The sequence below is a fragment of the Pleurodeles waltl genome, chromosome 5, assembly GCF_031143425.1.
Source record: "Pleurodeles waltl isolate 20211129_DDA chromosome 5, aPleWal1.hap1.20221129, whole genome shotgun sequence".
NCBI classification, from domain to species: Eukaryota; Metazoa; Chordata; class Amphibia; order Caudata; family Salamandridae; genus Pleurodeles; species Pleurodeles waltl.
The window spans coordinates 7,559,426-7,631,514 of record NC_090444.1 but is presented as its reverse complement, the minus strand read 5'-3'; the positions used below and the strand labels follow the sequence as shown (position 1 = coordinate 7,631,514).

General features: G+C 45.3%; 1 protein-coding gene across 7 annotated transcripts; it reads right to left on the bottom strand.

Annotated features, from left to right (window-relative positions):
* Positions 1-27,961: 27,961 nt before the first annotated feature.
* Positions 27,962-66,612, bottom strand: LOC138295234 (zinc finger protein 345-like). Of its 7 annotated transcripts, XM_069233418.1 has the most exons (4): positions 66,466-66,612; positions 65,272-65,318; positions 62,455-62,573; positions 27,962-31,861 (listed from the first exon to the last, which is right to left on the bottom strand). In XM_069233418.1, exon 4 carries the CDS (start codon positions 31,496-31,498, stop codon positions 29,930-29,932), a length of 1,569 nt encoding a protein of 522 aa, XP_069089519.1. In that variant the 5' UTR covers positions 31,499-31,861; positions 62,455-62,573; positions 65,272-65,318; positions 66,466-66,612; the 3' UTR covers positions 27,962-29,929. The 7 variants fall into 7 exon arrangements, with proteins under 7 accessions (XP_069089519.1, XP_069089521.1, XP_069089520.1 ...); XM_069233420.1 differs by lacking the exon at positions 62,455-62,573; XM_069233419.1 differs by lacking the exon at positions 65,272-65,318.
* Positions 66,613-72,089: the final 5,477 nt, after the last annotated feature.

Here is a 72,089-nt window from a genome sequence, read left to right as displayed (position 1 = left end):
TTATACCAATAACCATGATCAAAGTAAGCACAAATAGGAAGGCACTTATCTGACTGCAGAGCAGCAAAGAAAGAGGAGGCCAGTTGGTGCCTCCCCGTTCATAGGATATGCTGGTCTGCTATCGGTGGTTACGGGAGGCGGGGTTCAAAGCCTCTTTAATGTTTATTGGTTTTTCCTGGCTGCTGTTTTTGAGCAGTAAAGAATTGAGAAGCATAATCAGAGCCTGCGTGTCCTTAATAGTACCAAAGATGGTTGTGGCAAAGCTAGAAGGCGCGGTACCCTCGCCGCCGAGCCTCGACGCCTGCGCCACAATGTTCCGCCAGAGAAGAGACCAACGAGGGCCTGGCGGCTGGGGCGCGGAACTCGGTATGTGAAAGGACCTGCCCTTGCTTGAAAACACTCGTTTCACCTCTGGTTGGCTTTTCTTCTGGCTTACGAGGGTTCAGGGGTTTGGCGGGGAGTGTTTCGGGGTGTCGTGCTCGGAATCCGAGGGATTGTCAAATACACCGGAAGAGTACATCTGCGCATGTGCTGAGCGCAGATTTATTCTGGATAGACCAAAGGTTATTAATCGTGCATAAAACAGAAGTTAAGACCTGCACATGCGCTCAGCACTAGTTGCGAAGGAACCGAAAGTTCATATGTGCGCATGCGCCCACCGGAAAGACCGACTCGTACAAGACCAGAAGTTTGAATCCGCGCATGCGCTGAGCCGTGGTTACTAATTATGCATAGGCCAGAAGTTAAGACTTGAACATGCGCGAAGCCCAGGTTACTAATTGTTACAGCAGTGGCGGTTTCTGAACGAGGGCGTTGGGGCTCCGCCCTCGTAAACATAACAAAAAGAAAAAAAGGTGAAAACAAATTCCCCTAACTCCCAGTCCCTCCCTAAAAGAAATGCACACACCTCTTTCTTGCTTGGGGCTGTGTCACGTGAGATTAGACTGTCAGGATCAGGCCAGGCCCTCCCCTGACTGAGTCTATGTTTGCCGGGCTGATAAGCTCACAGCCTGAGGCCTGTGAGGTCATCAGCTCGACACAGACATAGCTCAGTGGACCAGTCTCCAACCCCTAATGACATGTAGATAAACTTAGCCCCGGGCGCTTCAGGTTGAAGCCCTGTAGCGCTAGGGGCTTCACGTCAGTCAGGGTAGTGGAGGATGGTCACCCCACCCTTTCCCAATTCGTCACGGAGGATGGGTGTAGCCCTGTGACAAGTTGGGAAATGGTGGGCGGGGCTTCAGGCAGGAAGGCAGCGAAAATCGAGTCTGCGCACTGCGCAGCTAATGCACTGGCAAACATGAGGTGTTTGCTTCCCGCGCCTCCTGCTCCTGAGCAGCCCGCACCAGCAGCAGCACGGCTTCCAGGCGCCTCGTGGCCGTGCCCCAGGCCGGCACCGCTGCCACCCTCGCCTTTATGCTCTCACCCCCAGAGGATGGATGAGGATGGCACCTGCCTGCCCCCCGGCCTTCCGCGACCGCGACTCCTTCTGTGGGTAGCGTAGCCGGGACCCAGAGGAGCCCCTGGGGGCAGAAGAAGACGCCGCGTCGCTGCAAAGGACAGGGCTGTCTCCGTTCACAGTAGGTGAGTCATGGCTTGTGTCCATCTTTCATTCCTGTGAGCCGGCGCGGCCCTGAAAGCCATGTAGCCCCTATATATATATGAGGCCTTCTCTGTTCTTGACGGCTGCAGATTACAATACACTAGACTCTTTCCAGAGCTTGGCCGACCTTTGATCTCGCGGTGCTAATAGAATCTCATACTGGGTAGGGTACTGTGTGCAAAGGGCAGAAGTACCTCGTTATAAGAATTGTGATAATGCCTATTCCGGATGAATGTGTTTTAATGTCTGCCCTTCAGCTGAGGGGCTGATTTGCATAGCGTCATATACCCTATTCATAATGCAGCACGATTATCATTTGAAGTGGCATGGCAGGGACAAAGAACGATTAAAAGACGGTCACAAACTTTAGTTTATCTGGTTGACTAAGTTATGCTGCCAGAAAAAGAGAGGTTATGCAGCAAAACATGGCGGTATACCGTTATCTTTTTTACACGCTATGGCTTAATGTGGAAAAAGGTTTCACCCAATTAGTGTCGGCTTAACACCTAAATTTAGCGTTCGTGTGAACGGTGACCAGCTAAACTCTGTCTTTCACCACACCTCTGGCTTTGTTTTATTAACTTTTGGTCTGTTTAAGCCAGAAACAATTTTGTATTTTTTTAAATAATTTGCAACGTATGCAGTAGATTATGGATTCTGTTGCAACTGCAGCAAATCCATAATTAGGCAGAAAATGCTGCTGCTGCAGAATAAAATAGTGATGGGGCCCCGCTTAGTGCCCTTTTGCAGTTATCGTGTCTAACCTTGCCTGGTTCTTTTTAAGGTATGTACCTGTACTTAGTGCTTTTTAAAAGCCATGTGCCTCCCGATAGTGCCTTTTTGTCTGTATTCGTTTGTGCCGTTTCAGGGGTATATTCCTCCACGCGATGCCTTTTGAGGACCTAAACTGTGGCATTTCAGTTATCATGATCTGTTCTGTATCCGGGCACTCAGCTCTAGCTGGTCAGATATGTGGGCATTTGGCTAGTTCCCTGATTAGGTGCACGGATCAGTAAAGAACATGCATCTTACTGAACAGTGAGGACTTGACACCTCATGCTGAGGTAGCATAATATTCCCGTGGATTGAAATTGTATTCTGAAGTAATGTCTTCATGAATGTTTCATAAAAATACCACTCTGCTTTTATAAACTCTTTCATCTCGAGAAAGAAGCGAGGCGTGTTTACTACTCATACCCTTAATTATCGAGGATTGCATTTTTTTCTACTCCAAATTCGACAACAATAGATAAAAGCTGAAACGATCTCATCTCTTTTTTTCATTCTGAAGAATCTCTCAGGCAGGCCTACGGAGAGCAAAGGTCAGTGGGTAAGAGCTATTTGAAATTCAGTCCAAATGCGTCTAATACATTATTATCTCTCCGGTGTTTCCATTTATGATGGTGTTTTGTCAATGTGTATTGTAAGCTAATAAGCCGGAGTGGTATTTAATGCACTGGCCACGTCCAATGGTAAAGTAGTTCTTATTAGTGCCTGTAACTGATGTGACAGCAGTTTACAGCGCGACAACTTGCTTCCTCGTTTATCAATCGTAGCTGAGGCTTATGGGAGCAGTCTGCCCCCCCAGCCCCGCCTCCCTTGCCCCAGGACCTGGGAGCACCTTCAGAGAGCTTTCTATCATTGATCTTCAGTCCAGCCTGAGAGCCAGCGGCTTTACCAGAAAGAAGACAGATAGATGCTGCACCAGCATGGGAAATATAACTTGTTTAGTGAAAAATGGTACCTTGTCGCAACCTTTCTGCCCAATAGCTGGGCTGCTACATTTGGAAAAAAAAAATATGCAATTACTTTTGTACCACGTGATTGAAGAGGAAATCAACACTACAAAGTCATATGTGATAATGTTTGCTTAGCTTTGTCCCGCAAGGAATTTTTGTCAATATTGGTTGTGCAGATACACATCCGAACAACTGGTCTAGATATTTGTGTTGGGATTTATAGAGCGTACGTCTAGCTCGCGAGCAAGGGAGCTCTGAGAAGGAGGCACGGACCCCAGGAAGATGCTATCATTGGGAAAGGTGAAGAGTAGACTGTCGGGCAAGGGGCAGTGATTTAGCCATAAACTCCAGTTTAAGGCTAAATCTAGATTCAGAGTTGCGCAGAGAATGCACTTTCGAGTTCCTTTCCGTGTGCACATGTTGCTAGGGAAAACCTGGAGAAATGTGCGTGAAGAAAAGGCTGAGGAACGTAGGAAAATCATGGAGGAAGCAGTGGGACATTACTACTGCAGTTTTCACAGTACCGCCACAATAAAGGCCAGTGTTTATCACTTGTTTCTCCTTTTGCCCTTGATTCCTATTTTTCTCTTCCTCCCTTCTTTTTTTCTTCCTTTCACTCTCTTGTTCTGGGTCAAAGTCTGTTGCTGAAAAATCTGTCTCATCCCTAAAAATAAGTGTTGGTACCTGTCCCTTGCAACCATCTGCACATATTAAGCACTGCACACACTAATCATTCAACACAGAGGCAAGTAAGACAGTCTCTGATGGATAAAGCATTCTTACAGAACTGACAATCTAACAAAACCACATGGGATACCAGTGTCATTTTAAGGATTTCAGGGGCTCCAGGCAGTACATTTGGTACAGGCCCCTATTGTGAAGTACTTTCCATTTTAATACACATTCTCTAGTAAATCAAGTCCCACAATGCCTATGAATACTGAATAACACATTAAAGGTAGGGATGGTGAAATAGACAAATATAATGTGGAGAGAAAGTTCACATTCCAAGAGGGCCTCTTGGAAGGTGGGGCCCTGCCCTCTTTGCCGATACTTTAAAATATCTTTGTGGGACTGTTAGACCTGGAATAATTGCTGTGGTTTCCCCCTAACGTTTTGCCTTCAGACCTCCTGTTTTTGCTTACATTAAGATTCTGCACACTTTACCGCTGCTAACCAGTGCTAAATAGCTTGTGCTCTTTCCTTAAACAGGGTAACATTGGCATATACCTCATTGGCATGTGTGATTTACTTATAAGTCCCCAGTAAAGTGCACCACTACCTGTGCTCGGGCCTGTAAACTAACTGCTAATAATGGGCCTGCAGCACTGATTGTACCACCTACTTAAGTAGTCCTTTAAATACGTCTCATGGCTGCCATTGCAGAGCATGCATGAGCAGTTTTGGACTGTCATTTCGAACGCGCAAAGTAAGCCTTTTACCAGGCTCAACTCCTTCCTTTTTAAAACATATAGGTCACCACTAGGGTAGGTCCTGGACTGCCCAGAGTGCAGGGTGCAATATACTTAAAAATCAGGACATTTACTTTTTAGTTTTGAATGTCTTACCAAATTGCAAATTTGCAAATTGGGGTTGTGATTCGGTACAAGTATGGGATGTGTTTAGTGCATCCTTTCCTAATACTGAATTGCTGTGGTATATATGAATGGTTTGAGACCAAAATGCAGTTGCAAACTGTTTGCATTTTACCACCTACTTCAAGTAGGTTTCAACGCATTTGCAAAAAGGGACCCCTCCCCCTTTGTGAATGTTTGCAAAAACATTTTTTAGGATCAGGCAGTGGTCTCATGGACCACTGCCTGCTCTTAAAAAAATGAAAAGAAAACTTTTTTGGGGGGGGGGGGGTGAAATGGGCTGAATTAAAAAAAAGATTGCTTTATTTAAAAGCAAAATGTGTCAAAGACACTGATGTGCACTGAGGTTTGCGAAACAGCAAATTGCAACTAGGTGCTACTTGGTAATCGCAAATTATTACCTTTGCACATCCGGGGACAAGTTCTTTTAAGAGTAAGCGAAGCAGAAATTGAAAGAACCATGTGGAAATAAATGGTAATTAAGTGAAGGATGTACCCAAAAATTATTATATGTGGCGACCATGAAGGAAGAACATGTCTTGCAGGTATGGAGAAATTATCTTTGCAGAGAACCTTATATATGGAAAGTGCTATCTCAGGAACAAAACTAAAAAGGGTATCTGTAGGTATAAGAAATAAAACCAGAAATTGGTCACAGCCACAGATCGATGCAGAGGCAATCTGTGAGGGGAGATCATGGTTAGCTAAGTTTGAAAACAGTTTGTTCTTAGTTGTAGGGGGAGAGCGGCAGCAGTGGAGGCAAATCTATCCTTAAGACAGAGGTATGAAGGGTGTAAGTCAGGGCTGCGGTACATGGCTCAGGTTTCCCTTAAAGTAATCATGAAAGAGTAATAGAGTTGCACTCTGATGTGAAGGGATTTGCATTCTGTTCATTCGGTTAGGCTCAAAGTCTGTACGTTATATTGTCCCAGGGATCATGGGTAGTGGAGCATCCTGCGAGTGACCTAGAGTATCAGGGAAATCAAGGGGCAAGATAAAAGTGAGATGTAAAAAACTGACTCAAGTTGAATCCGGAGTCGAAGTGAGAAGCGACTTCAGGGCTAGAAAGTGAAAGTTGCAAGGGGGACTGACTAGTAGTGCCTGTGGTGTGTGTCCGGTTTCAAAAACTGTCATAGTATGTAAGCAGTGGCAGTTTCTGCATGAGGGCGTCGGGGCTCCGCCCCCATTACAAAAGTGAAAAGAAACTCCTAGGGGGTTATTACAACTTTGGAGGTGTTAATCCGTCCCAAAAGTGACGGTAAAGTGACGGATATACCACCAGCCATATTACGAGTCCATTATATCCTACTGAACTCGTAATACGGCTGGTGGTATATCCGTCACTTTACCGTCACTTTTGGGACAGATTAACACCTCCTCCAAAGTTGTAATAAACCCCTTAATCTGTAAAACAAAAATGCACACACCTCTTGCTTGGGGCTGGGGCCTGGCCCGGGGCTACTGTTGCTGTGATCGTAAGTCTCTTTGCGCACAACTCTCTGTATCCAATGGTCCATAGTCTCGAAGCTTATATCATATTTCAATTATTCCCTTTCCCCAGACGCACGAGCCATTGTCTTTTCCAGACCGAGGTCACAGCAGCACTTGCAGTGTAGGTCCTCTCCTGTCGAATATCAGGTATCGAGTGATTGAACATCTAGAAAATGGCGGTCACGTCTGTGGCGGTCATGTCCGCGGCGGTGCGTACCATCACCGCCGGCGTACATCGTCATTGGCTCCTGGGACCCATAGGGTCCAATGTTAACCAATGCAGCATTGCGCCGCGGTCTTCGACCGCCTACCGCGACGGTGTACAATGCCAGCGCTGTTACCGCACATCCCATTGTCCCACTTTAGAGGTCAGGCAGCCGCCATTTCAGGGGCCCACATTGCCTAATTACCAACTGCGTCACACAGCCATAGGCCTTGTCGCACAACACAAATACAGGCCAGATTTTGTGTATGAATGGTGTTCTGTGTAGACTGTGGGTACATACCTCTGAGTTGTTTGACTCTGTGGTCGCTGTTGTCATTCCTAGGCACCGTCCGGTAGGACATGTGAGGAGATGGCGGAATCCTCTGGTGTACCGACTGCTGACGGACCTGTCGACAATGGAGGAAAGACATTTGATCATCACCTACAGGTTTGACCGTGCCACAATCCAGGAACGTTGTGCCCAATTGGAGCCTGAGCTGATGTCAGCAATCCGCCATCCCACAGGGATCCCCCCTCAAGTGCAGGTGCTATCAGTGCTTCATTTCCTTGCAAGTGGGTCATTTCAAACAACAGTGGCCATGGCATCAGGGATGTCCCAGCCTATGTTTTCCAACGTGTTGTCCAGAGTGTTGTCTGCCCTGCTGAAACACATGCAGAGCTTCATCGTTTTCCCTCAGGTGGAGGATTTGCCTACAGTTAAAGGTGACTTCTATGCCCTTGGACATATCCCCAACATCATAGGTGCCATTGATGGGACCCATGTAGCTCTGGTCCCCCCCCCACAGGAGTGCACAGGTGTACAGGAACCGGAAGAGTTATCATTCGATGAATGTACAGATGGTACGTTTGGCAGACCAGGACATCTCCCAGGTAAATGCTATGTTCCCTGTCTCTGTGCATGACGCCTACATCATGCGGAATAGCAGCATCCCTTATGTGATGGGTCAACTCCAGAGGCACCGGGTGTGGCTATTAGGGGACTCTGGTTACCCCAACCTGTCATGGCTACTGACCCCAGTGAGGAATCCCAGGACCAGGGCAGAGGAACGCTACAATGAGGCCCATGGGCGGACTAGGAGGATGATCGAACGCACCTTCGGCCTCCTGAAGGCCAGGTTCCGGTGCCTCCATATGACAGGTGGTTCCCTATTCTACTCACCAAGGAAGGTGTGCCAGATCATTGTGGCCTTCTGTATGCTTCACAACTTGGCTTTGCGACGACAGGTGCCTTTTCTGCAGGAGGATGGTCCAGATGACGGTGTTGTGGCAGCTGTGGAGCCTGTGGACAGTGATGAGGAGGAATCAGAGGAAGAAGACATAGACAACAGGGACTCAGTTATCCAGCAATATTTCCAGTGACACACAGGTGAGAACACATTCCTGCCTAGTACAATTACTTTCACACTTCTACCTCTATCCTGTCTGTCGATTTCAACCAGTATATGGTAACTGAGTTGTAAATTTCCCCTACGGTTTCACAGGTGTGGTTTCCAACGTGTGTCATCTGCTTAGATTCCTCATGGGCTTGGGATGTGTGACATAAATATGTTGACATTACATTTGAAAACGCATTTTGTCACTGTCATTGCTAATACACATTTTCGAAATCACAGACTGCCTCCAGATTGTTTTGTGCTTCAAGGGTGTTTATTGAAGTGCTCAATATTGGAGGGGGGTTGTAAAATGGTGAGGGGTGATGGTGGAGGAATGTCCATGGCAGAGTCCAGTCTATTAGTCTCACAGGTGCATTGCCCATATGGGCATAGGAAGTGGAGCTGGGGCAGTTCCAATATGGACAGGGTTACAAAGTGGGACAGTAGGATGACAATCAGGGTGGTCTCATTTCTTGGCGGGGGTCTTGGCATCGTGCTCTGTCTTGTTCCTGGATCTCAGGGACCGTTTGCGGGGTGGTTCTCTGTCTGCAGGGGGTGGGGTGCTGGTGTGGTGGTCCTGTGGTGGGCGACCTGTCCACTAGTGCCAGCGGAGGTGGTAGGCAGATCAACGTCCATGCTAGTGTCAGGGGCCCCTTGGAGTGCCACAGTGTCCCTCCTGGTGTTAAGTATCTCCTTCAGCACCCCTACGATAGTGCCCAGGGTGGAGCTGATGGTTCTGAGTTCCTCCCTGAACCCCAAATACTGTTCCTCCTGCAGCCGCTGGGTCTCCTGAAACTTGTCCAGGACCGTTGCCATTGTCTCCTGGGAGTGGTGGTATGCTCCCATGATGGAGGAGAGGGCCTTGTGGAGAGTGGGTTCCCTAGGCCTGTCCGCCCCCTGTCGCACAGCAGCCCTCCCAGTTCCCCTGTGTTCCTGGGCCTCCGTCCCCTGGACCGTGTGCCCACTACCACAGCCCCCAGGTCCCTGTTGTTGTTGGGGTGGTGGGTTATCCTGGGTTCCCTGTAGTGGTGGACACACAACTGATTGACGTTCCTGGGGACGGAGGTATGGGCCCACTGAGTGGGTGCTGTGCTGGTGTTACCAGAGGGTGGAAGGTCTGTGGTGGCCTGTGACTGGGTGTGGGGAACCGACTGTCCCGAGGCCCACGATGGTCCGAGCTGGTCATCTGGATCCAGTTGGACAGAGTTGCTGTCATCACTGTGGGCCTCTTCTGTGGGTGGGGTGGAGATGTCTGGACCCTCCTGTCTGGTGACGTTGGGTAGTGGTCCTGCAGGGGTGTAAAAGAATGATTATTGCATCTGTGTGTGTCATGGTGTGCAATGGGTGGGTGACCGTGTACCCCAGTGCTAGCATTCCTGTGTGGGGGCTTGTGTGATGATGGTTGAGGGGGGTGTTATGGGTATGTGCAGTGGGCACGCTTTAGTGATGGGTGTCCATGCTTTGTTGTGTCATGCAGGGCTTGGTGTTGGGATGGGTGGTTTGTGTTATTAGTACATTTGTGAGGAGTTGGAGTGATAGGGGAGGGGGCGAGGGTGGGGGTCTGTGATAGCATGCAGGTAGGGTGGGGGATAAGATAGTTAAGATTTGAATTACCAGAGTCCATTCCTCCACGGACTCCTCCGAGGCCCTCAGGATGCAGAATAGTCAAGACCTGCTCCTCCCATGTTGTTAGTTGTGGGGGAGGAGGTGGGGGTCCTCCGCCAGTCCGTTGTACCGCGATGTTGTGTCTTGAGACCACGGAACGCACCTTCCCCCGTAGGTCGTTCCACCTCTTTCTGATGTCGCCCCGATTTCTTGGGTGCTGTCCCACTGCGTTGACCCTGTCGACTATTCTTCACCATAGCTCCATCTTCCTAGCTATGGAGGTGTGCTGCACCTGTGATCCAAATAGCTGTGGCTCTACCTGGACGATTTCCTCCACCATGACCCTGAGCTCCTCCTCCGAGAACCTGGGGTGTCTTTGCTGTGCCATGGGGTGGTGTAGGGGATGTGTGGGGTGGTGTATGTGGTGAAAAGTGTGGTGATATGTAGTGGTGTGTGGTGTTTTGTGCGTGGAAGTAGTGTGGGTGATGGTGTTGAGTGCCTGTGGCTGCTAGTTTGTGGATGGTGGTGTCTCTCTCTGGCCTTCTTTCTGAATTTGTGGTCGTAGGGGTTTGTGGGTGATGTGGGTGTGTGTTTTATATTGTATTGGGTGTGTGTATCAGGTGTGTGTATTTCGAATTGTCCAATGTGGCTGTGTTTTGTAAGAGTGTGTGTATTTTGAGCGTGGCGGTGTGCACCGCCAATGGAATACCGCGGTTGGAAGACCGCCGCGTGGATTCGTGGGTCGTGATGGCATGGGCGTATTTCTGTTGGCGTGACGGTGGAGGTTTTGTTTTCGCCAGTTTATCACTGACCTTTGGTGTGGCGGACTTGTGTGGCTGTCTGAATTTTGTCGGATTTCGGGATGGGGGTCGTAATAGCTGTGGCGGAATTCCACAGCTGCGGCGGTGTGTTGGCGGCCTTCTGCACGGCGGTAAGCGGCTTTTACCGCCAATGTTGTAATGACCCCCTATGTTCTTACACCTGGCATGGTGGTGCCCACTGGTACTGGGATTTCACGGTCCCCCCGGCACCCTTGGCATGTCTACTGGAGACATTAAGCTGTGTAGAGGCAGGAAGATCGTCTACAAGTTCAGTTAATTGACGCTCCTCCTGGCCAATGGGAGGGTGGCAATTACATGGCTAGACCAAGCACTGATGGGTGGAAAAGAGATGCAACTGAATGGGCGGTGGCAGAAGAAGTCCAATTACCAAAATGAAGGCATGATGATGATGCAGCTGAGGATCTTCCAAAATGGGTGGGCTTAGTTCTGAAGTTAATGGGTGGAGAGGAGGTGGTAGTGGAGAGGGAGGCGGAAGAGGAGGGACGGCACGGTAGAGGCATTGAATGTTAATGACTTCATACCCTGATCACATATACGAGTAATGGTAGTGTAATGCATGTTTCAGGTAGCAAAGCAAAGATTGATAATGCTACTAAAATTGGACTGTTCGTGATGTATTAACAGGGCAGAGAAGGCGGGAAGACAGTGAATGTTATGGTTGGTTCTTGGTTGTCTATAAATGGTATTCATCTGTTGTAAATCCAAATGATGCTTCTTTCTCACTGAATTAAACCAATGAAAAGAATTTCTTTAAAAAAAACAAAAAAAAGGATGAAAGGATGGTTCTGGAATTATCTATAATGACAATATCTGGCTGTTCAATGCCTAGTAGGTGTGGAATAAATGTATTAATTGTAAGGCCTAAAAGATTAGTAAACATTTTACAATCTGTGTTAATAAGTGAAATTGGTCTATAATTTATACAAGCAGATACATCCTGGTCTTCCTTAGAGATCAAACACAGTATAGCTCCTAAAAAGGTCCCACAAACCACAGATAGTGAGCAAAAAAGATTAAAGAAAGGACTTTTGTACTAGAAGTTTTGAAAAACACAAATAAAACTCAGCTGTAAATCCATCAGGATTGGGTGCATTTTGAAAGGCAGCAGGAAGGTTCTGAATAATAATGTCTTTGTCTAACGGGGAGAGGTCAACCCTTGTTGGGGATTCTTGAGTATAGTAGCAAACAAGTTGTCTAATTCTCTATCTGATGGTGACCTTTCAGGGGTATACAATTGTTGATAATAATTCATTAAACAACCTAAGATCTCTAAATCTTTATGGTGTTTGTGCCCTCGTTCATCATCACTAACTGTTATTTACAACCTTTCATTTTTTTTTTTTTTTTAACATAGCTAGCTAACATCTTTCCAGCTCTAAAATTTCCACTGTAAGTAATGCTCCAGATGCGCTGAGGGTAGAGTTCCTATTGTAATCTAATTTAGCTTGCGTCAGATGGGCTAATGTAGTTGATTTGGCCAAAGAGAAATATTTGTGTTCATGGTATTTGACTAATTTTAAAATACAGGTTAATGCTGTCTTTTTCTTGTCTGCTACATAATGTAGAATGAAACCTCTAGCTGCCTCTTTGAGAGCATCCCATATCGTATCAAATCATATTTTGTCTGTCACTGAGTGAGAAAAGTTAATTGGCGAAGCAACAAAAGATTTATCTTAACAATTAGTTAGTAAAACACCCTCTTGGTAAAAGGTTGGCCCAACCTTAACCATAATAATGACAGAAATGTAGAGAAAGGATAGCATTGGAACCGGGGAGTGGTGAAAAGCTGAGACAAGATCCGTCAAGGTTCTATGAGCCCCCAGTAGAACAGAACTGCAAGCACCTCCAGGAGTGTGAGGAGAAACTGGTGTCTGAGGCGAACTCCAATGTGACTGACATGGTAGGGCACGATCAGAGGAGAACAACTCTCCCCTTGCGGACAAATGGAGAGAGGTGTCTTTGGATTAAAGCGGTGAGAGATATACATGGAGAGGAGGACTGGCAACTTGCTGCGTGGAAGAGGGAGTGAATGATGGAGGAGGAACCACCGGCGAGAGTGTGACGAGGGAGAACTCATAAGGAGAGGGCGGAGAAGGAAAGCGGAGCGCTGGAAGGGACGAGCGAGGGGAGACGAACAGCGTCCCATGGGAGATGGGAAAGGAGGCAGAATCAGGAGCAGCTGAGCTACCCAGTTTTGCAATAAAGCCAGGTGGCAAGGGAAGCAATATGGACACCTGAGCCCCACTGCCATGGCCCAGGAGTCGGGTTGTGGCTTGAGGCAAGTGCTGGGGACTGCTCAGACTTTCTGGAGAGGGTGGTGGGGCACGTGGGGTTTAATGGGTGTTTATACTGCAAGAAATGGTGCGGTTGAGACTTCACATCAGGGTGATGCACTTATGGTGGTGAAGTAGCCCTGGTGATGGTCAGTTAAAAAGAAAGCCATATTATTGATACTTCTTGAGGGGGACCATGTTGCTGTGCGGCCTGATGCCTGGGGAAGACTCTAGAGGGAGAGCCAACATACAGATAGAGGAATAGGACCAGATCTTGTTGGCTGTGGGAAAGCCGGACTTATACCATCTAATGTTATTAGCTCCTTTGGCTCCCTTGTTCTTTTTAGTATAATAAAAATAACACAGTGACAACTTCTGTGTCCGCCACTCATTAATAATATTGGTTTACTCTGTTTTGCCACTGATCGTATCATAATCAGATCTGTATATTGTGAGATGAAAACAATGATGCCTCAGGGTTTTTCTAAAAGGAGGTGAAACCAACCAATTTTGGAATATCAGATTGAAGAAAAGCGATTGCATCAGAGTGTTCCACCCCTTCTGGAATCTTGATTATGTGTAGATCCTTACGCTTATTTCTATTTTCTAAATTCATGGTTTTATTTTTTGAGAAGAGTGATTTTTTTGTTCCATGGAGTCTATCTTGTTAATAACATCATTAATGTGTTGTTCAACTTCTGACACTCTAGACTCCAGAACTTCCTACGTTTTTCGGCCCATGTGGGGAACTTACTTTGCATGTGTGCTAAAGGAGATCCCTGGGTGGTATTTGGGTAGTCTTTTGAGGGGATAGTTACTCTTCTGGTGTGATGTTTTTTAGGGGATTTTTAAGTTGCACACATTTCTACCTTTCCATATTTATAGGATCTTCTTTTCTAAGTTGCTAACTTTTCTAGTTTTATAGATTTCTATATTTTACTCTGGTGACAGGGAAACATGTACAATGGTATCACTGGATCTACTCTGGTTGTAGGAAATATATACACAAGGGGTTTACCAAATCGAATTTGTTGGGGGAAGATACACACACGGGTATTCCTGGATCCAATGAGCTCAACGTTATTTACAGATGCATCAAAACAAACATTAACCAAACAAATGAATGAAGAATCATAATCCTAGGAAAAAGTGCAATTGTTAACTCACAGCAATTTTGAAATTTGGCAGCAAAATAGCGAGCCTTACTATAGCATCAAACAACAATTTGTGCGAATCAGCAATTTCTACATTATAACATTAAACATTGACAAAACACAACATTCAACATTTAAGACAAACATAGTCACATTGGGTTACCAGTAACATAATATCAAAGTGACATCATCTCAACAGGCAGGGGAAATGCTGACAAGGCCCGCAAAAATGCAGGGCCCGCGCGCATTCCCTTAGTCCTGCCCGCTCCTAGTGCATGTTATCCTGTGACCAAGGGAAACTCTGCGCGGGACTAGGGGAACCTGATAATCTTGTTGATACCAGCTCAGGGGAAAAGATTGGAATCATTAATGCAGAGAAAGAAAGGACTTACTTTAATGACCATAGACCCTTCTTGGCAAAACATAAGATGTGCCTAATCTCCTGGATTCTAATCGTACCCTAACATCGAATTCCCCCTATGTCATACCCTGGGGTCCAGGGTACCATCTGTGTCACGCCCAGCAGTCCAAGCGAAGCAAACCTCTCACTTCTTTCAAATACCACCAATGGTAAGAAACCAGTGGCACTGAGAAAACCAGGATAGTCTAATAAGATCAAAGTGTGGGCCCCATATCACACCCAGAGCCTATGTGTACTGTCTGCATCACGCCCAGCGGTCCAAGCAAAAAGACACCTCTTAGAACAGAGGTGCGGACTCTATGTCCTACTCAGGGGCTTATACGTACCACCTGTGTCACACCCAGCGGTACAAGCGGCCAGCCTCCCAAAAACAATAAACTAAAACAAAAAGGTTCACCTTTCCTAACGATGACAATTAAAAAAGGTGACTTTTTTCTTTTTTTTGTGCTAGTTTGCCACACTCCAAATGCTAGGACTAAGGCTCTGATGTAGTCTTTTACCCTAGTGATAGTGGCTTCAGGACAGACCTCTGCCCCGCGGATTCAGCAGAATTTCCAATCAACTGTGGCGTCAGCTCACCTTTCTTGTTACGCAGATGTTAATCCATCCGGGTAGGGTCCCCTTCCTTTGGTTGTAGTCAGGCTTGAAGAACACATCAGCTCCTATCCGGCTTGGCAAAAATGTTGCTCTAATGAGAATTTACCTTAAAAAACAAGAGGTAAAAAGTGCCTGGCAAAACAGGAAATGGTTTGTTTAATTAAATATTACGGCCGGGGAGCAGTTACAGAGCTGGTGTTTGAGGACTGTGTCTCCCTGTACATCAAATTGAAGCATGTTTTATACAATTCTCTGGGTGCAATAAAGTCATCTAACATTCCTTCCTTGCTGAAAAATGCCAAAAGTTGTCAAGGAGCCATAAATACAATTCCAGATAGGGAATGGAGGTGGGCCTCGACATTGCTTGGACACAGTGTGGGCCAGTGAGTACATGTTCAGATGTCCTGCCTGAGGGGCACGTGGTCACTGCGCGTGCTGTGTCCTGATTGGCTAAGTGTAGCTAACTACATGTGGCATCTAACTTTATGGTGGTTTGGGATTGCATGCGTCCCTCTGGTCATGTGTGCCTTATTGGGGCCAGTCTCTGGGGACCTTTGAAGTGTTGCTGCCTATATGTGTGATCTAATCTAAGTTTTGTGCGTTTGGCTATCGGCTAAGTGTTACCCCACTACTGACGGATATACCACCAGCCGTATTACGAGTCCATTATATCCTATGGAACTCGTAATACTGCTGGTGGTATATCCGTCACTTTACCGTCACTTTTGGGACGGATTAACACCTCCTCCAAAGTTGTAATAACCCCTTATGTATGCAGACTTGTGTCGGCAATTACATTAACAATGTCTAACAAGAGCGCATTATGTTTGTGTCACACGTAAGAAAGAAAAGGACATGATGACAATACATACGTACATCACTGATAATGGCGCTGTCTCAGAATGGCATTGATAATGAAAAGCAAAACATTTCTCTTAAAATGTAAACAGCTGCAAGGTGCTAAAAGAAATAATGAAGTAAAAAGGATAAAACAGAGCATGCTAAGTGGGTAAACGGTTACTAGGTAAAAAGAGCAACAGACCTGCAAGCCCATGGCTAAGCTGTCTCCTGTTTCCAGTGGGGAACTAAAATGGATTCACCACTCAAGTCTAGCAGTTTGTACTGGTGCACAATATCACAGAGATCTTTCCGCACTTGGGTGTGTTGTCTGAACCCACTGCCAGTGCTATCCAAATCAGCTTGCAGCATTAAAGTATTCTCCACATGTTACAGAGGGAGGGGGAAAGGCCACAAGCCTGTTTCTAACTTTAGTTTAATTTTAAAAAAAACAGGGTCGAAGTTCGGGCCATATGTATTGGTCAATGTAATGTGTGCTGAACCCAACAACCCCTGCAGAACTAATAACCGGCCCTCTCCATCACAGAACATGTCCAGAGGCGTGAACGGTAAGCTTTGTTTAACCAATCTGGCCACTTACCTAGCGAAGGAGGAATAGAAAGAGAAATAGTCGTACAAGCTCCAGCTTATGGCAAAATGATTAACTCACAGAAGCAGCATGAGTATCCTGAATTAATGCGACATCCACCTTAGTTTTATTGAGGTAAGCAATCACCAGTCGGGGCTTGTTGTGGTCATTCACCCACATTACAGGCAAACAGCCTAATTTTACATCGGGGCTTGCCCCAATCATAAGTATTTCTGCCATATAAACCCTGTCCCACCTGTGTTCTTAAAACAGTCTCCCAAAAACAGCCCTCCCAACAAACCCCTTCCCCACACTGCATGAGTAACTTTGCCAGAGAATTACAGTCTACTGACATCAATCACATTATTGACCAGATTTGGGGGCGTGACCAAGCAAGCAACTAAGATGGCCACATGACATTGAAGCTGACAAGACTATGTCCACTCACCTGAATTCCAGGTTACACGGGAGTGAAGAGAATAAAACCCTCACCCCTAAACACTATTCTCTCGTATCTGAACTGAACAGGGAACGAGCGAATAGTCTCTGGGGGAACAGGACAGGGAACAGGGATTTGGGAGGGGAAGAGAAACAAAAACACAGGTTCACAAAGGAGTGTCACTGTTGTTCTAAGAAAGTTGCTTCAGTGTTTGGTGCAGGAATTTCTAAGACCAAAACAAATCAAAAACAAAAGAACTACAAATATCAGCAAAATAACAATAATAATTATCATTCTATTGAGCAATAACCGAGTCTTTCAGCAAAATCACAACAATCGTTAGCACTTGAATGCTTAACTATTAAACACACTTTTGTAACTCACAACAAAATCGTTAGAAAATCAAACTTATCAATTTGTCTTTTGTTATTCGTTTTCACACAATAGACTTGCTCCAAAAATAATTCGAATAAACGTCTAATTTCGAGCGATGCTTTCAGGAGTTCACAACACTTAACTTCAATGCTGCCTTTAAAAATACTTCTCAAGCTGTCTTTGGGAAATAGTCTTGTATCACAGCATCGACAAATGTTTTTCATAATGTTCCAAAAGATCACTAACCTCGAGAAGGTTGAAAACAGGGGAACGAGAGGAGGATTACTCATGAATTGACTTCTCCTGGAATGTTTTCGATTATTTGAGGAAGATGGAATACTGTTCGTAAATTTTCCAGCCGCTGTGAAAGTAATATGCTCCAGAAAGGAAAGCGCAGATGAAGCCTCGCACTGAAATGACGACTCCAAAAAAGAATCATGGAAACTCCATCTGAACCGGAAACACCTGCGAGCGAAGGAAGACTTGAAGCCAAGCACAGGAAACACCTTGGCAGTTCTATTTATAGACTAGAGATGAGCCATCAGACACATGCTGGTGATGAGTCATCAATCACTTCTGATGATTCATATGAAGGAATTCTGGTGAAGAGTCATCAGACACATGCTGGTGATGAGTCATCAAACACTTCTGATGATTCATATGAAGGAATTCGATGTCTCCATAAACGACTTGGCACACAGTTCACAAATGGGACAACACTTACTTTTATCAATATAAACAAACATGCAATGTAGTTTTCCTCACAAGTTACAGGGAAGTGCTGTGCTGTAAACACATTCATGACATGTTTCATCGTTCTTCATACATGCTGATTTATTTTGTGAGGGTGCAGCAAGAAGCATGTGTGAGTGCGTGTCCTAATAGAAGGGCCAAGAAGGGTTTGCACACCAACAAGCATCCGCTTCTCAATCCGCAATCAGCTGCGGCATCGGGAAGTGGTGGGGTCACTGCTGGTCCCCTCTGCCCCTGCCAGAGCAGCATGATGCTTGGAGGTTCCCTTCACTAGCCATGCTATAATTGAGTGCTGCCACGGCCTGACAGGACCCCGGAAGCCCCGCTATGACAGACACTGAGCTTGAGAGTGGGGCCACGGTGACACATTCAACTGGCTGCAATCTCTGGGGGTGCAGGCTGGCACTGCCGGCCCCCCAGTGCTGTATCTTTTTGCAGGCCACTTGCATCTGCTGCATCACAGCGGCTGCAGTGGTTGTTGGGGCACCTGTCTTGGGCCGGCGCAATGGCGCTGTCTGCCCTCTGACTTTACCCAACGTGTTTGGTTGCCTCCTCTGCTCATTGGCACTTGGAGGGGGTTGCTGATTTGCCCTGGGCTGTGATTGCGGGGTCGCAGCCAAGGCAAGCAGACTACACTGACTGTCCCCGGGCCTGGGGAACAGCCTGGGCTGAACTATCCAACTGGCCATGAGGCACTTGTGGACCTCGAGTTGTGCCCTTCACACCAACACTATATGCATGAGTTTGCCTGCCCTACCGCTGGGACACATAGATGATCCGTGGCCATGACGTTGTTTCGCCTCCATTGGCCTACTGCTAGTCCACTGTGATATACAACAGGAGGCCCAGTGCACCTGAGTGTATGGAATGACATCTCTAGCTCCCATCTTCTGTGGGTGCCACTAGTAGAGTGACCCTGCCACTCGCTTGTTGCAGCTCTTCCTGAGCCTTCTGGGGGCTCCTGCCCTGGTGCCTTTCTGCCTCTGGTTCGTGGTCAAGACATATATACACTCCCCCCTTGCGGTTGGAACGATGTCAGTCCCTACAGTGCTATCCTGACTGTGTCCTCCTCTCTGTCCCACTTTTTGGTATCCCGCTAAGTTTGCGTTTGACTCCATCCGGGCCCTGAGACAGCAGCACTGAAGCTCTGATGCTGAAGATCCATCTCCAACACCTTCTAACCCTAGGTCCATGGTCGGTGCCCCCACCATTTGGTAGAGCTTTGGGCTTGATTCCAGGTGATTGACACTCGCTTTAATACTGTTGATGTCCGTCTAAACTAGATGGGGAGAGAATACCTCGCCTTTCGACACACCTGGATGATTCAGAGCACCCATTGCCTGAAGTGGAACATGGCTCAGCTGAGGTTCTGAAACATTCGGAAAGGGTGGAATGGTTGTTGAGGGGGCAGCGGATAAAAAAGAAGATCTTGAAGCTCAGTCACACAGGAATAATATCTGCATCACAGAAATTGCTGAAACCACTGACCTGGAGAGGCCGGATTGTAGGAAAGTACCATCTTGCCTGGCATGTTACCCCCATATTTCACTGTATATATGTTGTTTTAGTTGTATATGTCACTGGGACCCTGCCAGCCAGGGCCCCAGTGCTCATAAGTGTGCCCTGTATGTGTTACCTGTGTTATGACTAACTGTCTCACTGAGGCTCTGCTAACCAGAACCTCAGTGGTTATGCTCTCTCATTTCTTTCCAAATTGTCACTAACAGGCTAGTGACCAATTTCACCAATTTACATTGGCATACTGGAACACCCTTATAATTCCCTAGTATATGGTACTGAGGTACCCAGGGTATTGGGGTTCCAGCAGATCCCTATGGGCTGCAGCATTTCTTTTGCCACCCATAGGGAGCTCTGACAATTCTTACACAGGCCTGCCACTGCAGCCTGAGTGAAATAACGTCCACGTTATTCCACAGCCATTTACCACTGCACTTAAGTAACTTATAAGTCACCTATATGTCTAACCTTTACCTGGTAAAGGTTGGGTGCTACGTTACTTAGTGTGTGGGCACCCTGGCACTAGCCAAGGTGCTCCCACATTGTTCAGGGCAAATTCCCCGGACTTTGTGAGTGCGGGGACACCATTACACACGTGCACTATACATATGTCACTACATATGTATAGCGTCACAATGGTAACTCCGAACATGGCCATGTAACATGTCTACGATCATGGATTTGTCACCCCAATGCCATTCTGGCATTGGGGTGACAATTCCATGATCCCCCGAGTCTCTAGCTCAGACCCTGGTACTGCCAAACTACCTTTCCCGGGGTTTCACTGCAGCTGCTGCCAACCCCTCAGACAGGTTTCTGCCCTCCTGGGGTCCAGCCAGGCTTGGCCCAGGAAGGCAGAACAAAGGACTTCCTCAGAGAGAGGGTGTTACACCCTCTCCCTTTGGAAAAAAGTGTTAAGGCTGGGGAGGAGTAGCCTCCCCCAGCCTCTGGAAATGCTTTCATGGGCACAGATGGTGCCCATTTCTGCATAAGCCAGTCTACACCGGTTCAGGGATCCCTCAGCCCTGCTCTGGTGCGAAACTGGACAAAGGAAAGGGGAGTGACCACTCCCCTGACCTGCACCTCCCCTGGGAGGTGCCCAGAGCTCCTCCCGTGTGCCCCAGACCTCTGCCATCTTGGAAACAGAGGTGCTGCTGGCACACTGGACTGCTCTGAGTGGCCAGTGCCAGCAGGTGACGTCAGAGACTCCTTCTGATAGGCTCCTTCAGGTGTTGCTAGCCTATCCTCTCTCCTAGGTAGCCAAACCTCCTTTTCTGGCTATTTAGGGTCTCTGCTTTGGGGAATTCTTTAGATAACGAATGCAAGAGCTCATCAGAGTTCCTCTGCATCTCTCTCTTCACCTTCTGAAAAGGAATCGACCGCTGACTGCTCTGGAAGCCTGCAAAACCGCAACAAAGTAACAAAATAACAAGTCAGTTGACCTGACTACTATGACTTATTGTAGATCTAAAAACGCTATCTACTTGATTCTATATCCGTGTAATTTAGGCTATGTAGGTGAGACATCTAGAGAATTTAGAATAAGCTCTTATGAGCAGAAGTCGGCTCTCAAGACATGCAAACCTACTCATAAACACAAGGAGCTTGAAATCAGATAGACAATTTCGGAAAATTGTCTCCAGACACAGGCAGACTCTGTAAGCAGTCAGGAAAAAACGGGAAATCTTCTGGATTTTCCATTTGGATACATGTGAGAATGGGTTAAATTAAGAAAGACCTTGGCATAATGCCTTGTAGAGGAACTTTGGAATATTGTCATCTCTGGTATACTTTATAGACTGTTTTCATCCTAAACTAAGTTGATCATTGTTTTTCTGAATTTATCTACTACATAGTCTCAATTCTATACATCTTTTACACATTATTTACATATCACTAGGTTCAAAAAAAATTCTAGATGTGATATGTTATTTTATTACATGTTTTAGTGTTTTTTTATCATCTATTGAACCATTCAAAGATGGCCACCTTAGTTTGTGGCTTTAAAGCACAACTTTTCTTTTGTAGTCCTTTGTTGATTTGTTTCTAAATGCGCAGTCCTTCCGAGATAAGAGAGGAATCGAGCATATAGAGACGAACATTATGTGTATTTCCAAATTTTTGTCAATATGGACATGGAATTTATCCCTACCTGCTTGCCTTCTGGTAAATAGAAAAATACTCTGGCGTTATTTTTTAACAAATGCCTTTGCTGGAGTAAGCTGTTGACGCACTCTCTGCACTCTTCGTTTAGAAGACCCGGACAATATGTTTTAGTTGGGCAAGAAGATGAATGTGCAGTTTTGTGGTTTGGCTCGTTTTTGAACAAGCGGAGGCAATGCATGCGCAATGTTTGCGTTTAGCTGTGTTTTTTCCTTGATAGATATTAAGAGTTTATCTGTCTTTTTTAGGTGATTATCATTGTGATAGAGAATTGTTTAGAAATGATTGAATCGACCATGTATCATTAGGTATGGTAAGGAATTCTTTAAACTTTTTTGGTTTTCCCAAGAAATAGACTATTTGCCTTTTAATTTTCAGATGTTTTGTTAATTCATTTTTGGTGCCAGTATTTGGTGTATTATTTAGTGTATCACATTAGGAAGTGTTCGAATGGATGAGCTTGTATCACTCTTTTACTCTTGGTGTTATATTTTCATAAAGAAATATTCACATCCACTGAAACATTATTTTAGTGATTCCATATAGACGCAATGACTCCCTATGACTTTCAGTACATACAATTAAACAATGTATCCTTGAAAAAATTTTTTGCTTAGATTCATGATGCACAATCTGGTACTCAAATTTTCTTTGCCCTGATGAAGGTGGCTTGAGAAATTGATATTTCATCTATATGCTGTGTCCACCGAAACACGCGTAGGCGGGAGGCAAGAGGCGAGAGAGAACTCAATGCCTATTATTTGGAATTGAAGGCAAATGTCAAGGTGAATTTTTGTTCCGATTGGCTGTCAGAAACCAGTATATGAACCCTGAAGATTTATGAATGGCTAAAGAAAGAGCCACAGTGTTTGAAATGGACAATCATCTAAACCATTAACATCGTGCGAACTTAGACAAATTGTTTAGAAAGTTTTGTGCTATCATCTGCATAATAACGAATCAAACTGCACAATTTAAAAATTTCATATTTTATATATTTGTGATGTTTATTTTTGTTTGATTATTGTTTTGTGTGTATGTCTTTAAAAAATGTGTGTTGTAGTTTGGTTTCTCAATGGTGTATTTTTGTATCACTAGTGTTTGTGACTCTGTTGGTGAGTCTAGGGTAGTCAATGAATTGAATTATGTATTAGGTTGAATAAAGTAATTTGTTCTATGAAGGTGTAAGTATTTTTGATTCTTCTATATTCTGAATAAGGTAGGAGAGATTTATATGCTGTGTTTGTGTGTTATTCCCAGGATTTCTCTCCTTATCTAGTCAGGGAACCCTTTTTAGTTTTGATTACAATAGCCTTTCTACAGGAAACTCATTTATCACCCCGAGACGACTGTCAGTTTGCTCACTCCTGGGGACAAAATAATGTATTTTCCTTCTATAGCTCCTACTGCCTAGTAGTGAGTATACTTGTCCACAAATCACTACCCTTTATTTATCAAACGTGCATCACTGACAAGGACGGCAGATACCTCGTCTCCAGTTCCTCTGCAAGCAGGACAGTCCTGCTGATAAATGTTTATGTCCCTAACACTGACATTTCTGAGTTTTATCATAACCATACAGTCTGGATACCTCGCTTTCCAGCGGACCTCAAAATTCTTGGTGGTGATTCAAATATTACACATCACCCTCTAGTAGACTTCTCCAGAACATCCATAACCACTAATACACGCTCACTGCATGCACTTCTAGAACTACTGGACACATACTATCTCTCTGACGTGTGGCGTACTCACTACCCATATACTAAAGGCTAAATCTTTTACACTGCTCTCCCAAGATTCATGGTCGCCCCTTGATTACTGGTTTGTCTCCCATAACCTCATACTCTTCTGGTCATGAGATGTGACACACATGCCCCATACACTCTCAGATCATGCTCCTCTCATGATACCACACACTTGCTTTACTCCCAGACAATGGCAGGTCTCAGAACCAGCGCTTCACGATGCTGTGTTCCAATCGGACCTCCTTGCAGCTATTAACGAATAGTATTCATTGAACTCTGTCTCAGTTTCCAAACAGGCTTTCTTGTAGGAGGACTTTAAGGCTTACATTAGAGGGGTCTGCATCTCAACACAGTCAGGCGTCTTAAAAAGCAGACGCAAAGACTTGGCTCAGGTAGAAAGGGAACTGCGGACTATTGATTCTATTTCTAAGGGAGCCTAAGAATCATCACTGAATAAGCGATCACTCCTACTGCTAGAAATCCACGACTTGGCAGATCGAGAGGTGACATTTCTTTGCAAATATGCCCACACCCGATATTATGATGAACGAGACTGGTGGGATCATTCCCTGGCCCAAATTGTAGGACCTAATTACTAAGCCATGTACTTTACAAACCAACAATGGCACTACGATCACAGGTGATGAGAATATCGCCCCCCCACCTACTTGATTAGTACTGAACCTTATACACCTTACGTCATGTGGACACTGTGGGGGAGGCTGATTCTTATCTGAGATTGCCAAGGTCTGCATTACGGATTCCAGAAACCATTTCTAGTGGCCCCCATCATGCGGGAAGAAATCTCACAAGACATTGATGCCGTAGGCGGATCTAAGATCCCCAGGCTCGATGGCTTCACGAGTCACTTTTACAAGTCCTTTAAACCAACCTTAATCCTGCACGTCCCTGAGGTCTATGCAGAAGCCCTCGAGTACGTCATTCTTCCCCCCACTTTACGGGAAGCTGTTACTATTTGTCTCCTCAAACCTGGCAAACCGCCACACCTTTGTACCACATACTGTATAGGCATCTGACACTCCTCAATTGCAATAAAACAATTGTAGTGAAAGTCACAGCAACACGATTAGCACTTCTTATGGAACGCACAATTTCCCCTCTTCAGGCGGGCTTAGTACCACAGCGCTCCACCACCAATAACTGCATACAATATTTGCAGTAATAAACGAAATTAACCCAACTCTTCCTGCGGCTGTTGCCCTTCTCGATGCGGAAAAGGCATTTAACTGCCTCGAATGGAAGCTACACTGCAAGCTACACTTGAAAACTGGGCATTTCCCAGGGCTTCCGTGACCTGATCCTGCTCCTCTATGCCAAGTCTGTGGCCCGGCTACTAGTCAACAGTCATCTCACCAATGCTTTTCCTACATCCCAAGGTACCCAACAGGGGTGCCCCCCCCCTTCTCTTTATCATCACCCTTGACCCACTAATTCAACACTTTAAGGAGCGACACCTACACAGGGGATTGCCCCTCAGAGGGGTCCTATCCTGGCTACTGTGTACACCGATAAAATACTGCTGTTTGTGAGATCCTGCCTTGCACCTTTCCCAGACATCCGGGAGGTTATCCAGTTCAGTGCACTTTCTGGCCTCCTGATAAATTGGCATAAATCTGAACTGAGTACCTCTAAAATTATGTGATGACTCCCCTAAATACTTGGGCATCTTTCTTCACCGACAAAAGGATGAAGTGGTTTGTTGTAACTATGGACCTTCCATCAACACCTTCTCCTCCCAAATTGACAGATGGCTCCATCTTCCATTCTCCATCGCAGGTCACATTGCGATTATTAAAATGGTAGTGCTTCCCCACTTCCTTTACCTGTTCCTCAACATTCCAATTCTGCTGAACATTTCCTTCTTTTCTACACTGTGTACCCTTTTAACGCGCTTAATATGGGCTGGACGCCGCCCCGGAATTAAATAGGAAACACTCACTCTCCCTTATTCTAAAGGCAGTTTTGGGGAACCAGACTTTCATCACCTTTTCAAACTACTGGTATCACCCGGATGCCAGACTTCCATACCTAAAACCAGAAATACACCAGGTGGATCACCTTCTCTTGTCATGCCTCCTCCTGAAGGGATTACCTGAGAACTCTGAAATAACCACACCCTTCCACGACCTGCTGCGCATGGTCTAAGCTTCAAAGATACCTAAGGTATAATGTCCTCTACTCACCAGATATTCCTCTTGCTAATAACCCGTTGGCTTCCAATGACACGGGAAACATTGGTACATTCTCCACATATCAGATCCGTACCCTGGGTAATCTCTTCACCAGTGTTAAACTAGACCTCCGCTTCATTTTCAAGGTCGATGGGGCTACCTCCAAGATGGACCATTTTGTCCATCTCCAACTGCACAGTGCACTAAGGCAAATATTGCCCACATTCACTGAAGAATCAGCCCAACTCCCCCCCCCCCCCTCCCCCCCACACCATGGTTATTTCGACATTGGAAAGCAGTAGGCTTGTCTCCCGCCTTTATCACAACAGCCTTGAGTTGCGACCATTGTGCCATACTGCAGGGCGAGTGGCTCAGGGGAGGGATTTGAACTCCCTAATCTCTGACAAGCTATGGCAATTTTGTTGCATGCAAACTAAGCTGGTTTCAGCAAATAGCCAACACAAACTCCTGCACTATAAGTTCTTGCACCGTACGTATACAACCCCCCCAGGCCCTTACCAAATTTGACCCATCACGTTCTCATAATTGTCCAAATGTGCAGCCGACTTTGCCGATTTTGCTCATCTAACTTGGAACTGCACCATTATACAGGATTACTGGCACAGTATATTCACACTTCTTTCCACTAGGTTAGAGCACACTGTTGACCCTGACCCTCTCCTGGCACTCCTGGGGTATGTCAAGCCTCTGGAGCTGCAAAAAAAGATTTACGGCAATGGCACTTTTATTGGCTAAATGGGGCTTTGCTGTATTCTGGCACAGTAGTAGTAGACCTAGCACTAAATCCTGGTCAGGCAACTCATTTATTGTGATACCACGAGTGAACTCTACGCCTCACTTCTCCCTCTGCCGCCCAGTCCCAGGGATATCTGGGCCCTCTCTCTTCTTACTTATTGACTCTCAATGTGAAAACCTCCTTCTGATGTTGTGTCTGATTCACTACCAAGGTTCAGTTTGTGACTACTGCCTAGCACTTATTCAGGTTTGTGCACTTTGGTTCGATGCAATTCATTTTTCTTCGTCACTACTATTCTGTATACTGCAGAATGTGGCTATGAATGTCGTTCTTTGAAAAGCAACAAAAACATTTTTATTTTTTTTAATTGCCCAGACTCATGTGATACTCCGCAGTGTTAGATATAACAGTAGTATTAGAAGCCTGTCCTTCATCCGTATCAATGAGAGACGTAACTTGTCTTGAGACTGTGGACAGTTATTTGTGGTTTAGTAGCTGGTGAATTGTGGGCCAGGGAGACCTTTTAGATACCACACACTGAATACTTACCTCTTTTTCAAACTTTAAAGCACAAGATTAAGACTTGTTGACTGTGGAATTAACAACAGTTCACCTTTCACAAATAAGTGAAGAGAAGCTTTCAGTTTTTTTATGGTCTCTAGCCAAGTATGAATGTCTGCAGGATGGTGAAACAATGACCTGTCAATTGCCCCTTCTGTCCATTCAAGGACTGAGGATTCATCTTTGTATTCTTCCCACTGTGGCACCTCAGTCACCAGATGGGCCCATTCAGTTCAGTAATATTATGTTTTTATCATTGTTACTAGGTGGAAGCGCAGTCGGAGACCAGGTCGGACGGGAGTGTGGTCCAGCGCTGTCGCATTTGTCATGACAGTTTATTATAGTAGGCTCTGGAACAGGAACCAGGAAAAGGGCTTTATCAAGCTGCTTAGTGACCATTAGTCAACGTTAACAGGACACATCACTGGATGTGTTAGCCCATCCCCACACCCAGCAGTGATATTGTAGACCACCTCAATCTAAGTATGTGGGCACAGAGTTCATACAATGTCTCTCTCGTGGTATGTTGATGGTTTAAAACTTTTATTGCACTTACATATGTAAGCAACACAATCATTTCCTATGTATAGTACTCCAATTCTTTTGGGTCGTGTTCTTGCTTTATAAAACCCTCTAATTAAAAATAAACATATAGTTATAGAAAAGATCGAGACTGAAGTAATTTCTGCCACATGTGCATCATTGAAGGATGCCAAGGGGGGGGGAGTCGGGGTGTTACTAGACTATTTACTCACATTGGAATAAAGTAAGGTGGCCAATCGGCAAGGTGCTCACATTTTATGAGGCTAGGGGTTGGGGTACACATTGCTGACACCCTGAGTCCCTGTCCATGGCATCTAAACATAAATCCTCTGTTTGAGTCTCCTCATTAATCCACTCCCAGGTTTCCCCAATGCGGGCCACAGAGTTTATCTTTTTTGAACAAGGCTCATGCAGAGATGAAACCTTTGCTTAGTCTTTTCCTATTCAGGCAAACAGATTTATGTATTTTTTTCTAATGTGTGGGCACAGCTTGAATGGACATTTGAGCACTTTAGATAAGTAAATAACAATATATGATGTACGGTATAAGAAAGTTTACAGTGTTCAAACATCTAAGATTGCAGTCAGTACTTTCATCAAATGTTCATTTTATTACAGATCAGCAAGTTAAGAAAATACACTGTACGGAAGTAGAAAGAATACAATTGTTGTCTACACGTGATATAGGAGATTGTAATCACTGCTCTAAGTAGAGAGACCTCTTATTCACAGGTTGTCCAGCAAACTGTCCTGCAAAGTCTGTACAAAGGGTGGCAGCTCCTGTCCCGCATGAAACCATAAACCTCATGCACACATACTTTGGGGGCTACAATCCTCTAAGGCCATTGGCATCTGAGTTCCAAACAACCCCCAAAACTCAACTTGTCCTCTCCCAGGCAGTATAGTTAATGAAAGAAAGACACTGTCAACAATAAACAACAAGAACATAAGATCCAAGATAACAAACTCTCAATTTTACTATCATAAATGTCCCAAAACTGTGGATATGAGCCCTAGAAGACCTTGCAGGTCTCACGTAACTGAGTAAAGAGGCAGAGCCAAGTCTTATCACGAGGTGGTCAAAATAGTTGTAATACCACAGTAAGCTGGGAACACTTGCATTCTGTCCAGGTTTGATGCTCTCTAGAGTTTGCATATTGTCACCTCTGTGGTAAGTTGGGACCTTTTCTTGACTAATTCTTACGCACCTACGATGACTGCCACTATTTCTGTTCCAGCTCTTGTTCAGGTATTTCACCTCCAATATCTGTGAGCAGGCGTAGATCTTTTGACGTAGCAACTGATGACTGTTTCAAATGAAAGACCAATCAGTACGTCTTAAACCTGGTGGCATTTTTGATGCCTAATCAGAAAACATTTGGTAGGAAATGCTCTTTCATGTTTATAATATTCAAATAGTTTCTCCCTGGTGTACAATTTCAGACCAAGAGTTAGCTATTCCTTTGTAATGAATGTCTTGTCACTCTGAAGACAGATACAGTTTCTCCCTGGAATGCATGTTCACACATTAGGTTCCTCCTGTGGAAAAAACACGTTGCAAGAAAAGGTTGTTTCTACCTATAATGACTATCTGATCAGCAACTGGTCACATTTATGGCTTCTGTACATGCATAGTGTGGGTTTTGGGATGCTGCATTAATAGTCCCTTTGTAATGATGGCTTTGCCACATTCAGTTATTCCAACGCAGGCCTCGATAAATCATAAAAATGTTAATAGACCTGCAAGCCTAATATTTTAGTTCATTGAGCCGTTGTTAACTATGAAACCACTTTCAGATACGCGAGTTCGGTATGCCTGCTATATAAAAAACAATTTTGTTTGATTTAATAAACTTTTGCTCCATAGGCAAATCTAGCCACATACAGGATATACCTGACCCCTGATGTGCCTCTTTGTTCGTTGACAGCAGGGCTGGCAGGAATGTTTCTCAAATCATATTTAAAAACGATCACTTTTAATAAATACATAACTAAAGCATGGAGTGGTAGCACACAGTTATTTGAGGTCAGCAGACTTTCCATTGTTACGGCCACAAAGTTTCCCTCTGACATGCAGTTTTAATGATAAAACTAAACAGTGTACAAACAATAATATTTGGAAATGGAGTTTTTGCAAATATTTGTCATTTACAAATCTCCAAGTAAAAGTGTTCTGATTTATTTTGCTTCTATTTAAATCTTTGTTTGCATCACACTTTTGAATTTTTTTTTTATTTTTTTTAAATGTGCTTTCATAATTCCTAACATTTTGAATATTTTTACTTTCTATTTCCAAGCTATTTAAATGTTGTTAGAAAAAAAAAAACTGACATCCTACAGCCTTTTGTTTCACAATGATTGTTCAACAACTCACTTGACAAAAAACTCTAACCGTAGTAAGAGAAAGAAAAGTGAACACCATTTTCCAAGACAAGCAGCAATTAGTAAAAAGACAACCTGAAGTTTGCACTCGATCCTTGAACAGACACCAAATGCGTCAAGATAAAAACAAGATTGAAAAGGCATCTTTATATCTCATTCAATTTCCGAATGGACAGAACACCAGTTCCTTTCCAGCTTGAGTTCACTCCCCAGAACAGACCAAGACTTAAAACAGCACGACCTCATAAAATCTGACTCCCTATATCGAGTGGGTGAGTAGATTTTGAAGCCTGCTATGGTGTCGCTCCTGTGTGAAGGACAGTTGTCCCACAAGGGATGACTGTCTGATGTTGCATTAGTTTGGGTTTGGTATGGTTTCTCTCTTGTGTGGACTTTCTGATGTTGAATTATGTTTGCCTTGGTAATACATGCCTTGTCGCATTCAGTACATTTATAGGGTTTCTCACCAGAATGGATTTTTTTATGCTGTTTTAGAGTCTTCTTCGTTCGGAACTCATAATTACATTCTGTGCATATATAGGGTTTCTCCCCGGTGTGGAGTTTCTGATGTTGCGTTAGATATGACTTTCTAATAAATGCCTTATCACATTCAGCACAAATGAATGGTGTTCCCCCAGTGTGGACTTTCTGATGCTGCCTCAGCTCTCCATTTGTTATAAATTCTTTGTCACATTCTGTGCATTTATACGATTTCTCCCCAGTGTGGATTTTCCGATGTTGTTTTAGCTGTCTATTAGTTTTAAATGCTTTGTCACAGTCATTGCATGTATACCGTTTCTCCCCAGTGTGGACATTTTGATGTTGTGTTAGTTGTCCATTGGTAATAAATGCTTTGTCACATTCTGTACATTTATATGGTTTCTCACCTATGTGGATTTTTTGATGCTGCCTTAAACTTGTCTTCGTTCTGAACACTTTATTACATTCAGTACATTTATACTGTTTCTCCCCAGTATAGATTGTCTGATGTCGTTTTAGCTGTATATTAGTTTTAAGTGCTTTGTCACATTCATTGCATATATACGGTTTCTTCTCAGTGTGGATTGGTTGATGCTGCTTTAGGTTTGTCTTGCTTCGGAATACTTTATTACATTCCGTACATTCATACAGGTTCTCCTCAGTGTGGACTTTGCAATGACGCTTTAGATTCTTCTTCCATCTGAACACTTTATTACATACAGTACATTTATATGGTTTCTCCTCAGTGTGGACATTTTGATGGTGCTTTAGCTCTCCATATGTTATGAACGCCTTGTCACATTCTGTACATTGATATGGTTTCTCCCCAGTGTGGATTTTCTGATGGTGCTTTAGCCTTCCAATAAAAATAAATGCTTTGTCACATTCTGTACATTGATATGGTTTCTCCCCACTGTGAAGTTTCTGATGTCGTTTTAGCAGTTTATTAGTTTTAAATGCTTTGTGACATTCATTGCATTCATGTGGTTTCTCCCCAGTGTGGACTTTCTGATGTTGAGTTAGGTGTCCATTGGTAATAAATCCCTTGTCACATTCTGTAAATTCGTACGGTTTCTCCCCAGTGTGGATCTTTTGATGCTGATTTAGATTAGTCTTCCATCCGAACACTTTATTACATTCTGTCCTTTGATATGGTTTCTCCTCGACGTGGACACTCTGATGATGCATTACGTCTGTCATTACAAAGAACACTTTCAGTCCATCAATATGGTGGATCTCCATTATGAAGTTTCTGATGTCTCTCTTGCTCTTTCTAATAAATGTGTTGCCACATTCCAGATATTCATACGGTTTCTCTCCTGTGTGTTCTTTCTGATACCAGGTTAGCTCTTCCTTCGTAATGAGCACCTCATCAGACTTGCTTCAATATGTCAGTGTCATGCCTTCAATGTATATCATCTGATGTCTAAGAGCCAAGTACAGTCCTTATTTGGCAGTTTGGGTTTTCTGCTGTAGAAAAGGATTTTGGCGAGGCATTAGCCTTCAAGTGAACAGATCCTGAGGCATACTGTTTTTTACATCACTTTCTGCACAAGTGATGTTTAATTCCTTTGCCTTTTTCGTTCATCACTACATTTATGTCACCTGTTAAATTAAGAAAAAGAAACACTGAATACGTTTAAATACACAGTCTATAAAAAAAATATATTAGCAATTAATTGTCTATATAGACAAGTGCGCTGAAGAAATTCTCGATTGCACTTTCAATGTAAAGGTGCAGCAGGCAGAGTAAGAGCATACTATCCTTTCATGATCTCCTTCTAACGAGGAGTGTAGACTCAAGGAGTAACCAGGATACCAGAAAAGGTTTTTTGTTCAGTGAGTGAGACCCTCTCTCCATGACACACTACAATGTCCTCCCTGGCCCTCATAATATTTTGTCCACATAAGCTACCCACACCAAATTTGCATCCTTCCAAAATACCCCCGCCCCCCCCCCCCCCCAACACCCTAGGTGTTCTTGAGGTACCCAGAGTTTGTAGGTTCCCCAGGAAGAGACCAAGAAATTAGCCAAAATACAGCAAAAAAAAATCTTTTGTTAAATGGGTAAAAAAGGGCTGCAGAAGAAGGCTTGTGGTTTTCCCCCCTGGAAATGGCATCAACAAAGGGGTTGCGGTGCTAAAATCACCAACTTCCCAGCTTTCAGGAACAGGCAGACTTGAATCAGAAAACCCAATTTTTCAACACAAATTTGGCATTTTACTGGGACATACCCCATTTTTACGATGTTTTGTGCTTTCAGCCTCTTTACAGTCAGTGACTGAAATGGGTGTGAAACCAATGCTGGATCCCAGAAACCTAAACATTTCTGAAAAGTAGGCAATATTCTAAATTCAGCAAGGGGTAATTTGTGTAGATCCTACAAGGGTTTCCTACAGAAAATAACAACTGAAAAAAAAAATATTGAAATTGAGGTGACAAAAACAGCAATGTTTCTCTATGTTTTACTCTGTAACTTTTTCCTGCAATGTCAGATTTTTTTAAGCAATATACCGTTATGTCTGCTGAGCTCCTCTGGTTGCGGGGATATATAGAGCTTGTAGGTTCATCAAGAACCCTAGGTGCCCAGAGCCAATAAATGAGCTGCACCTTGCAATGGGTTTTCATTTTATACCGGGTATACAGCAATTCATCTGGTGAAATATAAATAGTGAAAATAGGTATCAAGAAAACCTTTGTATTTCCAAAATGGGCACAAGATAAGGTGTTGAGAAGCAGTGGATATTTGCACATCTCTGAATTCCGGGGAGCCCATACTAGCATGTGAATTACAGGGCATTTCTCAAATAGACGTATTTTGTACACTCTGTCTTACATTTGGAAGAAAAAAATGTAAAGAAAGACAAGGGACAATAACACTTGTTTTGCTATTCTGTGTTCCCCCAAGTCTCCCGATAAAAATGGTACCTCACTAGCGTGGGTAGGCCTAGTGCCCGTGACAGGAAATGCCCCAAAACACAATGTGGACACATCACACCTGCGTTTTTAGTCCTGGGCTCCCAGCCATCAAGGGAAACTGACCAAACACAAACATTTCTAAAAACTATAATGCAAGCATAAACACAAAATGGTAGCAATGGTATATACACAAGTTGCACCTTCCATAAGTGTCCAAACATACAGAGGTGTAAACCTCCTACTTCCGAGATCCACCCACGGTGCTAAATGATTGTCTACCCTACTATCAACAAGTAGATAAATAATAAATTCAAAGACAATACAACCATAGCACACTATAGGTTAAGAAACACGAAGAGAAAAATTCAAAAAGTATGTCTCTTCGACTGATCCCAATGGTATTAGCAAGTCTTCTGTGTTTCAAAAAATACTATTTGTTCTTCAGTCCATGTATGATTATCTTCTTTTATTCAGAGGAAATAACAAATATATCTTCATTCCAGATGTTTATATGGACAGCCAACACATGTTTTGTCACCAATGTGACTTTGTCAAGGCTGTAAGATATACAAATCGTCAAATGTATAAGCAATAAATGTATAGAACATGACAAACTGGCTAAATGTGAAGAAAGTTGTTTATGATATTTAATAAGCCACCACCCAACGTGGAGGAGAAGAAAACAAACAAGCATTTGCAATGCAATAGGTCTCGCATTTGTGAGAGTTAGAGCTATTTGGATTGTAAATGACAATGTCTTTTACCTACATGTTTTGGTTTGGAGTGTAGTGGATGAATGCCAGGTGCAACAGCAACCCTCCGAGGCCTGTCGCTGCACGAGAGAGGACACAACAAGGCCACCATCTTGGGAGTGTTTTTACTTCATTCCTACAGAGTGACTGTGATATTATACACAGTAGACCATTGGTTGATGGGGAAATGCTCTCCGCCTGTGACAGCGAATGTGGAGGGTATTTGAGGTGGGGCCTCTTCAAATAGGAATCAGTGCTATTTGAGCGCTCTTTTAGACAGCGCGGAAATGACATCTGCAAGGTTGCAGTAGCTTTGAGGGGACTGTCAAAAGCCATGACACCAATGAATGAAAAGAGGAGGAAGTCATGGCCTTTGCTCCACTTTTGTGACCTATGATACGCTGCTTCTCTCACTGTGGTACCCTTGTGTTAGCTTCTTTGCTCTACAGGGTCAGGAAAATGGCTGCCCCTACTAACTGAACTCTATTTGAAGAGGCCCAATTTACATCCAAAGGCTAGATATATTTTGCTATCTAGCTTGAGGCCGTGAAGTGCTTGGGTCTGGAGTCACAACTTCTTTTCCACCATTTTGGAGTTATTCCCAGACTGCCCCAATATGCACTAGACAAAGAAACCTACGGTAGAGAAAGTGGCTTAATGGCCAAAGCTCCTGACTTTGGAGCTGGGGAACACAGTTCGTGTCTCAGTGGTGCCTCAACATCGTGTGATTCTGGGCAAATCACTTAGGCCCTTATTACAACTCTGGTGGTCGGGGGAGAAGTGGCGGTAATACCGCCAACAGGCTGGCGGGAAAAAAAATGGAATTATGACCATGGCGGTTACCGCCATGGTCATCCGCCGCTTCTCCACTCTGACCGCTGTGCTGGATTCTTCGGTCTCCAACCCGGCGGCCGTCACCAGACCACCGGCGGTATCACGACCATGCATACCGCCATGGATTTCGGGTGGTTTGGAACCACCATGAAATCCATGGCGGTAGGCACTATCAGTGCCAGGGAATTCCTTCCCTGGCACTGATAGGGGTCTCAACCATCCCCCTCCCCGAGTCCCCCCCTCATACCCCCTGCCCCCAAAGGTGGCAGGAACCCCCTCCCCCAACATGCACAGACACACACCCCCTCCCCACCCTCACCCCAACATGCACAGACACACACCCCCTTGCCACCCCCACCATGCACAGACACACACCCCAACACACACACATACACTGCAACAATACATACTTACACACATACAACAGACATGCACGCTGACCGACCGCACACATTTCCCGTACACACAACCCCCCCGCATGCATACACGCACTCACACACCCCCTCTACATACTTACACGCAGACCCCCATGCACGCACACAACACACAAACTCCCCCACCCCCTCCCCTAATGGACGATCAACTTACCTTGTCCGTTGATCCTCCGGGAGGGGACGGGATACATGGGGACTGCTCCGCCGCCAGCTCCCCGTCACCAGAACACCGCCACACCGAATCATGGAATGTGATTCGGTGGGCGGTGTTCTGATGACGGGCAGTGGAGGTGGATCAGCCTCCACTTCCCCGCCGACCGCCAGTATGGCTGCTGGCGGCTCTCTGTCCGAAAAAGGATGGAGGGCTGCCAGCAGTCATAATACGCCGTGCAGCAAACCGCCTGCAATGGCGGTCTTCAGCACGGCGGTTCCTCAGCAGTCTTGAAAAAGACCGCCGAGGTCGTAATGAGGCCCTCTATCTCTCCTAGCTACCAAAAATGAATGTGTTCTTGTGTAATGTAACCGGTGTGCACGTAAACTGCTGTTATACCTTTGTATCGAGTTCGCGCTATATAAAACTGCAAAAAATACAAAATAAATAAAGCACTCTAATACCTTTGTATCAAGTTTGCGCAACATAAAACTGCAAAAAAGTAATAATAATAAAAAAGATCCCATAGACATTGCAAAGAAACAGCAAGATGTCCGAAAAGTAGAGAGAGGAAAAAAGCAACATAAGGCCATGCAGTGCACAGCTGCAAAGCAAAAGAGAAAAATAGTGCGTCACACTAAGTTACATGGCCGATTGTGCAATAATCTATGTAACATGGTCAGTCTCCAAGGCGGTAACAAAGCAGCCTCAAACCGGGGCACATGTAAAACATTTACCAACAACATCAAGAGATTTTTGAAAAGTAGGCCCAGGAACCAATAAAAGTGATGGGCGGGAGATGGGCGCAGTTAAGGCCCACAGAAAAGGTTACAACATGCTGAAGAGCAGTGCTTGTGCGCTGCTCTGCTCAACCTAAAAGTGGTACGTTTGTGTTATGCATGTAATGGTGCCACACATTGTGAAAAGTATGTCCTGTGCCACAAGTGCATATGACACATTCTCTCAGTCACTCATAAACTTGTATCCGTTCGTTCACAAACGTTTATACATCTCCACAGACCACACTTTAATTAACACACGACAGCCCTGTCATAGTGCCCCTAATCTAAGTATTTTGTTCAAATCATTATCTAGCTCTAGGGACATTAGGTTTAATGTCAATGAAGCTGCAGAAAATGTTGATGACCCCTGTTCTGAGACAGCAGTGTGACAACCAAGAGGTGCACCATGCCTAGTGTGAGACATCAACATTTAGGCACACAAAGTGAAAGGAAAAGCAACATGAAAAATCTATATGACTTAAAAGCTGAAGCCCACGAAGTCTTAGAACATACTAAAAATACACTGTAGCATGTCTAACTATAAAATAAGCTGTTAAATAAAGTAAAACATCACTTTTCCTACTAACGCTTCCTGCTTAAAATCACTTTCTTTCTTTCCCACTCATAGGCCTTTCCCCTCCTCCTAGTTTGTTACCTGCCTCTCCCTTTGCGTCCCTTTTGTACTTCCTGTCTAGAACCTTTTCACACCTAATCCAATCGCTCGGTTCTCGGCCATTGGCCTCCACCCTCCCATTAATGTTTGCGGTTTAGTTTATGGTTTACGACTGTTCTTTGCAAGCTGAAGCTTCGACTTCACTGTAGTATACTATTTAGAGCGCAATGACTTCAGGTCAAAAGCGGCTTCTAAGAATGTAAAAAGTAATCAAATAAATCATGACGTGGATGTGGCTTCAACAGCCTATTGAACTACAAGAGAGGACCGCCTGCACTCCGTTTACGAGGCTTTGTTACTTCACAACAATTCAGCTCTTGAAATACGTTTTTTTTTAATAGTTATTGTAGCTTGAAGTTGCATGAAAAATAAGCTCTCACACAGCATTGAACGAAGCGCACAGAGCCGCACGATCCATGCTACTGCAGAAGTAAACATACTCACAAACTTGAAAATTATTAAAGCCAATAGTCTCATCTGTGAGGCTTGGGAAATTAGTTCCGACAATCGACATGAGTGATCACGTCTTCAAAACGAGTTAGAGCTATTAGCGTTGTGAACTCCTAACCGGACTTTTGTTGCTACAATATTGTAAAGAGAAAAAAAATGCACGTGATCCCACAATGTAGAACTCAGCGTGATCACGCTGAAATTGAAAACCCAAAAAACAAGCGCTTTAACAGTTAAAAAAAAAAAAAAGAGGTCGCCGCCAACAACAGATGAGGAATGGAAGCACAAGGAAACTGCAGTTGAGCGGTGCGCCACTGCAAACAACGTGAGTGATGTATCGCTGTCTGAACCACCTAGGAGGCTGCACAGAAGAGCGACACTGGACTGGACCAATGGTAAGCAGCAGGTGGGAGCAAAGTCCGTTATACAATACAACAGGTTCTCCAACCAGCGCATGCGCGCTGCCTAGGCTCAACCTAAACACAATTTAAAATAATATAAGAAGAGAAAAAACAAGAAGAGATGATAAAAAAGAGAGTATGTATCACTCTATCAATCTTTTTTACTTCTATCTATCTTTGCAAATCTATAATTCTTTCAATGTATCTATCTTTTCAAGTGCATCTATCTGCAGGGTTATCGCTATCAATCTATCTATCCAACCCTGTCCACCTGTCTTTGTAAACTGCTCTGTTTATTTTGCACGCCTCACCATCTATCTTTCTTTTCAGCCTTCTCTTTTTGTAATAAAGATTTACAAAAAACATTACAAAAAACCATTAGCAGGCAAGAGGCTGCCAGCCAACACCAGATCACTTGGCTTTTTAGGTTCAGTGTTAGTTTGACCTTGTGATTTTACAAAATGTATGAGTAAAATATAGTTACTTCTAGTGGTTTTCTGTCAGACTTCATCACATTTTAGTATTTTTTCCTTTACTCAATGATTTTTAGATTGATGAGGGCCCGGCTGCTTCCCCAATTGTTGCAGAAACCATGGCAGAATGAATCAAGAATTGCCAAAGTCAAAAGGCTGGTGGCCGACGCCAGATCTAGTGGCTTGGACTACAGCATTTATAATGCCATCCACTAGAGAGACAATAAAACATGGTCTCAGGCCGGGACTGCGGCATTTATCGTGAAATCCGCCAGAGTGAAAACGAAACATGGCTTCAGGCCTGGAGGTCAGCACTTATAGTGAAATCTACTAGAGTGACAACAAAACATGGCCTCTAGCATTTATAATGAAATCTTCTAGAGTGATAACGGAACGTGGCCTCAGGCCTGGACTTCAGCATTTATAGTGGAATCCCCTAGAGTGACAACAAAACGTGGCCTCTGGCTCAGACTTCAGCATTTACAGTGCCATCCACTGCAGTAGAAACAAATCATGGCCTCAGGCCTGGACTGCAGCATTTATAGTGAAATCCGCTAGAGTGACAACGAAATGTGGCCTCAGGCCTGCACGCATTTATAGTGAAATCCGATGGAGTGGTAACAATACATGGCCTCAGGCCTTCCCGTGTAGCCTGATTCGGAGGGACAATGGAAAAGAAAAAGAAAAAAAAAAACCACATAATTCCAGAGTGCTTGGGGGTGGGGAACACGTGGTAATTCTGTTTTTTCAATAACTACATCAAAACCAATGACAGCTAGCTAAGAAACTTTTTGTATAGTGAAGGGAACCGCTAGGATGGTGCTTCCTTCACACATACAGAGCTGACCGCTTGCCAGCTGTCATCTTTATATAGCATGAATTACTGTCTGTCACGGTGGTGGGCATTAAGTCCTCCACCACTGTGACGAAAGGTAGCCTGTCCTCCATAGTCTACCAGTAAACTATTTTTTTTTAACATATATATTAAGATTTTCAAACCAAATCATGATTCACTTTAAACTTGCTGGAGCTCTTTCAAAATGCTTCTGAGGCTTGTGGACTCTAGTTAAGCATTTGCTAACTCTTGCAGGGTCCTGGTCCGTGGGTTTTGCTAAACTGCAGCCGGTCCAGCAAAAGACCATGACTTCTTATTGCATATTTCTATACCTCGGAAGCTGTGCTGAAGCATGCTGCAGTGGGGTCTGCAAATTCCAAAACAAAAAAAACCTTTTAAAAAGTTTGTTCTTTGAAGGGGAAACCTTCAGGGCTCCCAACATGGCCTGGGTTCACGTTCTCTCCGTTAGTGTGGCATTTCTTTTTTTTTCCAGGACATGGGGAGTGGGTGGCTGATTCCTATAATGTCAGCCACAACATTTTTCTCATGTTGCAGCTAGTTAATCAGATCCATAGAAGATTTCTGGAACTAGATATGGACGAGACAAAAAAATAGCTCCTTCATCCAATAGGACTGAGATATTCTTTAAACTGTGGGCCACTGAAGTCCACTAACACGGATTTGTGAATCTCAGTGTAATAACAGTTACAATAATTACATTTGATAACCATTTCAAACCCACCAAACACCAATTACATAAAAGCTACTGAATCGATTTAAACTAATCCAAGAAAAGAGGGAGTTATGCCTTTCTTCTGTGTGTTGTGCAAGTCCTTCAGGTCTGTTTCTGTATAGAGAGCATAGGTTCCTGTTGGAATTTGTTAGACCTGACAGCCAGAGTGCCATTGAAAGAAAAGCATTTGCTGTGGTCTGGGCACTGATGAAGCTGAGACCATACCTGTTTGGAACTCACTTCCGGGTTTAGACAGACCAAAGGCCCCTCAAATGGCTCATGCAGATAAGGAGTGAAAATCCTAAACTCTTGAGGTGGTCCATCAGCACACAGGCAATTGACTTTACAGTGGAGCATTGGCCTGAGAGAGTGACCACGCCAATGCTGACAGTCTCTCCAGATTCTTCTGCCTTAGTGATGAGAGCTCCCAAGGGGTTGGGTAGCTCTCCCCACTTTCAGCTGGGGGGGGGGGGAGGACGACACATGTTAGATCTGACAGGCTTATGGTGGTCATCCCCCAACTTTTTGCCTGCCTCCCTCCACTTTTCTGACACTGTTTTTGCTGGCTTTAGGGCTCTGTGCACTTTACCACTGCTGTTGAATGCTAAAGCACATATGCTCTCTCCCCTTAACATGGCAATATTGGTTCCTACCCAGTTGGCATATTTAACTTACCTGTAAGTCCCTAGTAAAGTGTGCTACCTGTGCCCAGGGCCTGTAAATTAAATGCAACTACTGGGCCGGCACCAGTGATTGTGCCACCCACATATGCAGCCCCTCAACCATGTCTCAGGCCTGCAGTTGCAAGGCCTGTGTGTGCAGCTTCACTGCCACTTCGACTTGGCATTTCAAACTACTTGCCAAGCCTTAAACTCCCCTTTTTCCTATCTAAAAGCCACCCCTAAGGTAGGCCCTAGGTAAGCCATAGGGCAGGGTGCTATGCAGGTAAAAGGCAGGAAATGTACTTATGTGTTTTACATGTCCTGGTAGTGAAAACTCCTAAATTTGGTTTCCACTACTGTGAGGCCTGCTCCTTGTTAGAACTGCCCTCATATACTCTTAAGTGGTAAATTCTGATCTGAAAGCAGTAGCCATGACTTGTGTGGTATCGCCAGACTGGTAATAGAAAATCCTGCTTACTGCTGAAGCTGGATTTAATATTAATATTTTAGAAATGCCACTTTTAGACTAAGGGCATTTCTCTTCACTTATTGTCGTTTGTGCCTTCCAGCCTTTCTCCAGTCTACGTCTGGTCTGTGCTGGTTGACAGCTTCCCTTGTGCATTCCACCCAGACAACCATAAACACAGAACACTCAGTCACATCTGCATTCATCTGTATACTGAATGGGTCTCCCTGGGCAGGAAGGGTGGAGGGGCTGTCTCTTGCACTTCAAAGGTCAGTGGCCTGCCCTCACACAAAGGACTGATAGCCCCCCCCCCACAGGGGTCCTGGCAGGCAGGGCAGGGCTGAAAGGGGGAACTTGTGCACTTCAAAACCACTCTTTGAAGTTTCCCCCACTTCAAAGGCACATTTGGGTATATATAGTGGGTCTCTGACCCCACCAACTCAGACACTTCTGGACCTACACCTGCACCCTGTCAGAGGAGCTGCCTGGCTGCCCAAAGCGCTCATCTGGACTGCTTTGCTGAAAAGGACTGTGCTGCCCTGCTTGTTGCCCGGCTGACCTCTGACTGTTGGAAGGACAGTGCCTTCATCCTTAAGTCCTCTCCAAGGGCTTGGATTGAGCTTGCCTCCTGTTTCTGAAGTCTCAGGGCAACTTTAAGAAACTCCTTGTGCGTCAAAAATCAATGCAACGCCTGCAGAAATTGACGCAAAGCCTGCATTGTGGCTGGGAAATCGCTGCTTGCTGACTGAAACGATGCAGCACCAACTTCTCGACAGAGAATTTGAAGCAGTGCCTGCCTTTGAATGGAAAATTTGACACATCGCCTACCGGATCGACAAAGTGCCTGCTCCTTCTACCAGCAAGTCAAGCATTTTCAGAGCTTCGTCCGTGGCCTCAAAACACCCCCGCATCGCAATGAGCAACCACGACTACGCGCCGGAAAAACAATGCAAACCCTTGCAGCGTGGAAAGAAACAACGCATCATCTGTGCCCCGCCGGAAAATCTGACACAACACCCTATTTTTCAAAGCAATCTCCTACTCTGTGGTCCCCGTGCATCGTTATTTTTGATGCATCCCAGATACTGTGTGTTACAAAGAAGTAGCTATTGATATCCAAGAACTGAGACTCTTTTAAACCTTTTAAGTCATATTTGTGCTTATTGGATCTTTGTCGTTTTGACCTTATTTTATTCAGATACAAATTACCTATTCTTCTAAACCTGTGTGGTGTATTGTTGTGGTGTCTTCACTGTGCTACTGTAAAATGTATTGGACAAATACTTTACACATTGCCTTCTAAGTTAAGCCTGACTGCTCAGTGCCAAGCTACCAGAGGGTGGGCACAGGATCATCTGGATTGTGTGCGACTTACCCTGGCTACGATTGTGGCCCTCACTTGGACAAGGGTGTATATCTCTGCCAACTAGAGACCCTATTTCTAACAGAATTAAAATGGGAAAGACCACTTGTGGTCCCAGTTTGGAGGGTCCGCTCAAAACTTGCAATGCAGAACTCAAACTAGATGAACTTTTATAGGAATATTTTGGGCAGATTCGTTGAAGGAACTACCCCGGCCCATTTGGGGCTCTACACCGAAATCCAGTAGGAAAATGTATGCGATTCGGAGCCTTTTGTGGGATGGACCAACCATCTCACAATCTAAGCTGAACCTCTGCACTCTAAGAAGGACCCTCATCTCAAGAATGGCTCCGCTCCTGGTAATTCCCTCTTTTAAAAAACATTGCATTGGTAGGAGGTCTTTCTCTGTAAACACACTACCCATGGAGCAAACTTCCAAAGAGAAAACAGACCATCAATACGGAGCTAGTATTCAGACAAGCAATAAAACCTCACTGTACCCAAAATCATGGCAAGAAATCACAAGTATCTCTCAGGGGTGCATCATCATTAGAGATGTGTGTGTTGTCCTGTCCTCTAATAACAGCACCCAATGGTTAAAAGTGGGGTTTGTGAGTCCTAGTCAGATATGTCAGTGTCTTTGTAAGGTTTTAGCAGAAAAACACCACACAGCAGGCCTCAGGGGAAACAAAAAACAAATGTGGCATTTTTTTTTTTTAAGTTTGGCTTTAGATGGGTATTAGATTTGTATTATAAGTGTGCTCCTGCAATCAGGGCTGGATTGGAGATCCAATGCAGCTCTGGCAACTTTGTCATACCAACCCCCGAAGGATGGAAACAAGAGTATGTGGATTATCCTTCTTTTGTTACTGGGGCAGATATTGCAGCACCATTGCAAAACAGCCCGAGTAACAAAACCAGCCTGACCCTACTAGCCTCCTGGGGAAACACACGATGTCTGAAATGGCCAGTCTGGCCCTGCCTACAGCTTTGAATGGCCTAAAACGCTGTTTAAATTGCCACTACAGTTTTACAATGAGGCTACTACCTCAAAGAGTAAAAGGTGCAGAGCAAATGTGACCCCAGTACTAGTGGGACCGTTAATCTACGATCTTTCTAAAGTCACCCATCTCAACACCCTGCCTCCCCCCAACAGTGGTCAAGTGTAGGCGCTACGCACAGCGGGTCTAGGCACTATCTACAGCAGAGCGGATATACAAATATGGGCACAATAAGGTCTGACCCTGAACAGAATAGATGTAGATGCTATATAGAGCAGCGGCTCTAGGTGCTACCTGTAGCAGAGCAAGTGCAGGGACTATGAAGAACACAGTGGGTCTAGGCGCTACCTACAGCAGAGTGTCGTAGTTAGGACTCTTGCTCTAGGCAAGACAGCTGGTTAAAGGATGACAGTACTTTTGTTTGTAGGCGACTATACCTATCCTACAACAAGTCGCAACTGTTGTCCCAACCTTACCGGCTCACTAGCAGCACCTCACCAGAAACACAATAGTAAAAGGTGATTTGTGGCAGCCTTTACGCATGGACTCGAGAATAAGACATCTCGGGGAGTGTCGTTGTTAAACGGAGATTACCCCTTTCTCACAGATATATCATGTCTCATACATACACAGGCAATGACAAAGATGCAGTAAAGTTTCAATAGTTTTTATTTAACACAACTGCAGTTTGTGATATGTACAGAATTGTGAAGACGAGAGTCATTATTACAAAGACCCCCACCATCTTGCAATGCAAAAAAAAGAGACATACGAGATGTAATATGCCCTAATACCCTGATGTGAGAGGCCTGACCTTCTAACTGAAGGAGAGCTGGGTTTGCTAAACCTAATCTGCCAATGCCATGTCCACGAGAGGAGCCCCCAACCCTCATTACCTTGGAATGAGGTCTCTATCTCAAACTCCGTAGGGACACGAAGACGGGGGTCAGTGTCAAGACGACGTGCAGCATCGATATCAGCGATGGTGGTGATGCCCTCTGATCGGAATCCCTCTGATTATCTGTCTAAAAGTGTGATGTATTTATACAGATCTACCGGGACCCCTGACATAGGTGTGTTCCCAAACAATAGATAACAGACATGCTTGGGACGGCAATTAATATAAACAATCCCTCGAAAGTATAGAGAGGGAAAATCCCTAAGTGTGAACACCTACTGTTTGTTTGTCTTAGTTGCTTGATTTTGACGCCTTTGCGTGGTGGCATTGATAATGCAAAGCATAACAAGTGGCCTAACTATAAACAAGGCAGCCATCTTAGAAGAAATAAATAATTAAATGGGCTAAGACAGAGCAAGCTAAGTAGGTTAAAAGTCACTAGGTGACAGGGGCACGAGTCTGCAAGCCAAAGGCTAAGCTAACTCCTGTTATCCCATTAAAATAAACTAGGATTCACTACACCCTCCCCATTGCAGTAACAGGTATGACAAAGGTACAGGAACCCAAATGCTAAAATTGCTCTGAACTAAAAAGCTAAAAGCATAAAAACTAGCTAAAAAAAAAAACATTAAAATGTGTTAAAAAGGAATAAAAACAGTTAAAATACATACAGAGATGTTAATGTCAACCATGACAAGCACAGCGTGCCAAAGCATGTCAAATTAAATGCATACTCTTTAATCGGGAATGGCAAGTCAATTCATTAAATTATTTGCTGTACGCATGATCTTGAAGAGTGTCATCGAAGTCACCAACCAAGGATCTAAAAAATGAGTCAACATCATCTGATGTTAAATCGAGTTCTGAACGGACAAACGGATCCACAGAGCAGTAGTAAGCAGTACTTTCTGGTGTAATGTCATTCGTTGCAGTGCCCTCGTCCATGGTAGATCTCAAAACGGAAGGCTCATAGGTGGCCTCGCGGAGCAACCTCAGTCTCAAGGGGCATGACTGTATATGAACCCTCATCAGGGACATCAGCAGTTTGTGGTCCACAGGAGATGTCGATGCAACAGCAAGACAGACCATAGGCAGATGTTCAAGAAGGCACCATATGCAGTGGAAAACTGGCTGTACGCACCAGAGAAGGGGCCGAAATGACAACGACCAGTCATGCTCCAGTTTCACCAGTAAGGGTGTACCGAAGATCCGAACCATGCGTTCACGGCACAGTGGAGTTGGTGGGAGCGGCTCCATTGCTCTGTGTAGCTGGAAAGAAACAACTGCTGCGAATCAGAAGAAATAGCAGTAGTAGTCTCCCAATCAAAGCAAAAATAATTGGAAAGCCACCAAACACAGTTGAAAAGAGCGAGTGGATGGCTGACGGGATGACTCCGAAGACAGTCTGGAAGATGGACACAAAACCAGACCCGACAGCCTTAAAGAAATGAACAATCCCAGTGGTGCTTGAAGCACTGAATATTCTGGATACCAGTTCTCCAAAATGCTTGGGGAGGTTGGTATTTAATAGGGATTGTATCTCAGCTGATGATCTCGCAATCTGGAGAGCATACGTCTCCTTTGCGGATGTCAAGGCGACCTGTTTTTGATACAATAGCGCCTTTAGCCCGCTCAGCTTGTCATTGTTCACATTAATAGTATCTATGTGGGGCCATATGTCAGATTCGTTTATCTCTTGTGTGGGGGTGGGGGAACAAAACATGTCCAAAACACGTAACGACCTTCGAGACCCAGATTGTGTAGGCAATTCCTGGCCGCATGCCGCAACAACTTTGATCGTTCAGTACCTCATAACTTCCATTGGAAAGTACAAGAAATACCGGATGAATAAAAGGGACGGAAGAACCCTTCAGCAAACAGGCCAAATTTGCGACCCCCGCATTGCAAAGACCGTGAAGGGACACCTGCTTACATGTCATGGAATGACTAACAGCAGTCTCACATTCGCTTCTGCTAAGAAACACCTCTGTTTCGCCGTTCAGACATTTATAATCAAAGGGCCATTTCCACACTTCCTTAATATAGCTATCTCCTAGTCGCTCGTACCTTCCCACTGCAAGATGTTTCAGGCAGCTTGAGAAACGAAAGGTCGAAATGGGTAAATTAATTATGCCATGTAAGAGCCAGATAGTTGAAGGACTCTCGGCTACCGTGAAGGGCAACTTATCTAATTTTTCTATGTGAAGCATGGTGAAACCAGCCTCCCTTTTAGCCATTATCTGTAGTTCTCTGGAAAAATTAAAAGCAGTGAAGAATTCACTCCCGTTAATATATTTCCATGGAATAGGGCCATTTTTCAGTGTCTGTAAAGTCCAACCCAGCTGCATAATGGAACGTACCTGCGTTTGCCCATGATATAACCCGGACAAGTCTGTCTGAGTAATATCAATAGCAGACGAAACTATATTTGATAGTGAATAAATTCTGTTGGACAGAGTACTCATGCCGGTGTCGACAACCGCTAAAGTCTTTTCTAAATTTTCCTTATCCAATTGCCTTAAACGCGCAGCAGCCTCAATCTGTGAAAGTTTCCAAATTTTATTGAACATAGCATATAAAAACCTTTTCGAGCGCTGTTTTCTAGGACCCAGCAGAAAATCCTGCAAGTCTACATCTTCAGAAAGAGTGTTCAGGTGTTTCTTAACTGCGGCTAACGTGTTGGTCTGTACCCATTGCTGGCAACGCTTACCCACACTGTATGTCGTAACTATACCTGTATGCTGACCCGATACAAAGCGAGGGTCTGGCCTGTGAATTGAAAAAAACCCTGAAGAGTTAAAAAAACGCACTTGACACTCATTAGTGTTTGCGGGCCATATTAACCACCCACCAGGATTGGAAAGTGAAGAATTATAGGCCCCAGCCTTAACCATTGCATCTAGCTTTTCCCCAGTGATACTTAAGCAAATATTGCCAATCTTTAAACCTTGCCGGAGTGGTGATAATGGGCGTGTTCAAGTCTTACATTTTTGCTAACCCCAGACAGGATGTCTGCTGAATAGTGTCATTTAAGAAAATATTTTACACAGGAATCTGGCATGCTCAAAGTAAAGTTTCCCTACCCTGTATCTGCCAATCTTGTGTTCCCCATACACGTTTTAAGTCAATAGTGCTCTTCCAGTATTCGTAACCTTCAACTGCGAGCCCGGAAACAAAGGGATCTGAATAAATCAATTTTGTGTCAGTTAGCAAAATTTTCCTAATTTGTGCTGGAGGTATTTTAAAATAATATGACTCTGCTTTTTTGGTGTCATGCCCAGAAAAATATGTAAATTTATCACTATAGTATTTTGGGCTCCCCACCAGTGGTGTAGAACAGTGTTCCCACTGTGTGTAGTTTAATACTGGCCTGATTCTAGTGGCACGGTGTAGGTAGTAATGTCCCCAATTGTTATAGCAAAACATTTCCCCATAATTCATTGCATGTTCATATACATTATCACTTTCAAAAGCGGAATAGTCCTTCATTTCAGTTAGCATGGAATCAACTGTTTGGACATCCCAATCATCAGAGACAACATCAGGTGTAATTACGTCGGTCATAGAAATTTTGAACACGTATGGTATTTGAATAATTTCTGTAGGCCCATATATAACAAATGGAACTTTGTCCCACACAATCCCATCAGAAATCGGTATTGCTGTAATATTTACAGAGGACAAGTCCCTTCGGACCTTATGTAAGAAAGGATATGGAGTTAAAACTTCATCAACAAGCTCGACAGAGGAGCGATCAGGAATATAGTGACCATTTATGAGCAAAAAGAAAACAGTCACAAAACCAATCCATAAAAATAATGCAAAAAATGTCAAACAGAACCATAAATAGTTCCATGGGTATATCAAATAGTTATTTTTAAGCCATTGATACAGCTTACTTCTTGTTAAAACATTGTCAATCACAGTAGTGGATGAGTCTGAAGAAAAGTCATCAATGTCAATGAAATAGCCAGAGACAGTCTCTGCAAACACGGGAGCTGGAGCACTATCCGTACTTTGGACCACTTCACGTGAAGGCTCTTGGTAAATGGTGTCATTAGTCTGTGATGTGCTTGTGTAAAAAACAGCCAAATCTTGGACAGGAGTGGTCACTGAAGTGGTGACAGGAACTAGCAAGAGTTCATTTTCCACCCTCCCCATGGTCGAGGAGGTATCTGGAATAGCATTGGACATTATTGCATAGTCCGTAGTAGTGTTGTTCATCCTACTATGTAGATGTATGTCCTGTTGGGTAGTGAGAGGGGATCAGGAACCACCCAAGGGACCTCTTGGTCTACTGTGAAGGATCGGCCACATCGTGTAATATGATGTCATCGATTGGCTCTCAAACTAACAGATTTATCTCAGACAGCGGTGGTAAGATGACAGTCCTGGTACCTTGAATTCCCAAGACCGGTACAGGCGCTCTGTGTGATGGACTGAATTCCTTCTTTACAGCGATCTTCTCACGAACCAGATCCCTAACTTTAGGAATCCAGCCAGTCGAAGTTTTCACTAAATCCCTTATTCCTAAGGTGCCAGCACTTGCAGATGATTTATCATCACGAAATTGCAGAAGTTCCTGTAAAACAGTGAGACGTTCATTTATGTCAAATGGTATTTCTGCTGCCACCATACCAGAGGCATCAAGATCTGGGACATCTATAGGTATCCCAAAGAGAACCTCATATGGAGTGCGTCCCCCCAAGGACCATCTTGGCGGATTATTTAGTGCTCTCTGGACCCCATATAAGTGATGTAACCAACTGCAGCCTGAACCTAACACTCAAGCTGTTAAGGACTGCTTTAGATCACGATTCCACCTCTCCACGACCGAATTTCCCCCGGGATGGTATGGTGGGGAGTAATGGAGTTCAACACCCATCGTCCCATGGTATCCCTGAATGCCTTAGAGGCAAATGCAGGGCCCTGGTCCGAATGAAATGCTGCAACCGCATTTGTACCGATAAAGATCAGCAAGTCTTTTATAACAGTCCGAGCGTCAGCCGACCGCTGTGGCCATACCCACAGGAATCTAGAAAAGGAATCTATAGCGACTAGTATATATTTGTATGCACCATCAGGCTGTAAGGGACCACAATGGTCCAGGTACACACACTGTAGTGGCCTGTTGGACACTAAGAGGGATGTCTGCGGTGGGCGTTTGATATTAGAGCCCTTTATCTGTTGGCAAATGTCACAGCAAAGGATATATTTTTTTGTTCGCCTGCATAGACCAGGCCACCAGAAGCGTTTCTATAAGAGTGTTATCGTGGCCGATATACCAGCATGTGCAGAAGCGACACCCTTATGCACTGCTTTAACTATCTCTGGTCTTTGTTGGGGATCACTCGATCTCCAACCCCAGGAATTTTTACGTTGGCAACATTCTGTGCACTGACATGGTAAGTATAATTTGTAGGGTATCCTTTCGGAAGGGGCTTGCCTGCAGCCGAAGCTTTCACGGCAGTCAATCTCTCATTATCCAATCTCGTCTGTGAACGAGTCACTGCAGCCACAGAAGCCGTAGCCACTGCTGCCTTGGCCGCTTCATCAGCCAGCGTATTACCGGTAACGTGTACTCCTACACGTTGGTGGCCCAATGTATGTACTACATGGACACACAGTAGCTTATCCTTAAGATCAGCCACCCTCCCCCACAATATTTTGTGTTTTATGGTGATCCCTTTAGAATCTTTAAACCCGTTCAGTTTTCAATGATAGAGATACCCTAATCACCCGCCTCCGCTCCACCGGAATCCAAGGCCAGGCCCTGGACTGGATCGCCTCCTTCCTCTCAAACCGTTCCCAAAGAGTTTACCTCCCTCCGTTTCGCTCAGAACCCACCGAGATAATCTGCGGCGTACCCCAAGGCTCATCACTCAGCCCGACACTCTTCAATGTCTACATGAGCCCCCTCGCCAACATCGTACGCAAGCACGACATCATCATCACCTCCTACGCCGACGACATGCAACTTATACTCTCCCTCACCAAGGACCCCGCCAGCGCCAAGACCAACCTACAAGAGGGTATGAAGGACGTCGCAGATTGGATGAGGCTCAGCCGCCTAAAGCTGAACTCTGAAAAAACGGAAGTCCTCATCCTCGGCAACACCCCGTCCGCCTGGGACGACTCCTGGTGGCCCACAGCCCTCGGCACCGCACCGACCCCCACAGACCACGCCCGCAACCTCGGCTTCATCTTGGACCCTCTTCTCACCATGACCAAGCAAGTCAACGCTGTGTCCTCCGCCTGCTTCCTCACCCTCCGCATGCTCCGCAAGATCTTCCGCTGGATCCCCGCCGACACCAGATCACCCGTGACCTATGCCCTCGTCACGTACGCGCCTGGACTACGGCAACACCCTCTACGCCGGGACCACAGCCAAACTCCAAAATCGCCTGCAACGCATTCAAAACGCCTCGGCCCGCCTCATCCTCGACATACCCCGCAGCAGCCACATCTCCGCACACCTGAGACACCTGCACTGGCTCCCAGTCAGCAAAAGGATCACCTTCCGACTTCTCACCCACGCACACAAAGCCCTCCACGACAAGGGACCGGAATACCTCAACAGACGCCTCAGCTTCTACGTCCCCACCTGCCTCCTCCGCTCCTCTGGCCTCGCACTCGCTGCTGTCCCTCGCATCCGCCGCTCCACGGCGGGTGGGAGATCTTTCTCCTTCCTGGCGGCCAAGACCTGGAACTCCCTCCCCACCAGCCTCAGGACCACCCAGGACCACTCCGCTTTCCGGAGACTCCTAAAGACCTGGCTGTTCGAGCAGCGATAACCCCCCCTTTTTCCCCTAGCGCCTTGAGACCCGCACGGGTGAGTAGCGCGCTTTATAAATGTCAATGATTTTTTGATTTTTGATTTTTATGAGTCATAGACTATTAAAGTCCGGCATCCTGGCTCTGTATGTTCGAGCGCTAGTATAAGAGCTTTAAGTTCAGCCAACTGGGCTGTGCAGTCCCCTAAGGTCTGCGTGTAGGTGTTGTGTGGGTGGAAGACTCCATCTTCCATCACTCCGCTCACGGCTGCGCAAGCTGCGGAGTATTGTTGTTTAAGTATCTACAGCGGTTGTGCTGAACCGTCAGTTTATATTACAGTATGGTATCTGTCCAGTGGCAAGATATTTAGAGGAGCGGGGTACTCTTGTTCGTACTGGAGAAATTCCTGTGTCTGAAATTTTGGATCAAAAATATAATCAACATCAGTGGCGATCAGAGACGTTGCCCATTGAATCCAACGTGGATGTAATGCTTTAGCGTTAGGAACGCTTGCTTTGGTGACAGCCTCTAAGGACGGCACCAGGGAGACAACAATAATACGTTTCCCCTAGGCAAGTGGCCTCTCTTTTATGACAGCCATCTGAACTGCCGTCAGAATCTTTTCTGTGGGTGCAAAACTGTTCTGCATTGGAGTATAAATGTGACTTATATGCTATAGGTACTGTGTCACCCTCATTGAAGGTGACATAAGTAAATCCAATGGCACCAACAATTATTCTGATGACCAAATTTATTTTATTATCACGTGTGTGCAAGTGTTTAGCTTCTAGCATGTCCTGTTGCATTTCCCTAAGGGTGCATGTGTGTTCAATTGTCCAGTGTCTGCTAGAAAAATTGGGCTGAACCAAGTCATAAAGTGGCTTGATACATTGTGCATAATCTGGAATGTATGTTCTGCCAAAGTTAAAGAAACCCAGTAATGACTGTAATTTCTTAAGTGTGTTAGGAGGGTGCAGTTGAGCACATTTTTCTAGAAAGTGCGGGGCCAGTCTCTTTCCCTCGTTTGATAGCTCATATCCCAGGAATAATACGCTGAGAAAGGTGATCTAGCTTTTCTTAAAGTTCAATCTGTAACCAAGGTCTGCAAATCCCAAAATGATCCAATCGACCCTTGCAAGATGAATGTCGAGGTCGTCTGTGAGATATATGTCATCCACGTAGGATAAAGCATATCATGCAATATTGATGCTACACGGGCTGAAAATAGCCCGGGCTATTTTTATAGCCTTGAGGTAAACAACAAAAGCGTTTCTGAGAGCCAAATGAGAATACACTCAGGTCCCGACTTTCGTGTTCTAAGTTCTGGCAGAAAAAGCCATTAGATATGTCTAATGTTGTTTTATATTTTTTTATGCACTATATTGTTTATTAGTGCTGTGCTATGTGAATTTTGTATAGCATATGTACGTGTATGACTATTTAAATGTCTATAATCAATGACTATTCTGTATGAATGGTCTGGCTTTGCAACGGGGAATTACGGATTATTCATTGGAGATGTACAGGGCTCAATTACTCCCTGGTACTCAAGTTGGGAGAGGATCTCCCTCACTAGAGCTTTTGCTCCATGTTTCACAGGATATTGTGGCTGTGGTTGGGGTGTAGACCTAACGGGAATGACGTGACAAGGAGACTCCTTGTCCCAACATACATGACTGCGATATAACGCAGGTGCCTGCGCTAAAGCCCATTCAGCAGCATAGGCTTATTTTTCTGCTTCCGGAACAAGATCGGAGAAAGAAGGCAAAATGACATTTTCCCTATGCCGGAGCTTACGGACGTGTTCAGGTGGCCAGTCTCTTTCGATAAGTAGGATATCACTAGTAAGTTCATCCCAAAATATCACACTTATGGTGCGCTCCACGTTTCCCTCTATCTGAATTTTAAATCATAAACCCTGTCAGGGGGAGAACGCGGCCGTCCGCTGTTTCAACTGCGATAAAAATCGCTAGTTGCTGTCACATCCAGATGATCTTTCAGACTCTGGTGACATATCGTGGCCTCTGCTGCACTGTCTAACAGAGTCACTGCCCACGTCTTGTTCCTCAGTGTTCTCAAGCATACTGGAATTTTTAGCTGTCAGTGTTGCCACCTTTTTTTTTTTTTAAATTGTCGCTTTTGCTGAGGAGTCTTTTCTTCCTTTTTAATGGTAGACTGCAGCGAGTCTTTCTTTTCTTTCATGTATTCAGGACGTCGCTCTGGATGGCCCCCTCTCTCGCTACGTCTATCCGGTGTGTCCTGACAGGAACGAGAGGGATGTGAATCAGTATATCTGTCTGGAGTTTTAATGTTCTCCCTATTTCTGAGATTGTATCTCCTTTTGGAGTTCTTCGGGTGTGGAGAATCAGCTCTCTTATTTGTTCTATCTTTGAAGTCCTTTTCGTTGTCCCAGCGCTTCTTAGGGCCCTCTTGTGCCTGCTTTGTACCTTCCTTATGGGTGGTACCTTGTAACTCCAATTTCTTTGGTTTGGCTCCCAAACTATCCCGCCCTATACTAGTATGGGTATCGGAAATAATTTTTGGTAGCTGTCTCTCTTGTTCCTGGTGTGGATTTTCCTGGAAACGCTGGCGTATTGCCAGTGCTACCGCTTCCCCTTTAATGTTACTGAGTATTACTGAGGAAACCGCGTCAAAGTTACGCATTAATTTCATCCCCTAATCCAAGGCTGGTGCAGCCCCATGCTCTTTTTGTATTTGTTTTAACACTTCCAGTAAATTGGCAAGTGTCGGGGTACCATGTGTGGTAGTGTATATGGCCACGAAGACTGTACCCCCATGTGGCACAGTCATCCACCAAGGGAACCATCCCAAAGGGCAAACACATAGTGAGCAGTCTATGGTTTTCCTGTGGTCCCGTATGGGGAAACACAGCTTCCAACTGATTAGTTTTCTGGGCAATCCAGAACGGTATTTTTTCCCGTTCTGCGGGTACTTTACCAATGACAGTATGCACTGTTTACGGATTAATCCCAGTAGCCAATTGGTAACCACCAAGTGCTGGCGGTGCTGGACGCGCTGGTGTTGTGTTCAATGTTCGCATTACGAACTGAACTAATCGTCTATATAATAATGTCACCAATTCATTATATAAATCTCGCAGATCTGCTATTGGCATATTTTGTATGCCTGGGTGAGGTGTGTATGTGGCAAACATAGGCCATGTTGGTCCGTCATTACTTAAGGGACCTAAGCCTCACTCTTTGTAATACATGTGGTAGGGCGCCTTCAAACCAGTTCTGGCGCCCTTGGTATGTGAGCGATATTTCATGATACTGGTATGCTCGGTACCGTAAAGGTACATTTGCAATTTCATATGTATGGAATGTATGTGTTCTTTGGTCTACCTCAGGAAAGGTGACCCAACAGTAAAATGTTTGTTTGGTATGCTTCATTAACTTCTATTATAAGAGTAACATCCCCCCCCTTATCTGTAAGGCCATGCCTTAATAAATGTTGTGTTAGTGCATGTCTAGCATTTTCAGGAATGTCTATGGCAGTAGTAATTTTTGTTTAGAAAAAACGGAACACCAAAATGAGGAGTATAAATCCTTTTAGGAGTTCGAGCTTGAACAACCTACAGCTCAATCAGGTGTTACCTTTTCAGCTGAGGAGGATTTTCCCAAAGACCACGGATGTCTCCGTATAATGGTACTTAGGGTACCTGTTGTCTGTGAGACAGTGTTAGACGGGGTATCTGTAAATTAGAGCCTAAACACCATCGTTGGTGGCGCGATGTCGTAGTTTGGACTGCTGGTTAAAGGATGTCAGTACTTTTGTTTGTAGGCGACTACGCCTTTCCTACAACAAGTCACAACTGTTGTCCCAACCTTACCGGGTCACTAGCAGCACCTCACCAGAAACACAATAGCAAAAGGTGATTTGTGGCAGCCTTTACGCATGGACTCGAGAATAAGACAGCTCAGGGAGTGAAGTCGTTAAACGGAGATTACCCCTTTCTCACAGATATATCATGTCTCATACAAACACAGGCAATGACAAAGATGCAGTAAAGTTTCAATAGTTTTTATGTAACACAACTGCAGTTTGTGATATGTTGCATGGGCTGCAATGATTAGGATAATGAATAATGCAAGAAACAGAATTGTGAAGACGAGAGTCATTATTACAAAGACCCCCACCATCTTGCAATGCAAAAAAAAAAAAAAAAAAAAGACATATGAAATTTAATATGCCCTAATACCCTGATGTGAGAGGCCTAACCTTCTACCTGAAGGAGAGCTGGGTTTGCTAAACCTAATCTGCCAATGCCATGTCCACGAGAGGAGCCCCCAACCCTCATTACCTTGGAATGAGGTCTCTATCTCAGACTCCGTAGGGACACGAAGACTGGGTCAGTGTCAAGACGACGTGCGGCATCGATATCAGTGATGATGGCGATACCCTCTGGTCGGAATCCCTCTGATTATCTGTCTAAAAGTGTGATGTATTTATACAGATCTACCAGGACCCCTGACGTAGGTGTGTTCCCAAACAATAGATAACAGACATGCTTGGGACGGAAATTAATATAAACAATCCCTCGAAAGTATAGAGAGGGAAAATCCCTAAGTGTGAACACCTACTGTTTGTTTGTCTTAGTTGCTTGATTTTGACGCCTTAGCCTGGTGGCACTGATAATGCAAAGCATAACAAGTGGCCTAACTATAAACAAGGCAGCCATCTTATAAGAGTTAAATAATTAAATGGGCTAAGACAGAGCAAGCTAAGTAGGTTAAAAGTCACTAGGTGACAGGGGCACAAGTCTGCAAGCCAGAGGATAAGCTAACTCCTGTTATCCCATTAAAACAAAACAAGAGTGAGTCTGGGAAGAATTTAGAACAGAGATAGTGTCAATGATATCAATGAGGCGGTGTGTGGACTGTACGGTTGCAATAGGGTGGCTGTTATTAGATGAAGAGCCGTAGCAGTGTTGAGGCACTATCAATAATATATTCACTGGGTGTTCTCATGAACTGATCGACTTCAAATGTCATCAGCAATGAGATTAATCAAGACACTGATTATCAAGAACGCCAAGTTGTCTCAGCATTATTAGTAATGCATGAGTAAAGAGGGCCTGATCAGTAAATTGATCGGCGTTATGCTGGGGTGCTGTGTCCAAAATTCAGAGTCACCAAGCAAAATTAACTACTCTAACTGTAAATTACAGGCCTTATTTTCTCATTTAAGGGATGATATTAGATTCAGTGGCTATGTTGTTCTTTCATTTAATAACACTATGGGTGAGATGCCATGTAATATAATTTGTTATGATGCCACCCTGTGTGATATTTTTCTACTAAGAATTTGACACAATTAAGCATGAAAACTGGACTCTTTATAGCTGTGGCCTCACAGCAGAGCTTCTTCTTAAATGCAGTATATAATATGTATGTCCGATATTCTTCGGGGGACGGAGTGACCGCATGTCTGTTAGTTATGAGTCACAGCAGAGTACAAGGGGGCCTCAGAGGTGCTCGTCACTGATATCGAATGCCTCCCTTGTGTGCCCATCTCTTGCAACCACCCCTCTCTTGTGTATCTCACACACCCACACCTTTCTTGTGCCTGCGTCTCACACATCCACACCTCTCTCATGTCCCCCATCAAAGTCAATAGGTCTCGCCTATAACAAGAACAATTGTCTTTGGCAATGTGTTTTGCCATGCGTACATCAGTGTAGTTGTTGTTCAGCATGGCTAAAAATTAGTGGCATGAAGTGTCAGGATAGAGTGTCATAGAGGGGAGTAGAGTTCAGTTTTGCAGTGGCAGACAGCATCATAGACTACAGTGTTGTAGAGTGGAGTGGTGTATAGTGAAGTAAGGTGGAGTGGGTTGGAGTGGATTGAGGTGGTGGGGTGGATTGGAGTGGGTTGACTGCATGGAGTGGATTGGATTCAAGTGGGGTGGATTGAAATGGACTGGAGAGGGGTGGATTAGACTGGATTGGGGTGCGTGGATTGAATTGGGTGCGGTGGGGTGGTTTGGAGTCGGGTGGATTGAACTGGAGAGGGTGGCTTAAATTAGTGTGGAGTGGATTGGACTGGATTGGAGTGGGTGTTAAGGAGGACTGGTTTGGAAGTGGGGTGGATCAATGTGAATTGTTTTGGAGTGGGATGGATTGGATTGACGTGGGGTGGGGTGGGTTGCAGTGGACTGGATTGGAGTAGTGTGGTTTGGAGTAGGATTGAATGGATTTGAGTGGGTGGATTGGGTCGGGTTAGTGTGGGGTGTCTTGGACTGGAGTTGGGGGTGGATTGGATTAGAAAGGGGTGGACAACATGGGGTGGGCTGGATAGGCTGTACTGGGTTGTAGTGGGTGTATTGAAATGTGGTGGGGGATTGGATGGGATGCATTGGAGTGGGGTGAAATTGTTTGAGCGATGTGGACTGGAGTGGAGTGGAGTAGGGTTGAATGGAGTGGGGTGAGGTGGATTGGAGTCGATCGGACTGGGGGGGGGATTGATTGGACTGAACTGAGGTGAATTGTAATGTGGTTGATTGAAATGGTTTTTTTAACTTTTTTTTATTATATCTTACAAAATCATGATTAGTCATTTAATTTCATACCAAGAGTATCATAAAATTCAAACACTATTCATAATACAATAAATATTAGTATCAAGTCAATTAAATCAAGAGAGGTTCCCAACAATGCATTCTTTTCTTGAACATTATATGTATATGCTGCACGTAAATCAGAAAACTACATATAAAATTCCACAACCAGTAACTGAGACAATTCATTCTAGAATTTATGCATTACTGCGTAGGCCTATTCAGAAGCTAACCAATCACAATACCCCAATTGATTAGAAAAACAGTTAATCAGTGCAGACCAATCCATTTTACCAGGTCTCCTGGCTTGTTCCCCCTTGCAATTATATAGTGATACAGTGATTGCTCTAAGTTATAAATACCCAGCATGCAGCTAAACTACAGATGTATAGTCGGTGGTCCTGCACTCTGTTGTGATGAGAAGACGAGCCAGAGCCAAGGAGATGACAATAAAATACATCTGATCCGCTCTCCCTCACAACGATAATCAAGTCCGGAGAGCATCAGGACAAGACTAATATCATTTATTTCCCCCAAAGAGCTGCTGCCAAAATACCCCTCCCTCCCTGGAGTGTGTGTAGTTTCTCATAGCTATAAAACATGCAGCATGCCTGCCGAGGCCTTCCCCGCATCCAGGGCACTTGTCATCATCCCCTCTACCCCACACAAACAACTCAGAAGGGGTCAAAAAAAGTCTAAACAATGTTTTAGAGTGCTGGGCTCTCAAACCGGAAGACAGAAGAATGTTCAGCCTATCCCAGTCGTAGTTTGAAGATCTGTTGCCTAAATTCCGTCTCCACCTTGCCTCCTGCTGCTCTAAGTAATCCGGGACTGTACTAATTAAAACTTTATAGATCTGGAGTGTGTTGCAACCCCCCCAATGAGTAACATTGAAGAGGCGGACTCTTTCCAGCAAAAAATAAGGTCTGTCCAATTTTACCCATGAAATCTCTTATTTGTAAATATTTGAAAAGGGTCCCTACCCCATAATTCTGCTGTAGTTCTGTGAATAAAAAAAAAAAAGCGGTCGGCCATCTATAGAACACCTAATTTATTAAGATCTAATTGCTCCCATTACCGACCAATCACATCATAGGATGACAGGAATGTAGGAGGCTAGCCTGGCTTGTAGTGGGTACCAAGGGGGTACTTACACTCTGTACCAGGTCCAGTTATCCCTTATTAGTGTAGAAGAGGTGTTTCTAGCAGCTTAGGCTGATAGAAGGTAGCTATAGCAGAGAAGCTTAGGCTGAACTAGGAGACATGCAAAGCTCCTACTATACCACTGGTGTCATATGCACAATATCATAAGAAAACACAATACACAGATATACTAAAAATAAAGGTACTTTATTTTTATGACAATATGCCAAAAGTATCTCAGTGAGTACCCTCAGTATGAGGATGCCAAATATTCACAAGATATATGTACACAATACCAAAAATATGCAGTAATAGCAAAATGAAGTAATGCAAGCAATGTAAAGTTACAGTAGATTGCAATAGGAGCACATAGGTATAGGGGCAACACAAACCATATACTCCAAAAGTGGAATGCGAACCACAAATGGACCCCAAACCTATGTGAGCTTGTAGAGGGTCGCTGGGACTGTAGGAAAACAGTGAGGGTTCGAAAAATAGCCCACCCCAAGACCCTGAAAAGTAGGTGTAAAGTGCACCTATAACCCCCAAAGAGCAAAGAAGTCGTGATAGGGGGGTTCTGCAAGGAGGACCAACACCAGTTAAGCAACCAAAGTGGATTTCCGGACCCGAGTACCTGTGGAACAAGGGGAACCAAGTCCAAGAGTTGCGACAATGTCGAGAGTGGGCAGATGCCCAGGAAATGCCAGCTGAGAGTGCAAAGAAGCTGCCACCGAATGGTAGAAGCTGTGGATTCTGCAAGAACAAAGAGGGCTAGAAACTTCCCCTTTGGAGGCTGGATGTCCCACGTCGTGAAGAAGCTTGCAGAGGTGTTCCCATGCAGAAAGACCGCAAACAAGCCTTGCTAGCTGCAAGGGTCGAGGTTAGGGTTTTTGGATGCTGCTCTGGCCCAGGAGGGACCAGGATGTCGCCACTTGGATGAGGACACAGAGGGGGCGCCCAGCAAGTCAGGGAGCCCTCACAGAAGCAGGCAGCACCCGCAGAAGTACCGGAACAGGCACTTGGAAGAGGAGTGAACCGGAGTCCACCCTAAGTCAGTAAAGGGAGTCCCACGACGCCAGAGGACAACTCAGAAGGTTGTGCACTGCACGTTAGAGTGTCGGGGACTCAAGCTTGGCTGTGCACAAAGGAAATCCTGGAAGAGTGCACAGGAGTTTGAGCAGCTGCAAATCACGCGGTACCCAGCAATGCAGTCTAGCGTGGGGAGGCAAGGACTTACCTCCACCAAACTTGGACTGAAGAGTCACTGGACTGTGGGAGTCACTTGGACAGACCACGCTCGTCGTGCTGAGAGGGGACCCAGAGGACCGGTGATGCAGTCTTTTGTTGCCTGCGGTTGCAGGGGGAAGATTCCGTCGTCCCACTGGAGATTTCTTCAGAGCTCCTGGTGCAGAAAGGAGGCAGGCTACCCCCAGAGCATGCACCACCAGGAAACAGTCGAGAAGGCGGCAGGATCAGCGATACAAGGTTGCAGTAGTCATCTTAGCTACTTTGTTGCGGTTTTACAGGCGTCCTGAGCAGTCAGCGGTCGATCCTTTGGCAGAAGGTGAAGAGAGAGATGCAGAGGAACTCTGGTGAGCTCTTGCGTTCGGTATCTGAAGAATTCCCCAAACCAGAGACCCTAAATAGCCAGAAAAGGAGGTTTGGCTACCTAGGAAGGAGGATAGGTTAGTAACACAGGTAAGGGCCTATCAGAAGGAGTCTCTGATGTCACCTGCTGGCCCTGGCCACTCAGAGCAGTCCAGTGTGCCAGCACACCTCTGAATCCAAGATGGCAGAGGTCTGGGGCACGCTGGAGGAGCTCTGGGCACCTCCCCTGGGAGGTGCAGGTCAGGGGAGTGGTCACTCCCCTTTCCTTTGTCCAGTTTCGTGCCAGAGCAGGGCTGGGGGATCCTTGAACCGGTGTAGACTGGCTTATGCAGAGATGGGCACCATCTGTGCCCATCAAAGCATTTCCAGAGGCTGGGGGAGGCTACTCCTCCCCAGCCCTGGCACCTTTTTCCAAAGGGAAAGGGTGTAACACCCTCTCTCTGAGGAAGTACTTTGTTCTGCCTTCCTGGGCCAGGCCTGGCTCTGACCCCAGGAGGGCAGAAACCTCTCTGAGGGGTTGGCAGCAGCTGCAGTGAAACCCCTAGAAAGGCAGTTTGGCAGTACCCGGGTCTGTGCTAGAGACTCAGGGGTATCATGGCATTGGGGTGACAATTCCCTGATCTTAGACATGTTACATGGCCATGTTCGGAGTTACCATTGTGACGCTATACATAGGTAGTGACTTATGTATAGTGCATGCGTGTAATGGTGTCCCCGCACTCACAAAGTCCGGGGAATTTGCCCTGAATTATGTGGGGGCACCTTGGCTAGTGCCAGGATGCCCACACACTAAGTAACTTAGCACCCAACCTTCACCAGGTGAAGGTTAGACCTATAGGTGACTGATAAGTTACTTAAGTGCAGTGGTAAATGGCTGTGAAATAACGTGGACGTTATTTCACTCAGGCTGCAGTGGCAGGCCTGTGTAAGAATTGTCAGAGCTCCCTATAGGTGGCAAAAGAAATGCTGCAGCCCATAGGGATCTCCTGGAACCCCAATACCCTGGGTACTTCAGTACCATATACTAGGAAATTATAAGTGTGTTCCAGTATGCCAATGTGAATTGGTGAAATTGGTCACTAGCCTGTTAGTGACAATTTAGAAAGCAGAGAAAGCATAACCACTGAGGTTCTGGTTAGCAGAGCCTCAGTGAGACAGTTAGCCATCACACAGGGAACACATACAGGGCACACTTATGAGCACTGGGGCCATGGATGGCAGGGTCCCAGTGACAAATACACTAAAACAACATATATACAGTGAAATATGGGGGTAACATGCCAGGCAAGATGGTACTTTCCTACAAGGAAAAGCAGAGACCGCCACAGGGGAGTTTAAGGATTATACAGTTTAACGCTCAGTATCCTACAGGTATTGCCCCACACCCTCCAGGCCATGATCAGAATCTTAAACCTCACTTTTTTGTAGTATCCGGGCTCCATCTGTGGAAGGAGACAGCCCTGTGCTGAGATACCAAGCGCTACCTCATAGATAAAGGGCCCCATATCATCTTCCAACCCAGCTCTTCTGCCCCTGACCGCTGAAAACAGAACCTCCGGAGGTTGAAAGGATTGGAGTGGGGTGGATTTGATTGGGGTGGAATGGACTGGGGTGTGGCAGATTGGAGCAGGACAGATACTTTTGAATCAGAGCGGGGGTGTTTTGGACAGGAGCGGGCAGATCATTTTGGGGGGGGAGCGGAATATATTTTGGAATAGAGTGGGGCAGATTGGAGTGTGGCAGATTGTTTTAGATTGGAGTGGGACAAATTGTTTTGGATTGGAGTGTGGCAGATTGTTTTAGAATGGAGTTTTCTGGAGAAAATTATTTTAGATGGGGTGAGGCAGATTGGAGTGAGGTGTGACGGCTGGAGCAAATTTCACTGAGGTAAGTAGTTTGGATTAGTCTGGTTGTGGATTGAGTGGGGTGAAGTGCGGTGGATAGGCGTAGACAAGAGTGGGTTGGGGTGGATTGGAGTGTAATGTACAATGTGTTAAAGCATAGTTTTGGAAATTACACATAAAGTAATAATGTCTCTTTGCAACATTTAGAATACGATAATCCTCATCATTTGAGAACAGTGCCCAGGAGCAAGAACAAAACATGAGTGCAAAGTGATTAAAGAAGAAAACTTGGCAAAATAAAGGTAAGCTAACTATTAAAAAATAAAAAAAACTTTGCAAATTGGTTTGTCCTGTTGGGCATATTTTTGCTAGTCATGCACCTTCTGTTTTCAGGGCACTAGAAGTTAAAAGAAGAAAATAGTACCTCAGACACAGTAGGAGTAGCAGAAGGGCACTGATTAATTTGAATCAATCAGTGCTTGGTCCCTGCTCCACAGACAGGAACGGAAATGACGCCAGGCCTGCAGTGGACCAAATACGAGGCTGTGAAAAAGAAAGAGTGCCACGCAAGGAAACAAATGGTAGGCAAACGGCAGGCTCCAAGACATTTTTCATTAACATAAGTGTATTGCAAGTGAGATGCATGCACTAGCTCATGCTATTGTAGGCTGGATCCTCAATTTTTTTTTTTTTTTAAAGTGATTCCTTGCACCCTGGTGTTTTGAATAATGAAATAGAAGGTGCTGCGAATGTTGCCTTGTTCACTACAGCTGTTCTGTCGGCAGTGATTCAGGGGTCTCTCAGAAAACCTAGGCGTGTAGTGCGTTGGCACCATCAGGCACCACCCTTACTCTAAGAACTGATGCCCCAGCAGCAATTGAGACCTGATGGGTCTGTAACCCACTGATGACCAGAACCTTTCACATTTTAAAGGTTTGCTTCTCTCACTCCCTGTGCTGAAAATAGTGGAGGTGACCTCACGTCATCATGAGATTGTGAGTGAGATGACGTATTTCCATGTATTTAAAATTCTATACTTTTGTAAGGTAAAGCAATTTTCTGTGTGATTTCAACAAGACTCCCTCTTACACATGTTCAGCAGGTGCATAAACCAACCAAGCTATCTTACTGGATTTAGGTGGTCATGCCCCAACTTTTTGCCTTCCTCCCTCCACTTTTCTGACACGGTTTTTGCTGGTTTTAGGACTCTGCACATTTTACCACTGCTAACCAGTGCTAAAGTGCGTGTGCTCTCTCCCTTTAAACATGGTAACATTGGATCATACCCAATTGGCATAATAGATTTACTGTAAGTCCCAAATAAAGTGCACTACATGTGCCCAAGGCCAGTAAATTGAACGCTACTAGTGGGCATGCTGCACTGGTTGTGCCACCCACATAAGTAGCCCCTTAACCATGTCTCAGGCCTGCCATTGTAAAGCCCGTGTGTGCAGCTTCACTGCCACTTTGACATGGCATTTTAAACTACTTGCCAAGCCTTAAACTCCTTTTGTTTTTTACATATAAGTCACCCTTAAGGTAGGCCCTAGGTAACCCAGAGGGCAGGGTGCTATGTAGGTAAAAGGCAGGACATATACATGTGTGTTTTATACGTCCTGGTAGTGAAAAACTTCTAAATTTGTTTTCCACTACTGGGAGGCCTGCTCCTTCCATAGGCTAACATTAGGGCTACCCTCATATACTATTTAAGTGGTAGATTCTGATCAGAAAGGGGTAACCAGGTCATATTTAGTATGGCCAGAATGGTAATACAAAATCCTGCTTATTGGTGAAGTTGTTGGATTTAATATTACTATTTCAGAAATGCCACTTTTAGAAAGTGAGCATTTCTCTGCACTTAAAATCCATCTGTGCCTTACAGTCTGTCTCCAATCCATGTCTGGGTCCGGCTGGTTGACAGCTCCCTTGTGCATTTCACCCAGAGAACCACAAACACAGGATGCTCAGTCACACCTGCACTCATCTGCATACTGAATGGGTCTTCCTGGGCTGGAAGGGTGGAGGGCCTGACACATTTCAAAGGCTAGTGCCCTGCCCCCACACAATGGACTGCCAAACCCCCTACTGGGACCCTGAAAGACAGACTTGTACTGAAAGGGGGCCTTGTGCACTTCAAAAACACTCTTTGAAGTCTCCCCCACATCAAAGGCATTTTGGGGTCCATAATCTGGGTCTCTGATCCCACCAAATTAGACACTTCTGGACCAGATCCTGCAACAAATCAAGATGAACTGCCTGGCTGCCCAAAGGACTCACCTGGACTGCTTTGCTATGAAGGACTGCTGCCCTGCTGTTGCCCTGCTGCCTTGCTGGCCTCTGACTTTGTTGAGAAGCGCTCTTCAAGGGCTTGGATTGAGGTTGCCTCCAGTGTTTTCTAAAGTCTCAGTGCGAAATAACTTCATCTCAAAGGAAACTCATTGTGCGCCGAAAATCGACACACAGCCTGCCAGAAATGATGCACAGCTTGCCCTGCGACGAGAAAAATCGCCGCACAGCCGAACCGGAACAATGCAGCCCGGCTTCCTTAGTGAAGATCAATGCAGCTCCTGCCTTGCGACCGGAAATTGGACGCACAGCCCTACCGGATCGACGCACAACCGAGCCGGAACAACGCAGCTCGACTTCCCGAGTGAAGAATCGACACAGCGCCTGCCGTGCGACGCAAAATTCAACACACACCTTATTTTTACACGCATCTCCTTCTCTGCGGTCTCTGTTCATGGAAATATGGACGCAAACCAGGTACTTTGTGCAAACAAGAGACAACTGTTGATTTCTAAGATTTAGGAATCTTGATCGCTTTGCCCTTAATTTAACCAGATAAATATCTTATATTTTTCTAAACCTGTGTGGTGTATTTTAGTGCCAAGCTATCGGACGGTGGGCACAGGATAATTTGGATTGTGTGTGACTTACCCTCACTAGGATTGTGGTCCCCGCTTGGACAAAGGTGAATACCTCTGCCAACGAGAGACCCCATTTCTAAATTATCAACAGATCACCCCAGCAGGCACTGGACTTCCTGACCTCTCAGGGGCACTGGACTGTGGAACCTGCAGGTGACAGTTTATGGAAAGGGCTCCACTCACCTGTTTAGTGACAGCTTCTCAGCCTCTTTGTGTACAACTCACAGACCTCAACACTGGGAGAGGTTTGAAGAATGATTCTACCTTTTCCCTTACAGTCCACCCTGACACTTGTATGATCCCCCACAACTCACCCTCAGCTCCATCTCCTTTTGTTTCTCCCATTCTTGGGTGTCTTGTGCTGCACATGCAATAAAAACATGCAAAGTAAACACTGAAATACAGTGTTGTGCGTCTTGTTACAGGCGCAGCTATTTAAATAATAATGAGAAAAAACTGATATTAAAAAGTTACATAACTCTGGATACTCGCCGCCTCAATCACAAAGAATAAACACTGACAACTGGATCACTACTCCCCATCAATGCCTGGATCCCACCCACAGGGACACATTACACTTACACCAGATTTACTCACCGTCCCTGTCATGTGGATGAACCCAAAACCGCAGACAAGCTAACACCAGAGCACGAACACAACACATAACTGGTAAACAACCTTCACATTCCAACAAATGCGCCGTAAGATGACATCACACCCACACGGGGGCGGCACAGGGAAGAGGACTGGGGGCAGAGGAGAGAGGAGGAGGAGGAGGGGGGCCAGATGAGAGAGAGGGGAAGTGTGAGGGAGAGGGGAGAGAGTGGGGGGCAGAGGAAAGAGAAGACAGAGGGGAGATTCGTTATTTGTTTGTAGTTTTACATGATACCGGAGCGCTTCACACGAGCAGCAGTTCCATTACACAAAGATACATTTATTTTTTGTAGATTAAGTGATTTGCCCAGAATCACAGGGTGTGGAACAGGCGCCGAGACTCGAGCCTGGCTCCCCCGCTCCAAGGTCGGCAGCTCAGGCCCTTACAGCACAATTACATCCAAACAGGAGGAAACAAACTCCCTCACTCACCCTCCCACCCCGACAACTCACCCGCAGCAGATCACACAGCGACAACTCAACTGCAGCAGATCACACGGCGACAAGTCAGTCACCTGCAGCAGATCACACGGCGACAACTCACCCGCAGCAGATCACACAGCGACAACTCAACTGCAGCAGATCACACGGCGACAAGTCAGTCACCTGCAGCAGATCACACGGCGACAACTCACCCGCAGCAGATCACACGGCGACAACTCACCTGCAGCAGATCACAAGGCGACAAGTCACTCACCTGCAGCAGATCACACGGCCACAGCTCACTCACTCGCAGCAGATCACACGGCGACAACTCACCTGCAGCAGATCACACGGCCACAACTCACTCACCTGCAGCAGATCACACGGCTACACCTCACGTGCAGCAGATCACACGAACACAACTTACTCACCTGCAGCAGATCACACGGCGCGCTCCCTTCACACGGCACTTCTGGGTGATAATAATTCACTGACTGTGTCCATCCAGGGCTTGTGTGGTCGCCCCCACCCCTGCCATTACCAGTGACCTCGGAAGTGCTTCATCCAGTGGGGGTGGTCAGCACCCCACAATCACGCCCACCCGAGGGATGGTGAAAGGATGGGGAGGGAGGGCTAAGGGGCGGGACGGGGCGGAGCCTACACAAATAATCTAGGAGTAAGCAGTGACGTCATTATAGACACATTTTCTACATTAAGGGAGATCTTTTAACATGCTGACCCCAGACTCTTCCACAAACACTGACTGACAGGAGTGAGCGCCGTTCATTTCTGAAAGAGAAAACACAGATGTGTTCGGCTGCAGTTCCGCGGGAACAGAAACAAGAAAAGCTGAAAATAGACAATAAAGACGGGTTTTCGTCGCCAGTTATTTTACCATCTCAGAGCTGCAGCGGTGCAATACTCCTGGCTGTGAGACAAGAGTAAAAAACGAGTCTTTCAAGCCCTGGTGCTGTGATTAAAAAGGCGCTTTACGAACAGGACTGAGCCCCGCAGGACTGTGCATTCATTCATTGCCAGACAATAAATCTGCATTAGATTATAGTCAGTTTATTCCATGGATCTCCTGCTGAGTTGGAATACATAGTGACCTCAGTTACATGAGTGACTGCCCAGCACTCCAAGGGGGACCGAAGGAATCAAGGGCCAGATGTATCAAAGGTTTTTACCCATTCTGAGTCTATGGGAAAAAGTGTTTGTACATATGGCCCCAAGTTACATCAGTTACTATCTGCAAATATGGAGCTTCCGCATTAAAGACCTGTACAAATATAAACTGGATCTGGAGTCTGAAGGGGGGGGGATCACCCACAATTAATGCAGAGGCTGAGCAAGCAGGACGTTCTGTGATTACAGTAACTGACATCTACACCAGACACCAGCAGTGCTTTCCATAGGAGTCTGATGTACTGATATATCTACATCAGACACCTGCATTGCTGTCCATAGGAGTCAGACATACTTACATATCTATGTCAGACACCTGCAGTGCTTTCCATAGGGTTCTGATATACTTACATATCTATGTCAGACACCTGCTGTGCTTTCCATAGGGTTCTGATACACTGACATATCAACCTCAGCCATCTGCAGTGCTTTCCATAAAGTTCTGATATACTTACATATCTATGTCAGACACCTGCAGTGCTTTCCATAGGGTTCTGATATACTTACATATCTATGTCAGACACCTGCTGTGCTTTCCATAGGGTTCTGATACACTGACATATCAACCTCAGCCATCTGCAGTGCTTTCCATAAAGTTCTGATATACTTACATATCTATGTCAGACACCTGCAGTGCTTTCCATAGGGTTCTGATATACTTACATATCTATGTCAGACACCTGCTGTGCTTTCCATAGGGTTCTGATACACTGACATATCAACCTCAGCCATCTGCAGTGCTTTCCATAAAGTTCTGATATACTTACATATCTACATCAGACACCTGCAGTGCTTTCTATACAGTTTTGATATACTTAAATATCTATGCCAGACACCTGCATTGATTTTCATAGGAGTCTTATATATTTGCATATCTACCTCAGGCACCTGCAGGGTTTCCACAGGGTTCTGATATACTGCATCTCTAGGTCAGACACCTGCATTGCTTTGTAGAGGGTTCTGATACACTTACATATCCTTCTCAGACACCTGCAGTGCTGTCCATAAGGTTCTGATATACTGACATGTATATGCCAGACACCTGCAGTACTTTCCATAGGGTTCTGATTTACTTACATATCTACTTCAGACACTGTAGTGCTTTCCATAGGGTTTGATTACCTTACATATCCTCGTCAGACACCTGCAGTGCTTTCCATAGAGTACTGATATACTTACATATCTAGTTTCAAAGAAAGGGAGCATACTGTCTAAACTCCAACAACAAAGTATGACTCTACAGCATCATGGTAAATGCAGTCAAATTCGTAGTCCATTAAAAAAGTAATAAAGTCTTTCACCTTCGGAGGTGCAGCAAGTGTTGTATATCCCTCTATACGTGTTTCTGGGTTTAGCCCGTCATCAGCACGGAGCAGCATGGTATAGGGGCTTGCTTGAAATGTTGCCAAATGTCTTCTCGACATGGTTCATGAAGTTGTTAAACCGTAACACGTTACACAGGAGTACCCCGCTGCTCGTCCTTACCTGTGGGATGGCGTTTTTGGATCTATTCATTTAGTTATGGTGCCGCCATCTTTCTCCGGTATTTATATAGAAGAGATACTGTCAGAAGCATCGAGGCAGGGGAAGAGGACAACGGGGTTTTCAATTTCAGAAAAGGAGCCAGAAAGAATGGGAGTCGTAAGCAAGAGAGCACCCGTTATTAACCTGTCCAAAAAGAAATTGAGTGAAGTGGAAAGACAGGGTTTGGAAAAAGGTTTAGCTTTTCCTCCCTCTGCCTGTGTAGATAAATATAGAATAGAGAGTTGTAGGAAAGTACCATCTTGACTGGCATGTTACCCCCATATTTCACTGTATGTATGTTGTTTTAGTCCTTGTGTCACTAAGACCCTGCCAGCCAGGGCCCCAGTGCTCATAGTATGTGCCCTGTATGTGTTCCCTGTGTAGTGCCTAACTGTATCACTGAGGCTCTGCTAACCAGAACCTCAGTGTTCATGCTCTCTCTGCTTTCCAAATTTGTCACTACAGGCTAGTGACAAAATTTACCAATTCACATTGGCATACTGGTACACCCATATAATTCCCTTGTATATGGTACTGAGGTACCCAGGGTATTGGGGTTCCAGGACTACCCTATGGGCTGCAGCATTTCTTTTGCCACCCATAGGGAGCTCTGAAAATTCTTACACAGGCCTGCCACTGCAGCCTGCGTGAAATAACGTCCACGTTATTTCAGCCATTTACCACTGCACATAAGTAACTTATAAGTCACCTATATGTCTAACCTTCACCTGGTGAAGGTTGGGTGCAAAGTTACTTAGTGTGTGGGCACCCTGACACTAGCCAAGGTGCCCCCGCATCGTTCAGGGCAAATTCCCCGGACTTTGTGAGTGCGGGGACACCATTACACGTGTGCACTATACATAGGTATAGCGATGTATACCTATGTATAGCGTCACAATGGTAACTCCGAACATGGCCATGTAACATGTCTAAGATCATGGAATTGTCACCCCAATACCATTGTGGTATTTGGGGGACAATTCCATGATCCCCCATGTCTCTAGCACAGAACCCGGGTACTGCCAAACTGCCTTTCCGGGGTCTCCACTGCAGCTGCCAACCCCTCAGACAGGTTTCTGCCCTCCTGGGGTCCAGGCAGCCCTGGCCCAGGAAGGCAGAACAAAGGATTTCTTCTGAGAGAGGGTGTTACACCCTTTCCCTTTGGAAATAGGTGTAAAGGGCTGGGGAGGAGTAGCCTCCCCCAGCTTCTGGAAACGCTTTGATGGGCACAAATGGTGCCCATCTCTGCATAAGCCAGTCTACACCGGCTCAGGGATCCCCCAGCCCTGCTCTGGCGCGAAACTGGACAAAGGAAAGGGGAGTGACCACTCCCCTGACCAGTACCTCCCAGGGGAGGTGCCCAGAACTCCTCCAGTGTGTCCCACACCTCGGCCATCTTGGAAACAGAGGTGTTGGGGGCACACTGGACTGCTCTGAGTGGCCAGCAGGTGACGTCAGAGGCTCCTTCTGATAGGCTCTTACCTCTCTTGGTAGCCAATCCTCCTATCTTGGTAGCCAAACCTCCTTTTCTGGCTATTTAGGGTCTCTGCTTTGGGGAATTCTTCAGATAACGAATGCAAGAGCTCACCAGAGTTCCTCTGTAGCTCCCTTTTCGCCTTCTACTAAGGATCGACCGCTGACAGTTCGAGGACGACTGCAAAACCGCAACAAAGTAGCAAGACGACTACCAGCAACATTGTAGCGCCAAATCCTGCCGGCTTTCTCGACTGTTTCCAGGTGGTGGATGCTCTGGGCGTAGCCTGCCTTCGCTCTGCACCAGAAGCTCAGAAGAAATCTCCCGGGGGTCGACGGAATCTTCCCCCTGCTAACGCAGGCACCAAAAGACTGCATTACTGGTCCTCTGGGTCCCCTCTCATCCTGACGAGCATGGTCCCTGGAACACAGCAACTCTGTCCAAGTGACTCCCGCAGTCCAGTGACTCTTCAGTCTAAGTTTGGTGAAGGTAAGTCCTTGCCTCCCAACACTAGACTGCAAAGCTGTGTACTGCGTGATTTGCAGCTGCTCTGGCTCCTGTGCACTCTTCCAGGATTTCCTTCATGCACAGCCTAGCCTAGGTCCCCAGTATTCCGTCCTGCAGTGCACAACCCTCTGAGTTGGCCTCCGATGTCATGGGACCCTCTTTTGTAACTTTGCGTGGACTCCGGTTCACTAATCTTCTAAGTGCCTGTTGGGGTACTTCTGCGGGTGCTGCCTGCTTCTGTGAGGGCTCTCTGAGTTGCTGAGCGCCCCCTCTGTCTCCTCCTCCAAAAAGCGACATCCTGGTCCTTCCTGGTCCTCAGCAGCACCCAAAAACCTCTACAGCGACCCTTGCAGCTAGCAAGGCTTGTTTGCGGTATTTCTGCGTTGGAACACCTCTGCAAGTTTCATCGCGACGTGGGACATCTTTCCTCCAAAGGAGAAGTTCCTAGTCCTCTTCTTTCTTGCAGAAATCCAAGCTTCTTCCATCCGGAGGCAGCTTCCTTGCACCTTCATCCGGGGTTTCCTGGGCTCCTGCCCCCCCTGGACACTGTCGCGACTCTTGGACTTGGTCCCCTTGCAGGTCCTCAGGTCCGGAAATCCGTTGTCAGTGCACTGTTGGTGTTTGTTGTTCTTGCAGAATCCCCCTACCACGACTATTGTGCTCTCTTGGGGTAGTAGGTGTTCTTTACTCCTACTTTTCAGGGTCTTGGGGTGGGGTATCTTGGACACCCTGACTGTTTTCTCACAGTCCCAGCGACCCTCTACAAGCTCCCATAGGTTTGGGGTCCATTTGTGATTTGCATTCCACTTTTGGAGTATATGGTTTGTGTTGCCTCTATACCTATGCTTGCCTATTGCAACCTATTGTAATTCTACACTGTTTGCATTACTTTTCTGACTCTTACTTACCTATTTGTGGTTTGTGTACATATAACTTGTATATATTACTTACCTTCTTACTGAGGGTACTCGCTGAGATACTTGTGGCATATTGTCATAAAAATAAAGTACCTTTATTTTTAGTATATCTGGGTATTGTGTTTTCTTATGATATTGTGCATATGACACCAGTGGTATAGTAGGAGCTTTGCATTTCTCATAGTTCAGCCTAAGCTGCTTTGACATAGCTACCTTCTATCAGCCAAAGCTGCTAGAAACACCTCTATTCTACTAATAAGGGATAACTGGACCTGGCACAAGGTGTAAGGACCTTTGGTACCCACTACAAGCCAGGCCAGCCTCCTACATTGGTGGTGCAGCAGTGGGATAGGTACTTGCAACTGCCTTACCACTTTGTCATTTTGTACTTTTCATAAGAGAATCATATACCAAACAGTTCAGTGTATGTACACATAACCCAAAAAGT

What these genes read in the sequence shown, in the direction of transcription:
- LOC138295234 (XM_069233418.1), bottom strand. Translation starts at nt 31,498, where the DNA reads ATGGAGATCCACCATATTGATGGACTGAAAGTGTTCTTTGTAATGACA.